Source organism: Syngnathoides biaculeatus, chromosome 8 (assembly GCF_019802595.1).
Source record: "Syngnathoides biaculeatus isolate LvHL_M chromosome 8, ASM1980259v1, whole genome shotgun sequence".
Lineage (NCBI taxonomy): Eukaryota > Metazoa > Chordata > Actinopteri > Syngnathiformes > Syngnathidae > Syngnathoides > Syngnathoides biaculeatus.
In genome coordinates, this window is record NC_084647.1 from 15,517,772 (window position 1) to 15,576,649 (window position 58,878).

Below are 58,878 nucleotides of genomic sequence, written 5' to 3' on the forward strand. Positions count from 1 at the left end.
GAATAACATCTAATTGTTGGAACATAGCGTACAGGGACAGCCTTGGCTAATGAACCACTTGCTGCTTCTCCAGGCCAAAAGATTAAATCTGAGATTATGTGATCGCATGTCGCATGCACCCACTTCTCTATGTTCGTGTAAATCAAACTCAGCATGCTGCACGTACGTCGCCTTTTTTTGAGAGGTGGGGGGGGGAGATAAGGCGAAAACGAATGCGTTTGCAGGCAGAGTCAACAGATCGATTGTGACGCAGATTCTCTCCAAGGCTGCATAAATACGAGTGGCGGGGCGCCACAGGAGCAAACTGGATGTTTCAAAGCTTCGGAAGAAAAACATAAAGAGTTTTGATTTGCCGGTATTCAACAAAAAGACAGAAAGGTTTTTAGAATGCAAGCCGTGCGGCAGTGTTCAGCATGCGGCATCCGGGCCACGGGGGGACTTTTGGCCTCGCAAAGAGACGTTTCCAGCAGGAGAGGAGCAGCGTGCAGTCGCTTGATGAGGTATTTCTGGGCTTCCAAAGAAAAAAAAAAATTATTCTTGAAAAAATAAGACTAGCGTTCTAAATAAACTATGACTCTTCATATCTTTTCAGGGAAAAAAAAACTGTCGTACTAAAACTTTTGGTCTTGAAAACAATTCAACCTTTATTCTAATAAAACACATTTTGTTCCTTGAAAAAAATTCCTGCTTTGACTAAATATACAGTATTATTCTTGAAAAAATGACTATGTTGAACACCACTACAATATTTTTTTGTAGTCAATCTTTTATTATAAATAATGACTATTATTTTTATACAATAAGAGAATACGACTAGTAATTTGGAAAAATGTTTGTATCACCATCATATTGCTATTCGTTTCTAAATGAAAAAAAAACTCACTTTAAAACATTTTAAAATATTTTTCAACTGAAAAACGTTTTCTAAATAGGACTTCTTTGAAAAAAAAAATAAAAGCTTACCATTGTGGAAAATTAGGAATTTATTCTCCTAAAATGAATGTTGGTTTGTTGAAGAAATGCAAACTTGTTTGTGTTTTTCACACTTGACAGCCATCCAGCAGGCGTCCTGTTCAGCGCCAGAAAGATGCCAAACAGCAAGTTGCAGGAAGGCCAAGCGAGTTCGCACACAAGCGCCGCATCTTCAAACTTGAGCCACCTTTGTTCTGCTCCGTCTGCGCAGGTCAGTTTTACCTCAATATTGCTTGCGTTTTTCTTCAGTTTTTGTGGGATGAAGCGGGTGCATGCAATGGAGTACACAAATTCTTCTCACTCATCAGTAGGCGCTGTCATATTTGTTCTTAACATGAGCTCCCGACTGATGTTTAACTAAACTAACTTGGTGACATGCTGCTTTAGAAGAGATGGCTAGAGCAGATACACGCAATGCAGTCTTGTCAGATCTGCTCACTAATGCGATAGTTGCTGCCTGCCGCTCTTTGTAGATTTTTTTTTTTTTTTTTGCTTTTACGATCCATGTGCTTTTGGACTATGAGCCACATGGTGCTTCACCACTCAAACGTATTTTCCTTGCAGCAAGCGGAGCACCTGACTCACGACGCCCTGATCAGGAGGGCGACTTCGTTGGTCACCGACGGCACCGGCACACTCCTGTCGCAGAGCACCTTTGCACTGGTCGACGCACTCGATGCCTACACGAAGGTGAGTGACGCCCCAAAACTGAAAGTCCTTTCCAGTCCCGAACCCCCGAAGGGCAAAGGGAAGGAAAGGTGTCACATATTTCTTCTTAAAAAGGATTGTTTTATAACATTAAAGTCTGGTATTTTTAATCGTAAAAAGTTACCATTTCACTAGTGATATTTTACTCTCACTTTTATGAGAATACTTTTTTTTTTTAGAAAATCACATTTTCAAAAATAAAGTGAGGTATGAGAATAAAGTCAAATGTTATCAAAACAAAAAACAAAAATGAATGAGACATTAATGATTTTAATGAGAACAAATTATTTACCCCCCAAAGAAAAAAAAAAGTTGGAACGACGCAACAGTAGTTTAACGGTAGTTCTAATTATTTTTTGGTTCAGGAATAAAAAATCATTACGTTACAACAGTCGTGTGATTCTTTTAGAATCACAATCTTAGGAGAATAGGAAGTTTGTTTTGGCTTGTCCATTTCGGGGTTGCCACAGCGTGTCATCTCAGATGAACGCATATATATGTTTGGCACAATTTTTACACCGGATGCCCTTCCTGATGCAACCCTTCTCAGGGAGTGGAGGCCGCGGTGGGGTACGAACCCACAACCCCTGGTTTACCAAACCAGTGCTCTAACCACTGAGCTACTTTTTTTTTTTTAATTTATTTATTATTTTTTTTCTTTACAAAAAGTCACAGAATTTAAGTTGTTTTTATTCACATTTCATGATAATATAATAATACTTATGCTAAAAAAATACTTTTTCCTAATTCATTTTAGTAAAATCATGATTTTTAGGGAGAAGTCTTTTCATTTTTGAATTTCAAATGTTGAATTAGGAAAAAAAAATAAATTCTCATTTTTTTAATTTCAATTGTAATTAAATAAACTGATCACATGCATGAAACTATGTAACTAAGTAATTAATTAAAAAAATAGTATTTTACCAGTTTTCCTATTTTAAGTCAATTAAATAATTTAGCCCATTATTCATTGACAAAAAAATGAATAAAACCATTAATTTAGGTCTGACGGTGTGCAAATGAGCAGAAACCCGTGCCAACTAGCATGATATCACATGAAAATTCCGCTGTGAGCGCCATGGTCCAAACGAATGCGCAACGACGCCTCATGAAGGGTTTTTGTGCGTCTTTCCAGGCTCTGCACACACGCATCGCCCTGCAGAGACGCTTCCTGACCTCGTTGGGAAAACTGAGCCCCGCCGAGGAGGACTCGCTTCAGCAGGCCATTTATGGACAGAAGACAGAGGTAACTTGAACTCTTTATCAATAATCATAAAATTCCAATGCCAAATTTAAATAGCGCTTTTTTTTCAACATTTCACATAAAACATTAAGGCGGGGGTCGGGGGGGGGTCACTTAAATGGGAAAAAACTTTGTGATCTCCCAGGATTTCATTTTCAAGTTAGATTTTTTTTTTAGGTGGTTAGTGCATCCGCCTCACAAGCGTGTGATGCAACGTGGGAACATTTTACAACGGTCTGATGTCATTCTGGGCTCTCTCTTGACAGGTCAGCGGGCATCTGGATGAATGCAAACGCTTCGAGACCACCTGGATCAAGGCCGTCAACTTGTGCCAAATGGCAGCGGAGGCAGCGTACGCGGCTGGTGAGTGAAGCAGGACACAGACGCTTATGTTATCCACGCACGTGTACATGTGTACACATCCTCAAATTGTCCACTTACATCTGACTGGAGTACCCCACTTTTTCTTTTTAGGATCGGAGCAGGCATCCGCCACGTTGACGGCCAGCGTTAGCCTGGCGCGGTCGCGGGCCGACCGGGCCCGGAACGCGGCGGCGGCGGCTGACAAGAAGCTGGCTGAGACCAAAGTGGACGAGATCCAAAGGATGGCAGAGTACGCCGCCTCCTTGGAGGACGCGGACGAGCTGGAAATACATGAAGCTTACTTGAGAGAGGACTGATTGAGGAGGAAAGACACTTCGTAGTTCCGGTAGCCAGATTTGTTTCGTTGATTGCCACCTTAGTGTTCAGGAACCATGTTGAAGGGAGTTGAGGAGCTTCATTTGAGCAAAACAATCCATTGCTGCCATCTTGGTGTCAAAGAGCAATGTCAAAGTGGGTGGAGGAGCTTCACTTAGAACAAAGTTGTGCTTTGCTGCCTTCTGGTGGCATCTAACCTTATCCGGGTGGGAGGGGCCATTGAATTGGTCATTATTTAGGGCTATTTATTCGACTAATTAATGCTTTTAGAAGCAAATTGACAGCTCAGTTCAAAAACACTTTCTCTTTCTGGTCAATTTTTTACAAAACATGGAGAGGCATTACAAAATACTCGCGGGCGACGCCCTGCGCTGGACGCTAGCCAATCGCAGGGCACTTATTCGACAAACTCGGTTCACGTTCACACTCACAAGATGGACGATTGCCACGTGTTTTGATTGGAGGGGGAAGCTGTTCTTCCAATGTATTTCATATTTATTACGTTATTATTCTTCACATGATTACACTAAAATGAAGGCAAAATAGTGTTTTAATAACACAATGTTTGGTCGGGTTTGTTGCATCAGAAACAGTCTTTATCTTTGGTTAGTATTTTCATTTCATACATGCATTCATCATAATCACAAAGCTCAGCTGGAAAGAAGAAATAAAAATGTCTATGTTTTCAACTGAATATGTTCACGTGTTTTTTGTGACAGGGATGCAAATTACGAATAATAAATAACACGTTCATTGTCCTCATAAGTTTCTATTGCACAGCGAAAAATATCTCCTAGTTGGCAACACTAAAGGAAAGTTGTTCTTCTTGTTTGTTTCCACTGGCGACACACATACAGTGTTTGCGTTATTCACGGGTGTTAAGTTGCTTACACCTTCGCGAATAATGGATGCATTAATAATACACACTGATTACAGTCAGCAGGCATGCCAGCACTTATTGTACCGTGTATGTAAGCTACCATATAATGGCACTCACGAGGCAGCGAAGAATAATTCCCTTTCAAATCTTTTATCTCCTGAACATTTTTAGGAGAGTTTTCTGTAACAGTGACTGTAAATTAAACTCCAATTGATCTGTTAATTAAAAAAAAATAAAACAGACATATTCTTTTGATGCTGCAACAGATGGCAGACTAAAGCAATAATGTTAGCAAGAAGGCTAACTATGGTGTGTTGCTAAAAGACTCAAAGACAACCCAGATGACATATTTTACCAATGAGAAAATACCTGAACATGATGGAGGTTTGGTTCCCAGTCTGTTCTCTACAATATCTGCCAGTACAACCCCTAAAACGACATTTTTGTCACACTTTTCACTTGGGCTCGGTTAATCACTTTTCTGGCACCTGGAAGTACACTGGCACCACCCATTGTTTCCGAAACTTCATGAAAAAGTCTTCGTTTACGGCTTATGGCCACCAGATGGCAGCAGCCCGTCACGTGAGACCGGAAGTATTGACGTACCTTCGGCGACGGGAACGTTGATTGTGGCGGACCAACATGGCCGCGCTCGGGCGGGGGGCAGCCTTCCTACGTTTACTCCGGTAGGTTCTGTTTTAAATTCACTGAAATCAAACATTTCCCCACAATATCGACATTACGTGTAAATGTAAATATAAAGAGCAGTATGACTTGCTATTCTGAGCAAATAAGACGCATAGGTTCGACCGGAAAGGAAAATAGTGAAACGCAACTACAGTGCAGGAATTCAAACATGAACGACAAATTAATTCAACACCGATGTACACGTTATCAACGAGACGTTTACAAACACGTTAACCGGGTTGATGCAGCTGAAATGGAAGAAAGTGGTGTCGTATTGACGCGTGCACGCAAGCCACCACATTAAGGTGCACCTGAGAAATAACGAGGAACGAAAGGTGACATGACGCGAGGGCGGTGACGATGGCAGAATAGAATTGCAACGTGCGCCCACACTGCCCGTTGGCAGCCAAGAAGTAGCTGTGGGTCCTTACTTGGCAGTTGAGTGAGCAAACGGACCTCCTCTCATGTTTAAGTGTAAATAAAATACTAATAAAATGAAAAAAAAAAAAAAACAGGTTGTGCTTTCGATTTGCTTACCCAAGAATACAATGTGCAGTCACAAATGAGTACTTTTTAGCTATTAATTGAAATAGAAGATAAACCTAAAATAAACAACAGATACAAGCATGTTTTTGTGTTTGTGTGGCCGCAAATTGATCATTAATGAGTGTCAAGACGAATAAGTGTATGACTGTTAAGTTAAATCTTAAAATAATCAGAAAACATGAGTTGCTTGTAGTCAATCTGGGAGCAGCAGCAGGAGAAGGAGTCGATAAAGGGTTGGGAACGATGATTTGAGAGACGTGTTATTTTTGGTAGGAGGAAAAACTTCACCGGCAAGGTAACACTGACTATATTGTGGCCTCTTGCAGGAGCAATGCCCAGGTGCTGTGCAGGCGCTGCAAACCAAGCTGGAGGAGCGTGGCAGGGATGGTGTCGGTGACCCTGGGTGGCACCCTGTGCGCCGTTCCCTTCACTCAGGTACCACAGATGTAGTTTTTTTTTTGTCATGTTGTATTAGGGTGGAAGTTTTCCTGGAAAATTTTGAGAACATTTTTAGTATTTCTTGTGGAAATTCAAGCTGAGGAATTTTGGATTGCAATCATATAAAAACTTTTGGTTTGTCAGAAGCATACATCCATGCAAAATAATATTAAAATACAAAGTATTTCATCAAATTTGGAAGGGGAGGCATTCCTGCAAAATATTTAAACGCAAGACCTTATAATTAGAACTTATCAAGTTTTATGTATTTTATTGAACAGTAAATTAGGAAGAATCAAATTGAAAATCAAGGTGAAATAAATGCATTTTCCAACACTATTCAAGTTCCCCATTAAGAGCCAACTTTCAATTTGGTTTGGCTAAATTGCTTTGATTCCCATGGAAACATTCCCACTTTTAAAATTGCCATAATGTTCCAACCTGTTTCTTGTGCTGTTGCAGGTTCCCAGTCTCACTCACGAGTCTCTGATCAAACGAGCGGCCTCGTTGGTAACGGACAGCTCCAGCACCTTCCTATCGCAGAGCACCTTGGCGCTCATAGATGCCATCACCGAGTATTCAAAAGTGAGTTTGAACAGACAAGAAAACTTTGCAATTTAGCTTTGCCAACTACTGTGAAAGGTTGGCGTATCCTGCGGTTAATTATCCAACTTTTATTAATTGGTCCAAGTGTTAAAATTTCAACCAACCAACCATCCATCTGTCCGTCCATCCATCCATCCATCTTCTTAGCTGCTTATCCTCACAAGGGTCGCGGGGACTGCTGGAGCCCATCCAAGCTTTCAACAGGCAGGAGGCGGGGTATACCCTGAACTGGTGGCCAGCCAATTGCAGGGCACATGGAGACAAACAGCCGCACTCACAATCACACCCAGGGGCAATTTAGAGTGTTCAGTCAATTCATGTTTTTGGAATGTGGTAAAAAACCGGAGTGCCGGGAGAAGACCCACGCAGGCATGGGGAGAACATCCAAACTCCACACAGGCGGGGCTGGGATTGAACCCGGGATCTAAGAACTGTGAGGCCAACGCTTTCCAGCTGATCCGCCGTATTCAAATTTATTTCCTCCAAATAAATTATCTTTGTTCACCTATCCATACCTGTGATGTATAGTGATAGGCCCAATAAGTAAACGCTCTTCCTTTTGGTGCTGGGAGGGGCAATTTCGGTCCAGCTAAACTTGTCCAAATTTCACACTGAGGAAGTACATTTGGCAGTAAAGTGAAACAAGATCAGCATTTTTTCAGGTACCAAAAGCTCTCTATCATGTAAAAGAAGTCCTTTGGTTTCATCTTGTGGTATCTGTAGAAATATTTTAAAATGAGGGGAGAAGCTTAATTTATCAGGACATGGCCTTTTCCAAGAGAGGTTTTGCCACCATTTTGGTGTATCTTTGGGCAATTACCAGTCACTCACATTTGAAAAATGTACAGGTGTGGAAGAAGTGGTCAGTCATGCCCGCAGATATAAAGTTGCGGGTGTGTGTTCTGTTTGTAATTATGAGTGTAACCCTTTAAGAGCGGAGGGGTGTGGTGTCAAGTAAACTAGGAAGTAGAAGTAGTCTGAGCACCAGCTCGTTTTTAAAGACTGTGTGCTTCCGTGTTTAAAAAAAAAAAAAAAAAAACGTCAGGCTGTCGTTCACTGCGCTGGATCGGTTTTCATGTGCGCTGAGAGTGTGCGACAAGTTCGCAATTGCACAGTGGCGCAGCTTCGAAGGAACATTGGTCAAGACTACACAAAATAAGCGACTTCTTTCAATATCTATGTATTTCTACTCGTAACAAATTTTATGCACGTGCTCGACTGTGCAGATTTGCGAGTGCAATGGCGCTCGGACGCATATGCGCCCGTTAGATCACAGTGACTGCATTAGAAAATTTTTTTGCAACTTCTCATAATTTGGGAGTAATCTGCCAGAATCTCTCAGGTGTCTGAAGAAACCCATAAAATGGCCAAAAATTCCATTAATGCAGAGAAGGATTTGACACAAAATGGCAGACTGATGAGCTGTATTATTTTGTTTGTTTGTTTGTTTTTATTTTTGGGCAGGCTGTGCAGACGCTGATAACGCTCCAAAAGCGCTACCTGGCCTCGCTGGGAAAGCTGAGCCAGGTGGAGGAGGACTCTATTTGGCAGGTGATGATTGGCCAGCGAGCGGAGGTGAGAGATGGCCGCCGATGCGACTCGAACGCTGCGGTAGATCACAACAACGTTCATGATGATAATATCATGTCTTCTCTGTTGTGATAGCTCAACGACAGACAAGAGGATTGCAAGCGTTTTGAGGCCGTGTGGGTCACCGCCCTGCGCTTGTGTGAAACAGCAGCAGAGGCAGCATATACTTCAGGTGTGCAAGTAAATAAATAAACCACTCGGGAAATGTCCCGGGAAAAACGCAGCGCCGTTAATGCTTTTACATCACGACGCGTGCGTTTGCAGGCGCGGAACACGCGTCCATCACCATGCAGACCAACATTCAGCTTGCCCGCTCCCAAGCCGAGGAGGCGCTCAAATTGTCCAGAGGTCTTGACAAGACGCTGCTGGAGGTGAAAGCCCTGGAGGTCCAGGCGAGCGCCCAGCGCGCCGCCGCTCTGGAGAAGAGCGAGGACGACGTGCCCGAAGCTTACCTCAGGGAGGACTGAAGAGACGACCGCAAATCAAGATCAGTGAATAAACAAACTTTACTGGGCCGAGGGAGAGACCCCGCCGCGTCGATGCAAATCTCGATTGCCTTGGTGGAGGTCTTTGGAAATTCAGGAGTTTCTAACTTTCTTTATGTTCTGACGTTGGCGGAGGTCTTTGCACTGCTTGTTGTATTCAGTCTTTCATGTCAACTTTGGAGTGATTACTTTTTGTCAACACTGAATAAAAGCACATGAGATTACAAGAGATTTTTGTCGCATCATTTGTTCTAGCGCAAAACAGATTTTGTTGTCGGTTCCTTTGTCTCTAGTTGCTGTGAAAAATAATCCCAAAAGAGCTTCCGAATGAAGGTTTGCTTGAGGAAGTGTGAAAAGCGCATTTGTAGCATCTGAAGCTTTGGGAACAAAACGCCCCCCACACCCCCATGTCAAGACAAACACTGTTTTTCTTCAAACCGCTTCCTAAAACCCTTGACCGTCGTGTGGTAACGTTAGACGCGTGTGGGAGTTGCTGTTTGTCGTTTCAAAAGTCACTCGGCAGCGTCATTCCAAGTAAATTAGCCGTGCGTGATGTCCCTCGTTCGGTCCGTCATCGCAACACTTAGAGGTTCACAAAGCGTGTCGGAAGGCCCATCAGTCGGAGTCCATCAGGTGCTCACGGGGCGAAATGCTCTGAAAAGTAAACCTCGGGTCCTTTTGCACAAAATCCTGATTTTATTCAATTCTCCCCCCCACCAAACACCCACCCACCCCAAGTTTTGTGGTCAGATGAGACCAAAATTGGACTTTTTGGTCATAATTCCACTCACCGTGTTTGGAGGAAGACAGATGAGGTCTATCCCAAGAACAACATCCCTACTGTGAAGCATGGGGGGGTGGTAGCATCATGGTTTGGGGGTGTTTTTCTGCACATGACATGCACACTGTATTAAGGAGAGGATGACCGCGACCATGAATTGTGAGATTTTGGGAACCAACTTCTTTCCCTCAGTCAGAGCATTGAAGCTGGGTCGTGGCTGGATATTTCAACATGACAATGACCCGAAGCACACAATCAGGAAAACCGAGGAGTGGCTCTGTCAGAAGCAGGTCAAGGTTCTGGGGTGGCGTAGCCAGTCTCCAGACCTAAACCCAATAGAAAATCTTTGGAGGAGTGTTTCTCAGCGACAGCCCAGAAAGCTGTCTGATCAAGAGATCTGTGTGGAGGAGTGGGCCAAAATCCCTCTTGCAGTGTGTGCAAACCTGGTGAACAACTACAGGAAACGTTTGACCTCTGTAATTGCAAACAAAGGCTACTGTACCAAATATTAACATTGGTTTCCTCAGGTGTTCAAATACTTATTTGCAGCTGTATCACACAAAAAAAATCATTAAAAAAAATCATCCATTGTGATTTCTGGATTTTTATTTTTAGATTATCTCTCTCACAGTGGACATGCACGATGAAAATTTCAGACCCCTCCATGATTTCTAAGTGAGAGAACTTGCAATATTGCAGGGTGTTCAAATACTTATTTTCTTCACTGTATTACTGTATATATGTTGGGGATTTCTTTGAAACAGGTTTCACCGCCGCCATGAACTTGCATCAACTTCCAGAGAAATGTTTTTATTTTATTACAGATTGGTGCCTTCAGATGCAAATGATCCTGTGTGTTTGTTGTGAATGCAACATTACTCTCCTCAACAATTATTCCCATAAGAATCTTCAAGCTGCTTATTGCCAGTCCCGGCTGAGGTTTACTCACAAACTATCCTCAAAACACCAGTAACCAAAAAGTGCATTCCGCAAGCTTAATGTTAACACAATGCATAATGCGAAAGGCAGGTTGACGAATCGCGGTAATAGTCGCTGGTTCCCAGAGGGACCAGAAAAATTGTTAAGTTGGGACCACACTGACTCTATTTTTCATAAACTAGCGTTTTTTTCCTGTTGGTTGGCTCTGGCGCTTTGTCGTGTTGTGGAAGAAAATTAATTTTAAAACTCCCGAACAATAAAATTGATTTACAGTAATCGATAACATTAATTATTCTCCCAGCCCTAAGGGGTCAGTTTTTACTTCTCAGTAGTTTATTGGGGTGATGGAAATTTCAAGAAAAGGCGTCTATTCACGTCATAGCCTCTTTGATCTTTAGACTTGGGGAAGCAGCATGTGGTTGATGGCCCAAGGTTGTTCCCGTCAACAGTTGCATGTTTGTGATCCCAAACTGCTTCTGAACAAATATGTTTTTGATACTTCCCACAGCAAACAAACTTTTTTTTTTTCCTGACTGAAGCCGTTTCTGCGACTTAATCCAACAACATGCTGGTGCGTTCAAGTGTCATTCATAATAAATATGTTTTAAAACATCGACACAATAAAAAAAAATTATAATCATTTCCATTTTGACTTGTGGCCAAAGTCAGGCTTTGTAAAGGTGCGCCATCGGATGGCGCTATAGCAGCACGTTTCCATTTTCTTATATCAATTCAACACAGCACTAATGAATAAAATGTGTTCTTTGATGTGTACAGGAGGGGGGGGGGGGAGTGAAAAACTGACTTTATGGCCACCGTAATTATGTTTACTTGGTTAAGAACAGCAAAAGTATTATATTGGACCCGTTTTTTTTAAACCGTCTAGTCGGGGAAACCCGGCCACAAACAAAAAAGATAGGAAAGGGAAAAAGCCGAAAGGAAGACAGAACAGAAATAAACTTAACACAACTCCACTTTAGAGTGAGGCCTTTAAAAAAAAAAAAATGGTGTCACGGTGGATCAGCTGTTAAAGCGTTGGCCTCACAGTTCTGAGGACCCAGCTTCGATCCCAGCCCCATCTGTGTGGAGTTCGCATGTTCTCCCCGTGCCTGCGTGTGTTTTCTCCAGGCACTCTGCTTTCCTCCCACATCCCAAAAGCGTTCACTGGACACTAAATTGCCCCTAGGTGTGATTGTGAGTGCGGCTGTTTGTCTCCATGTTCCCTGGGATTGGCTGGCAACCAGTTCAGGGTGTACCCCGCCACCTGCCCGTTGACAGCTGGGATAGGCTCCAGCACTCCTTGCAACCCTTGTGAGGATAAGTGGCTAAAGAAAATTGATGGATGTGGGTTTGGGAACAAGATGGAGGAGATCAAGGCTGGGTGGAGGCAGTGGCGTCACTAGATCTATTTTACGGGGGGCTGAAGCCCCAATACATCTTGCTGCCCCCCACAAACACATTAAAAATATTGAGTTGTATTTGGTTAGGACCCCTAAAATCAACATTAAGATCCCTAAATGATTGTGTAGTTATGCAAAAAAAAAAAAAAAAAAAAAAAAAGCAAAACATCTCACACCCTCTCTGCCAAGTTGTGACGCTGTCAAATCAAAAACAAACATCTATCTATCGATTTTCTTCGCCGCTAATCCTCACAAAAGGTGTGGGGAGTGCTGGAGCCGATTTCAGCTGTCAACGGGTACGAGCCAGGGGTACACCCTGAACTGGTCGCCAGCCAATCGCAGGGCACATGGAGACAAACAGCCGCACTCACAATGACACCTACAGGCAATTTAGAGTATCCAATTATTGTTGGATGTTTTGGGGATGTGGGAGGAAACCGGAGTGCCCGGAGGAAACTCACCTAGGCACGGGAGAACATGCAAACTCCACACAGGCAAGACCGGAATTGAACCCGGAACCTCAGAACTGTGAGCTCCCCCCAAAAAAATGAGCTCAAGTCTCATTCCGCCGATGGTCTGAACTAGAAGTTTTGATTGATTTTCTGAATTGTTAGTTGAACTCCAGTTTTGAGGTTGTCTCAACTCCTTACGTCGGCAGGCTTGTATTGTGAGGACTCATAAAGAAATGATTTATCATGTGAGCCATGAACGAGTGTTGTTGCTATGTAAACTGGCACTGGAAGAGGTCGGGTTGATTGATTTGTGGAAAAGGGCACCGCTTCCCTCCCGGGGATTTTAGGCCCTCTCAGGATATTAATAGGCCACCAAGGGCTGCTTAGGGGCAGGAGGTATAGCGAGGAAACACATTACAGCTCATCCTTTATTCACCATGAGGCCCACTTGAAATTGTTTCACCACACCGAGAAGTCTTTGAAAATTCAGCCCTTCGAGCCCGTTTCCCTGAGCGACATTAAATTTGTTCGACGTGTCCACCGAGGGTTGACCCACCAAAAAGTCTCGAGGACCCATGCTCGGAAAGACACGGGCGGCCTGGCATTTCGCGTTGAAGCGGCCATTGTTTTGGTTATTTCCACTTTTCCTTCAAAGAGAAAAATGTCTTCACCTTTTTTTGAATGTTTATAAATTCAGCCCCAGCAAGTCTGCTTGACTTAGGGACATGGAATTTGGTCGACGGGTCCATCATGAGTGGAACCGCAATGCCACAGAAACAAACAAAAAAAACCCCAAAAACAGGAAATCTGCCGTTTTTGGTCTGAAGAAGCCGCACGAATGATAGCGACATGAATGAATTAGTTCACTTTGTGATTTTCATCTGGCGAAATGTGTTTTGAAATCACTCGGAAGTCAACTTTGGCGCGTTCACGGGACGAAGCGCTTTTGTTTATCTTAAGTGATTAAATAGGATGGCTCCCCCAAACTGCCGACTCTGCAAAATTGTCAGGCCGTGCCAAAAGTGCCGCACCGTCATAGGCGGTCGGCTACTTTGCCCTCAAGGAAGTCATCTCCTAAGCTTCCTTGTTGTGCAATGCTTTTCGCAGCAAAGCCACTTCATTGTTTCCGATACCACCCAAAGGAGCAAAATCATTATTTGGGCTTGTTACTACATCTCAAAGTACCTTGAAAAATAGCAAGTCACACTCCAGTATCATTCCTTTATTTTCCATCCATCCATTTTCTTCACCGCTTATCCTCACAAGGGCCTAGGCAGAACCTTGAAACACATCCCGTTAAAACTTCTTTCTTCCAAGGGGGGAAAAAAAGAGACAAGGACAACTAGATCCTTGTGTCAGACACGGGGGTTGACATGCTGTTTTAACCATCCATCCATTTTCTTAGCCGCTTATCCTCACAAGAGTGGGGCCCATCCCAGCTTCACCGTGCCGCCCCTTTATTTTTATTTGATCAATATATTTTTTTAAATAATCTTGAAACAGTCAAAGTTATATTTTTTTTATTTTTCCATTTTTATTTTAAGATTTTTGTTGTGTTTTTGAAGGGTTAGTTACTAACAAAAGTGAAATAAGGCGCAATCACCCGTCCTTTATGTCAAGGTAAAGAACTATCCTATCCTTTTTTTAGATGTTTTTATTTCTGATGATTTTGACTCAGCAGATTTCCATTTGTTTAAATGCTATTTATTGCATGGTATGTTTTGTCATTTTAGCAGACTGTCTTTCTTCTTTTTTTTTTTTTAAACATATCTCTTTGGTCTTTGTGATTAAATGGATGCCGTCAGTCACATTGTCATTGAGAGTTACATGGGTTGTTGTATTTTTTGTTTTGCCCGATTGGCTTTGTGGTGTTTTTGCGTCATTCAAGTTTTTGTTGGTACATCCCAAGCCGTGTCCAAGTGGTACAGCCCACATCTCGCGTGGAGGAGGCGAGCAAGCTTTTTCCTCAGCAGCAGTTCGGACCGCACGAGGACGACACGGTCCGGTCCACGGAGCCATGGAGCCGCTGTTCGGACTTTTAACAACACTCCTCGTCGTTTACGGACTTGCGGGTGAGTCGCTCGTAGTCTTTAGTTAGTTGCGAGAAGTTTGTGTGGCGTTTTTTTCTTCTTCTTTGTAACATCTGTGAGAGACCGGCGAGTCGTGCCAGCTTTTTTTTTTTTTTTTTTTTTTTGGTTCGGTTTGCTGGGGCTGCTGCTAGCTTGATGAGGTTTTCACCATCACTCCAAGCGGCTGTAAAAAGTCCTTCAAAGGTGTCAAAATGGCGATAAAAGACAGCCCGATAGGTGCGTGGTATGTGAGTGCTGACTTTGATGCCAAGGTGGTGTGTCTGGCGTTGTTTTCGGGCGAGAGCGAAGGGAGGCGGCGTAGTTTTGCTCCGCCGCGGGCGTGAGGTCTGGCAGAGGGCGAGAGTGGGGCACACGCAGGCCCGCTTCAGGGGAGGCACTGCGGCGGACTCTTCGGCAACTTTGTCCCGGAGCTCTGGTTCCATGCCATTTGGAGGACGTCCTTTCCCCTTCGCTCCCTCCACCAAACATGCAATATTTTTTCCATTAGCCTTATATGTTTGTGCTTCTCGTTCTTGAGCTTTAGATATAGTTGCAGTTTTCATCTAATATTTAGTTTTTAAAAAAACATTTTATTAACTTTTTTTTTGCATTTCTTTTAAGTAGCAGTTCGCATTTTTCATTAACCAACCTGAAAGTCATCCAGATATTTGATAATTTGATTGCATATTTAGAATTGTGCATTTTTTTCATGAAGTATTTTGTATTTTTCATAATATTGTGATTTCCCCCCCCCCCCACTAGCTATTTTTATACATATGTTTTGTAATATTTCTGTAGTTAAAAAAAATTGTTTTACTTTTTTAACCATTTTTTGGAGGGTGTGTGTGTTTAAAAAAAAAAAAAAAGGTCACTCCAATCAACCCAAATAGGTAATTTCAATACAAAAAATGGTGATTAAAACAAGCAGATTGTTGTGTTGACTTTGATGTGGAGTGGTGGGGCTAGTTTTGTCAGTGGTGGTGGTCGTTGTGGGGGGGATGGGGCTGGGGTGTAGTGCAGGCTTGTGGGAAGTGAAGGGTCACTCCAGGGGAGGCACTGCGGAGTCTCCGGGAGGAATGACCTGCATCTTGGGCTGAATTCCATCTGGGGGACCGCCCCAAGCCCTCCACCCTCCACCTAATTCCCTGTTGTCCTTTACAGACCGGTGTCGTGCAGTTGAGGAGGGCCTTTTTAAATTTTAAAAAATATATATTTATTATTACAAGGCACACAATTTAAGTAGACAATGTAGTCTGGATGTCTGAATGGGAAACCAAAGAAAACGAGGGGTGGGGGGGTGCCCTATTGAAGTTGGATTTATTGGTTATCTGTATTGTAGTCATTTGCAACAACTGCGCTGTGGGATATTTTCTGATTCCGCTTTAATTGCTCCCAAAATTGTAATCTAGTCTTGAAAAATTGAAATTTTTTTTTTTAATCCAGCGATACCTATTGACAGGCAGAACAATTACATCCTCTGGCACCAGATGGTAATTAACCTGTGTTCAAGTCAACGGGCCCACATTTCATAGTGCTAAGTACATTAGTGAGTAAACTGAGTAATCAGCATTATTCCAGCATAATTTGTGACGTGTTTGTTTGATACTGTGGTGCACCATTTTTCTTGTATGAAATATGGGCCTTTGTAAAACGTGCTATATTTTATAGGCAAGGTAATTAATTCAGTGTGGTACGTGGGCACCCTCTAGTGGTGTGTGAAAGAAATGCAAAATTAAATATTCAAACTGTAAATTAGTCGCTTAAGATCTCCAGTACAGCTGAGTTATATTTAAATTTGAAGTGCATCACATTTTCATTTTATCCATTAAATGTAAAATATTTTTTAAACCTGTGCAACACATGGTAGTTTCCTTCAAGTTCAGTTAAGTTTAGTTCCAGTATTGTATTCAGTGTACACAGCGACTTCGTGAGCACCCGACCGCGTATGTCTGGAAGTTGTTGATGCACTTGCGCAAATAATATGCTAACAGAATGTGGAGGATGAATTGTAAGTCGGCCTGTGGATTTGCTCTGGGCGGCAGGATGGTAGCGTCTATGTGTAAGGGAACTGAAGTTTAAAGTTAAGGCTTCTTTAGTTCTCATTAATTCTTTTTTTATATGCTACGCACAAGCACTGCACGGGGCAATGCGTAGGTCACGTGATGCAGTGCGGGCATTGTCACCTTCACAACTGTGGCGGTTATAAAGTGGCCTTTAGATGAATGGAATGAACATAATTCTATTTCATCAAGTGATTGTGCCATGTAACATAGTAGAAGAATATTTCGTTGCATTCACAAGTTTTTATTGGAATAAAAAAAAGAACTTTTTCTTGTCTTTGTAACCCGTTTAATATTCCTACATTTTGTTTTTTTATTTTAATTGGAACAAATACTGTAATTTTGTCATTCTAGTACAGTGGTACCTCTGCTTACGAAATTAATTCATTCTGAAAGTCATTTTGTAAGCAAAAGCAATTTTTACACATAAATAGCCTAATCCGTTCCAAGCCACCCGAATCCCCCTCCTCCAGCACTAATGAGCATTCAAAGTATATAAAGGTGGAGGGGGAAGAGTGATGCTCAAGGGAGAAGATATAGCGAGGGTGGATGACTTCAAATACTTGGGGTCAACATTCCAGAGTAATGGTGAGTGTGGTCTGGAAGTGAAGAAATGGGACTAAGCAGACTAAAACAGCTGGCAGAAGGTGTCTGGTGTGTTATGTGACAGAAAAGTTTCTGCTAAAAAGAAAGGCAAAGTTTATAAAACCGGCCATGGTGTACGGATAAGAGACTGTGGCACTGAAGGGACAACAGGAAGTAGAACTGGAGGTGGCAGAAGTGAAGATGTTGAGGTTCTCACTCAGAGTGAGGAGGTTGGATAGGATTAGAAATTAGCTCATTAGAGGGACAGCCAAAGTTGGATGTTTTGGAGACAAGGTTTGAGAGAGCAGACTTCGATGGTTTGGACATGTCCAGAGACGAGAGAGTGAGTATATTGGTAGAAGGGTGCTGAGGATGGAGCTGCCAGGCAAAAGAGCGAGAGGAAGACCAAAGAAAAGGTTGATGAGAGAAGACATGAGGGCAGATGGTGTTAGAAAGGAGGATGCAGGATATAGTCTTAGATGGAAAAAGATGACACGCTGTGGCGACCCCTAACAGGACAAGCCGTAAGGAAAAGAAGATGATGTTAATTTACCCCCACGAAGCGAAGGGTGACTGGCAAACGAAAGGCATCGTGTGGGACGGAGGGGGAGGCAAACATTTGACAGCTGACAGAAAATACAAGTACAAATGTATGCACACACACAATTCCACTAAAGTGTCTTGGGGCCCATGCTGAAGAAAGATGAATAAACTTCCAAAAAACAAACACACGAAAAGTTGTACTTTACCAATGTGCGTTAGCGTGTGGTTCGGTCCCACTCGAGTGTCCAAGGGAAACGGAAGGCATCACGGGTAAAGACTGACGTCCCTCCTAGCCAATGGGATGCCAGGGGGATGCTGTGCAATAGCCAATGCGAAGGCAGCTCTATCACACCACTTTCAAACCAAGATACAGGACGTTTATGTTTGGTTGAATTTGGGGGCTGTGAATCCAGCACCTATTCTTGCCTTTCATAACCTGAATTTTCCTTCATAAGTAGAGACAATATTTTTCCGAGGAAGCATTTTGTAACCTGAATTTTTGCTTCTAAAGATGTTCGTAAGTAGAGGTACCACTGTATTTTGGTACTTTTTCTTCAAATATTTCTGTAGGAATCATCTAATAATAATAATCTGCATTTTTAATCTTGCTTGTGTTTTTGGCTTTTTCCCCTTTTCTGTCAAACTTCCCGAAACACATTTGTGTATTTGTTTTAGCAGTATTTCCCTAAATTTCTCAAATTTTAAACTATTTTTTTCAGAAAATATCTTTTCTGTAACATTTGTACTTTTATGTAATTTCTATTTGCCATTATGCTTGTTTGTAATATGCTTTGCATTTGTTCCCAGATATACTTACTTTATTTTCAAATGTTTGTACATTTCCAGTATTTAATGGTAACATTTCCCAATATTTTTTTTTTTTTTGTAAAATCTCTGAGCTGTTACTGCATCTTATTACTGTTCTTGTTACCAAGAATGGACATATGAATCAATTAGTACTGTTGCTGTGCTCGCCTCTTTCTGAAATCTATTTCTATCTTGAGCCTGTAATTTGGGCGGTTCCATTACTGCCACATTTTATTTATTTCGATGCGAATCACGACGCCCGTGGGGGGAGCCCAAAACCACCAAAGTGAGGTCTTCAATTAAAGCGACCTCACAGCATTTAGCTCCGCCTCGCGCCGATCGATCCCCCGACGGGACGTCTTGAAAATGACTTGCGTTGACTTGGAAGCCAATCGCCAAAGTTGACTAATTGTGTTGATTTATGACGCAGCTTTTTATGGTTAAAGGCTGGACGGGGGGAAAAAAGTACTCGACGACATTTGTGGCAAGAGTCGAGACAATGCAGACAAAAGCCAAAGCTATCACTCAGCCCAATTGTAGAAATATGTTGAATCAGCGTGAAAGACGCGTTATTAAAAGGTCCCTGAAACAAAGTTTGTGGGGGGGGGGGGGGGGGGGGAACACATGTAATCAAGATATTCCACACTTTGTTGCTGGGAATGCTAAATTGCAGCGTGACATTAAATGTGTAAATGACATACAGCGTGGTGGTCACAGCAGCGCCATGAAAACTATTCTAAAGTATTTATCTCTCTAAGAATAAATTAAACATGCACTTTTGCTTGTTGAACTGCGCAGCCTCAAATATGTATCAGATGAGGAAAAATTCAAGTCATCGCAGGAAATGGACAAAACCTTTGGGCATTTGAACAAAAGCAAACAGTTGAATTATTAAAAGATTTGCACAGTCTAATGAGCCAATGTAATCTTGTTCAAAATGTGACTACGGTTGTTAAAAAAAATCTTAAAATTTTAGACAATTCAACACAACTATATGAAATTATGAGGTGTAAAATACAAATGTAGTCGAAGAAGACAGACACAAAAATACATGAAAAAAGTAAGTTTCTTTCGTCTTGTCCCTTTTAGGGGTCGCCACAGCGTGTCATCTCAGATGAACGCACGTATATGTTTGGCACAATTTTTACGCCGGATACATGAAAATTGGGCGCAAAAATATTTAATAGTATTTCATGAAAAATGACGGTGAAAAATGCTAAAACACTAGATGTAAATATTGCTCCAATAGTAGCTGACAAATACAAAAAAAAGTAAAAAAAGAAGAAAAATCTTGGGTGTAAAAAAAAAAAAAAATACGTGAAATATACAACAGAAAAAAAAAATGCAATATTAGATGACAAAATATTAAGCAAAAATTATTGCCCTGTATTCCAAAAAGATTTGATTAAAACAGACACAGATGATATCACATGCATTCGGTGAATACGATTCAAGAAATATTAGACAAAATATTATGAGGGGAAAATACTTTCTGGAAAAAAAATCAATTGGATTAAAATTACAAAAATATTGGACACAACAAAAATATTACGTCAAAAATATGAAGTAAAATGTGTATATTTTCCAAATGTTTTTCATTTAATATTTGAGCCATAATGTGATTTTCCTAATTTAGTATTCATAAGGGGTAAAAAAATAATTGTAATATACTGTTGCTCTTGGGCGGGAAACCTTTGACCAAATGTGGTCAAGATTGTTTCACAAATTGATACTGTTGGTCTTAAAACAGCGTGAGAACCTCAATTTCACCCGGCAGCAACGATTTGTGTTTTACGAAGTATTTTCAGTTTGTGTGGCAGCCCGTTTAGGCAGCAAACCCGTTTGCTTCGAAATGAATCCTCCAGCTTAGTCGTTTAATGATAAACGTTGGATCCATCCGATCCCACCTGAAGGCCTACATTGACGTCATGACGACGTGGCGTTATTTGTGGTAAGATTTGGCATCTGGCCTCAGCTGTTCCATCTTGTGTGCGTGCTGACCTTCAGCTGTGAAGACTGGAAACTGATCGTCACTGTTGAAACGCACGCAGTGTTTTCGTTGGAGAGGCGACGCCATCGGCAGATGAGCGTTGCGCTTTATTGTGGGAGCCGCTAGCGAGCGTGCGGCGCTAGCGGCCTGCGGTCACCGGCTTCTGTCGACTCCACCCGTCGTCGCTCCCCCCACCCCCTTTTTTATTTTAGTTTTTTTTGCCTCACAGATGCGTGCGTGAAAGGCTCCTGAGGCAAAAGTGCTCCTATGTGGTCCTTTGGGGGAACTGAAAATTAGAACATGTACTTTTTCAGTTTATCTTTGTCTGGATGCAGCTCGATAAATAGTCAATAACGCCTGTGATTTACAAGTCAACTTTGCTCGTCGAAAAGAGGACTTCTTCGGAGACGTTAAGCAGAGGTCCTGACTCGACGGGTCAAATTCATTCCTTACGTGAAAGGAGGCTAATGATAGATGATGTCACAACTCTCATTGGCCCTCCTGTCATTAAATAAAAAGGCCTGGCAACCATGTGTGTGTGTGTGCGTGTGTATTCTGGAACGCACATGGCTGACCAGACACGCACGAAGTCTTACAGTTTAACTGTATTCTGACCGTGAACTTGAAATATCACCTCGTCTAACCTTCGGCCGGTATTTTCCATCTTGTTGTTGACTAAATGGATGGGGAAACTTTTCATTCATTTTGATGACTGTGTAAAATTAAAAACAATAACCTTAGTCTGCAATTGTACCATATATAAACAACTAATTGGCCGCGGTGTAACCTTGCTGCCTAAACGGGTTGCTACATTTTAAATTGTAACCGAAAACGCAATCTCTATGTACACGGCTTGTAAAAGCCAATCATTTTAGCGTCATTGTTGTAGAAACGGAATTGCGGGTAACAAAGTCGATGCTATCTCAACAGGCTGCTGCAAAAATCAAAACAAAGTTTTTTTTGTCATTGCCTGTCAAAGCTAACATTAGTTCCACTGTTTTGCGTAAACTGAACGAGGGACGTGGGACAAAGTCAAATGCTGCCTAAAGAGGTTGGCACAGAAAGCAGGTCAAAGTCCTCGCGAGACTGACACCGCCTGTTAAGTCCTGCATTTTTCTGTGGCACTCATCCGCACAAACAAAATCAGAGCAGCGGTCAAGAGATGGTTGCAAACGACTGCTGCCCCCAAAAACTCCATGCAGAAAAATGCTCGTGCCACCATTTTTCAATGGCTTTTCAGGATTAAACGAATCGGAGAACAAATTCAACTGCTGCTTAAACGCGTTGCCACAAAAAATCACTGCTCTGAATAAATGGATGAGGGGATGAAGACGACAAAGTTGAGTTAGGCTTTAATGGTTTGCTTCAAAAATCAAAATGAATGGTGAAGACAAAGTCAACCCTGCAAATTCCAAACTATGGTTGTTGTATTTGAGGCTTGGTGACACCTGCGTGTAAGGAAATTCTGCAATACCAGGACAAGCATGTGAAATTTAACATTGAGCACTCGACTCTCCCGCCGCCCAAATCAATTTGTACATTTGGCCCCCCTCGCTGGTCTGTAGAAACTCAATCAAAGGGACCAATAGTCGAAATTTAACACCTGAGACACTCCTCCCCTCATGTATAGCAAGAAATGATTTTATCCAATCGTATGACAACATGCGTGTAATCATGTGATCACGAGAAGATGACCGCTATTCGGCATTACTGCGTTTCATGTAAAAGCGTCATGCCAAATCTTGGGAAAATTGAAATGAAGTTTGTCTTATAAAGACCCTGTAATAGCTGTCTTCGGAAGTAGTATCAACATTTTGGAAATTCTTGCGCAGAAGGGAATGCTGCAGTAGCTGGACAGCTGGTGTAAACTCAAAACTCACCTCTCCGGCTCTGTTTTCTTTAAAAGCAAACAATATTTCACACCAGATGCTAAAGTTGTCACACTTTTTTTTACCCATTGCGGATTGATGACTTTTCTACTTGTCAAAAAAAGTCCTCTTTGGGATTTTTTTGGGGGGAACTGCGGCTTGAAATGCGTAATGTGATCAGGGACTGGCTGCCAGAGGCACTGCATCTGATACAATATATCACCTATTATGAGTGCGCCACCCATCACTGTACAACAAATACAAGTTTGAGTTGATGTATTAACATAACAGAGTCTTCAAAATCATCAACTGCATGCCTTAGCATGTCTACAATTGGTGGGGAAAAAAATATTGTAGACGCAACCAAAGAGACAGATTACAATGCTAACTTGCACTCAGACCAGCAAATATTTTTATGATGATAAAACAGAAGAGCTGAGCAGAGAAAAAGTAATTTTACTCTTATAGTATACCACGTGTTGCTTGAAATTGAAATGGGTAAGCAAAGTGAGCTGTAATTGTAATCCCATGAAACCTCAATATTTTTGCTTTAGGTTATACTACAGTCAAGTGATACCAACCCATGCCTACAGCTACCAACAAAGTTTGGCCTATCAATGATCCTACAATGTAAGCCAAGTTCCGAATCTTTATTCTTGGCTAGAACGCAGCTATTTCGTCGGCATTCTGTGTGAATGAGGCAACAGAAACTGAAGTACGGCGGCGGGTCATGAGTGCACCGCGAGTCAAGTGGCACGGGGGGAATAAATGACTATTCCAAAAGCAGCGTGGATCTATTTGAGTGCATTCTTCTCCAGACCATTACCACACTACATCTGTTTGAAGGAGCGAGACTGCTGAACAAACACAACCAGAGAAATCCAAGCTAGGGGGACTATATTTTTCCCCCCGCTTTGGCATGGCCGGCCCTTAGGTGGCTACGGCAAAGAGAATTTACGCCATTAAAACGGCAGCATGACTAATCTGGCTGTATTGTACTTCTTATATCACAGGAAGAAGTTTATTTGTCGCGCTTTCCTGACAGAATGGTCGGAAGCGCGTTCTGTTGTATGTTTTGGCCCGTCGTAAATAATGCACACCAGTGAACATTTCCTGCTTCTTATGGTTTTGGAAGCTGTCATTCCTGGAGAGTGCACGGCCGCTTTTTTTTTTTCCTGTTAGACAAATGCAACCGCCAAGTGGCTGTATTGGTTGGGACAGACAAACATGCAGTAAAAATGAGACACTACACTACAATCTTACTTCATACGGTCAGCATTTGTCAGTACTTGACTAATGGCTGTTAATCCCGCTTGGGTGGTAGCGGGGGTGTGTGTGAGCCAAACGGCACAACCACCTGACAGCTGAAAGGACCGAATGGTGGCCACACCTGTTTCCCATAACACACCCCCCCCCCGGTCTCCTGCTGCTGACTCGGCACGTCCTTGGGTCTTGCGTGCCCGCCGCTCTTTAATTTAAAACGAAACCGCCACAACGATCAGAGCATCAGGGCGTCGTTTTCAGTGGGGCTGGGTTTTCTGCCCTAAACTCGTTTAAAAAAACAAAAAAACAACAACAAGCAAAAAAGGCTTATTCACAGGAGGAAGTTCAGCGAGGAAGTACCTGGAAGCCATTTGTTTTATACGGCCATCCCACAAAAATGTCAATTGGAGCCTACTCTTGTCTTATAGACGACACAACAATGAATGATATTGCTGTCTTTGCTTTCACACAGCCCATCTTGGAATCATATAATATATATATTATTATCCGTGACTACGTCAGCGTCTGGAATGTTGTAAGCAACACTTTTTGTGGACCTTTCCAATGTTCACCGGGTGGCATTCTCTCCAATGGCAACTCTACTAAACTAACCCTTAGGTGTTATTTGACCAAAGCAGAGCTATATTTATTGATGTAAAATAGTAAATGCTTGACTGATGATTATGATGCGAGACGTAATTTACATATCAAACAGGTAAGTTAATTTAAAAATTAAAAAAGACATTGTAGAAATACAGACAGTTATCCGATCATTTAGTCTCAATTTTCTGTTGCTCAGATAATGGGCAGAAACTTGCTTTTTTTTTTTCTTTTATCCTGAGATTGGTAGCCTGATTTAGTAGTACTGACGTTAGCTAACTGGCTAGCTCTTACTTGCTGAAGTACTCAAAAGACGACAAACCAAGCAAACATGTTGGGTTTTTAAATACCGTAACTCAATGGCACAGGAAAACATTAACGAGAGACGTTGGGAAAAAGAGATCCACTAATGTAACATTTTGGAAATCCCAGAAACGAAAATCATCACAATGGAGGGTTGAAATTTCCAAAGGCAGACATTCTTAAGTGAGCAATGCCGTTTTGGACTGAGTAATCAAAGCAAAAAAAGGCTGACCAGTCCCAAGAGTGAGCCGAAACAACACCTGTGTTTAAAAAAAAAAAAAAAAAAAAAAAAAAAATTGTAATACTGATAAAATAAATTTTAAAAAATTCTATTGCGCATTTCCTTGCTAATTACAATTGGTGTTGGCCTCTCCCAGTACAGTTTTTCAGTTGTGCCGTCTGGAGCTCAAATGCAATGTTATGCAAGGTGGGCACATACATCATCCAATTGCCAAACAATTGTAGCAAGTTGAATGAAACAAAACGTGCAGTTTCGAACTTAAATTTGTTCTCGAATTTATCAGAGCGATGACTTTCTTTTCAGAAAGTCAGTAATGTTTGTTTTTGGTATCCATGAACACTTCCACTTTCATCACTTCAAAGCTCCTTTTGCAATGCTATTGCAAAATGTCCATGGTAATAACCATCAGTACTACCGAAAGTGCAAAAACCTTTACTCCTTTTGCTAACAGGGTACACAATGTATTTGCAGCTTAGCAAATCAGGTCTTACATACCCACGGCAAATGAACAATCTAAAAGGGTTGAAGTATTGCCTGTACAGTTCAAACTAGTTTGAGCCCTGCAACAGACGTCAGACCTTTTTCCCGTCATTTCCAATGTGAATTGTTTCTGTGCTGTAAACTTAGAAATAGTACTTTCAACCTGAGACTTTTCTTTCCACCATGTTTCCAAAACGGCTGCTGAAATTGTGTCATTCATCTTTTCTTTTTTGCAAAAACTGTGTGACAGTTGAGCGGTGCAGAAAAATAACAAATAAAAAAACAAGTGAACTCCCTCTGACCAGGCAGAATAATGCTGGTTCTGTGCCGCACTTTAACCAAACTTGCAATATATGGTTTTTGCAGGGCGGCTTCCCTTCCTCCCTGAGACATTGATTGTTCATTTCCGCTTTTCACTGGACCTTAAATAAATTTTTAAGGGGAAAACAAAAGAAAGTAAAGGACTTTATGCACTAGTAAAAAAACATTCAACTTTCTCAACATCCAAACTGACAGCATTGCACTTTTTTTCAAAAGTACTTATTATTGCACTGCACCCTCCCTTCCCAAAGAAAAAAAAATGTGACGTTATATATGATTATCACTTAATAAAAGTGCATGTTCTTGGTGGTCATATCTATAAAAGGACCATCATGGGAATGATTTGAAAGGAAAACAAGTGTAATTCCCTGCAGTTTGTCTTGAAGGGAGAAAAACGTTGTTTTACTCATGAAAGTCTTATTGCTCATACCCCAAAGATCAAAGCAGTAGCATTCAAAGCACAGTTTAAAGTTAAGCTCATTTACTAGACCTTTTTATTATGTTGGTAAACAAAGGGTGGGGGCGTTTTAGCATCAAAATAAATTTGTGCCATTAATACGAGGAGCAAAAAATGTCACGGAATTAGCCACTCCCCCCATTATCATCTTTGCTATGTCTGAATTTCCACTTCATGTATTTTGAATCAACTTCCTTGTTGAAGTGTACTGTAGGCTATGGCCGATGTTCCCTCTCACTTCCCAGCAATTTAGCTCACTTACATTTAAACCACAGCAGTAGAGAAGAGGGCTAAAATTACCACTCAAGCCATTTCCCATCACTGCCTTGGTCAAATGACTTGGAAGCGTTTGCTTACGAGTTGTTCTATTGGAAAGATTGCCACTTGGAAGGATGTGTGACATAGTAAAAAAAGAACTGCAATAAGAATTACACTTTTATTCATCAGGGAAAGCTGTATAAGGGATGGAATTGAAAAGATCATGCTTGGGGTTAAGCGTTAGCTTGTATGTAGAAATTATATCATTACATGATTGACTTCAGAGAAATTGAACATTTATTTAATGGTTTATGATTATATTCAAATGGGGTTGGAGCAACTCTGTCTGAAAGTTCTGGACTCAAATTACTACAGCTGACTGTACAGTAATGTACTTCTTCAGCGTACTCTTTGAGAGTGACTCTTTGGGATACTGGAAGGAATTTCATTTTGCCTCCTACTACTAGAATAATCGACAGTTAATCACACAAAATCTTAATTCTGAACTATCCTTTTTAGATTATATATTTATATATGAATACCATATATCACATCATTAATCGAAGCATCATATTAACTGTAATCCTTTTGACTATGATTTATCTAGTTTGCCCGAGCATGTAGTTGAGTTTTTGACTCGGTGGATTATTTGTTGTCATTGTTTATTTTTATTTTGCAAGGTAGCAGTTATCATTGTTTCAGTCTTCTACATTGCTTGTAACCAAGTGAGCTGTGGACTCTGTGGGTGATTTCTAATCTCATCATTCCCTTTTTTCCATTGTGCAGGGTGCTCATTATCATTCCTGACTGGGAAGGAAGCGCTCACTTATACTCTCATCCTATAGGCTTTCATAAATCATTTAATCAATCCCAGCACACTTCTGTTGTACAGCCGGGTTCACCACCCTTGCCCTGTTTGCTTCTTCTCCTGTCCTTGTTCTATCTTGTACTATCCTTCCCTCACAGGGGGTAGTACTACAGCCCCATTGCACGATCATATTTGTTTCATTTTTGTAGAATTGTAATGATTTACTTTTCTCATCCTGTTTACAAATAGTGTTTTCTCTTGTCTTCGTTTCTCTCTCGCATCTGGAAACTTTGTTCTGTTTGACTGATTGACTCTTGATTCTCAATAAACATTAAATAATAATAACAAGAAACCACAGAAATGCACTGAACAGGATGAAAAATGGAAAGACACTTGGCCCTGATGACATATCAGTGGAAGGATGAAAGCAATTTGGAGAGGTGGCTGTGGAGTTTTTGACCAACTTATTCAATAGAAGACTAGCAAGAGAGAAGATGCCAGAAGAATGGAGGAAAAGTGTGCTAGTTCCCATTTTTAAGAACAAAGGTGATGTTCAGTACTGTGGAAATGAAGATGTTGAGGTTCTCTCTAGGAGGGAGCAGGATGGATAGGATTAGAAATGAGCTCATTAGAGGGACACCCAAAGTTGGATGTTTTGGAGAGAAGGATAGAGAGAGACAACTTCGATGGTTTGGACATGTCCAGAGGCGAGAGAATGAGTATATTGGTAGAAGGGTGCTGAGGATGGAGCTGCCAAGCAAAAGAGTGAGAGGAAGACCAAAGAAAAAGTTGATGGATGTTGTGAGGGAGGACATGAGGACTGTAGGTGTTAGAGAGGGAAATGCATGAGATAGGCTTAGATGGAAAAAGAGGACACTCTGTGGCGATCCCTCACGGGACAAGCCGAAGGAATTATGATTTTACCGTAGTTGTATGACCAATCGTCTTTCTAGTGTGCCAGAGGGCTCATGCTTACTGATCTCTGCTTTGCATCAGAGCACTCACACTAGCCTAAAGTACCAGATTTGTCCTTGTGTGAGTACACCCTTAAAGACTCAATGGCCCCACAAGATCAGTCTCAAAGTTGTTAAACAGGGATTGAGAGAAAGCAAACTCAAGAAGCGAATCCCCCCCAAGGGAGCTTCAAATTCCTCTGGCCTGGCAAAGTGCGGTCAATAGGCCTCACAGAGCCCTTTGTGCACCTATTGTCATTGTGTAAAGAGGTGGAAAACACAAACACACAATGCCTATACGCTTAACACAGTAGCACAGACCTTTTGCCACACCAGAACCTTCGGAAAAGACCCGAGTCGCAAATTGCCTCCTGTCTAGTGTGTCTTTATCATAAAGAATATTTGTGCAGGGTGACAAGAACATTAGTGTAATCTACCCCCTTCCTTCCTTGCATTGTGCCCTTTCGAGGCAGACAAATAGAGGGTGACAGGGCTTTAAAAAGGAAGGCAGCCGGGGCTCTTTCACTTGTCGCTGTGCTTTTCAAAAAGCCCTTTCTCTTTGCAAAGTGGACCCCCGCCGGCCTTCCAGACACCTGATTAAAGATGTCCACATCATAAGATGATATGGGTATTGTCCAGCAGAAGTCATCTACAACCTTCCCAGCAGTCATCTCTTACAGTGCAGGAACCGGAAAAGGCTTGTGTACCGAGGAACCACCAACATTCCTTATATCCCGCCTTATTGTTTATTGTGGGGGTTTTGCGGTATTTTTTAGGATGGATATACACACAGACCACAGTATGTCACAAAAAGATGACAATCATTTCAAGTTGTCACTGTTTAAGAGTGAGAGGGGGAAAAAAAAGTCTTTTATAGAGATTGTGTCAAGAGGATCTAGGATCGTTCAGCCTTTTTACACAGTACCCATCAAAGCGGAGCGATATAACAACTTCCACCAGCTAGTCAGTTTCTTCGACAAACTAGCTAGCTCGTAGCTCAATGCTAATGTTAGCCTTGCTCACGGCTGCTACCCACTTCTAAGGTTGTGCTCCCCACTGTACCAGGCGTCTCATTCTAAAGTTTTAGCAATATTATCCTTATATGTTAGTGAAAAAATGTGCAAGAACGAAGAAGGCCATCGGAGAACGTGGCAAGGAGAGAAATTTTTGCTCAAGTTCGGCATGTTGAAATAATGACCAGGCCCTCATTGGAAGCATTTTAATGCTCGGCTGTTTTTAGTGTGCGTGTCCTCGATCAGAATCGCAGAAGCCCAGGAATACTCTTAATTGAGCGTAATGGAGCTTTAATAGTGCCCTTACATTATTAGCCTACGCGCACGCCCCTTAAACCGTAATGAAACACTGACCATCATTATGTCTGAGCTGCTACTCCCTCCCCCTTGGAAATGAGCGGTGGAAGGGGAAAAAAGCAAGGGAGGCTGTGGCTAGGGTTGGTCTGGGGCTGGGCTAGCCTGGCTAGCCGGCAACAAGCCTCCCTGGAGGATTGCTGATGACTTTGGACACAAGCCACTGTTATATGCTTCTCCCAAAGTAACCCGAGTGTTCACACTGTTTTGCTTGTTTACTACCCTGGCATGAGATTTTTTGCCGGCTTGACAGTAGGGCTCTTTTTATCCCATAAGTGATTTATTTTTTTAAAAATTTCAATCAATTTGACTTGTTAGCGAGTTTTAAATGGTCATTAACACATGCCCCCCTTTAAGGCACACAACACACAAAAGTTGTTTGTATCTCTGTATGTGTGTCTGTGTGTCACTTTTGGCATAATTCCATTTGATAAAACTACTTTATTTACATTCACTTATTGTTTCTATATTTTACACTACAGTATTGTTTTTCTTTACTAAAAAAAACATTTTTAAAGGCAGCTGGAACGAATCAATGAAATTTAAGTGCAGTTCAGTGGAAAAATTGTTAGATTGTTTTGATATAGATAAGCTAGACAGTTGCGTACTTGGTCAAAGAACAAATTAAGCTCATAAGTCAAGGTACCATTGTGTACCAAATACATTTTCCCCTTTGTAATGAATTTAAATATCATGTATCTGGTTCCAGCCCCCCAGAAACTCCAACCGTTTTTTTTTTGTTCTACATTTAGTAAAAAGACAAATATACTGTATAAAAACACAACATTCATCAAAGAGAATGTCATTAAAATTGTCTTTACTTTATGTATTGTATTAATGGTGTTTTGGATGGTAGCCTTTGACGTCAGGAGCTGGAGATGGATTTGGCAGGTTGTGAGCATCTGAGGGTAAATTGTCCTACAGCAACACTTCAAATTGATAGACAAAATTATTGGCCCATGCCTTGATTATTATTATGAAAAGATAAAATCAAAATGTCCTACCCATGATTGATAGATCAATTCTAATGGCCCAGGGTGATTTAAGAGGTTGTTTTCACATTTCTACTGTTCCTAAAACTACTTTTCCTTCTGCAGTTTCTACATTCTTGATCGGTGAGGTTTTTAAATCAATCCCTCATCATTGTCTATGCGATATTTGATTACACCAACAGGGACAGTGCTCTATTTCATCCTACGCACACAGGCCAACATGGCGTGGCGTGGCTCTCCATCCAGATGACAGACAGGCTCCTTCGGGGAGGTGCGCACCGGCCACGGGTGGGCGTTGAATTTGGCTCGTCATGCGGCGGCGGACACGGAATGTTTGAGCTGCTTTTCCAGACCGCCAGGAGGAAGGTTTTGATTTACTCTTCGCAGCAGCTTGTCACAATTAGTGATGTCATGAGGGGAAAGAAACAAATATTGAAGCATTTCTTCAAAGCGAACGTAGCCTTCCCATGAGTTCATTGTTTCCCTGGGCAGCTCGCGGAGGGAGGAAAAATGGCAAAAGCGCTGAGAGTTTGCAGACAAGTGCACTTGTACACGGAATGCGGGAGACAAGATCTTCCGACTAACAAGGCAGTTCTGCTCCTTCTGATCACACTTTGACGAAACATCCAGTTGGTTTGTGATCATCATAAAACTATTTTTTTTTTTTTTTTTTTACAATTACTTAAAACAGAGCCTTTGAAGATAACCTTTGGTAATGGGCCGCTTACTGCTTGGGGAGAGGTTGCGTAGAGCATATGCACAGAATGCTGTCTACAAGGTCTTTTGACAACACAATAGCTGCTCTTCTTCTTCAACTAAGCGCTTAGCCACATCTTTAACACAAACATATGAGTCTAGTGTTATGCTGAGTGCAGCATAAAAGCTCTACAGACTTACGGGCAGATATTGTCCCACATACTTAATTCTGAGGTCCCTCATGATAACAATAATGCATGTTATCATCATAAATAGTGGTGTGGGAAAAAGTTTGTCCCTTCCTGATTTTAGATTTTTTTTTTTTTTTTTACATTAGTCATTTAATTCATAAAACAAATTTAAATGTTTGTCAAAACCACCACAAGTATCTCTCATTACATTTGCCTTAAAAGTAACATTGCACTTAACTAACAGTTTAATGTCATCTGTATGTGTTTTAAATTGCTCCATAAATTCTGCTGTCTACCAAAAAAATCCCTAAGAATATCTGCACATCTCTTCAAGATGAAATGAATTTGGGTTCTGCAGCAGAGCAATTGAGAAGTGGTGGCACGATCTTAAAAAGGTGATTCATGCTCGAAAGCCCTCCAATGTCTGAACTGCAAAAATACTGCAAAGATGAATGAAGCAAAATACCTCCACAGAATTGCAAGACTCATTGCAAGTTTCACAGATTTTTGATTGCACGTGTGGTGGCCTTAACTATGCCAATTAGCGTTAGAGCCCAATCATTTTCCCACAGCGCCATGTATTTTTTTCCTCCCTTAATAATAAAAGCTTTCATTTAAAAACTACATTTTACGTTTACTTTTGTTGCCTTTGACAAATATTTAAATTTGTTTGGTGATGGGGCCCATTTAAATGTTAACTGATAAGAAATCAGGAAAGGGAAAACACTTCCACACCATTGTAATCTTTGGTAATGATCCACACGCGGTTTAAAGAGAGATTGCAAAGAGCAGATTAATAGAATGCCTGATACGAGGTTCTACGAGGAACATGGCAGCTTCTGTCCCACTAAAACTTAACGGAAAAAACAAAAATACACAAATGCTTGGTTACTTATGTGGAGTGCAGTGTACAAAGTCTTTGGGCTATCGGGGCAGGCAGCTATTGTCCTAAACTAAAGCAACCTCATGGTCGCATCCATGAAATGATCAGCATACAGGTTGATCACTGTTTTCTAGTGTACACGGTCTTTGGACTATCTGGGTAATATTGACCCACTTATATTTAACATCGAGCTCCCTGGTGGTCACAAGCATACAATAGTTTTTGTGTAGCGTACAAAGTCTTAGGAATAACATGGGAGCTATTGTCACACGTAGGACTTCACACTGATCTGCCTCATGATTGCAAACATACAATTCTATTCGTCTTATGTGGAGTGCAGTGTAGCAGGTCTTGCATGTTGAAACACTACATGTTGATTAAAAGGGAGATTTTTTTTTTTTTTCTCCTTCCAGCCGTATTTCAGTAACTATATTATGCTGCTCGTTTGTAGTCATCATGCCTGCCAACTTTCCCCCCACACTCCCACTTCCTGACTGTAGGTATCCCACGTTGAGACCATCTGTTTCTCCTCCTCCTCCTCCCTAATGGTCAGGGTGGAGTCCGCTCGGTGCACCCCCGCCCTGTGTTTATGTGCATGCTCCCCGACGCTTACGCTAAAGCAAACAGCACATGGCGCTCACTCCGGCTCTCATTTCTCGGTGTGCTTATACAGGGTCAGAAAGCCGACACCCAAGCCAAAGTGGTACAGTAGCATTTGGGCATATGTCTAACACGTCTGCGGGTATCAATCAGTGTTGTTAGTTTAATGCGTCGTCTCTTGTGACAATCAAATGCAGACTGGATTTCAAAACGCTGAGTTGAGCAATTTAATTGGTGTTGTGGAGTTGTAACGTGACAATAAATCTTTCTTTGTCCATACACTAGGATTTTTTTTTTTTCCCTTTTCATTTTGCTAGGATTCCATATTTTTGTAGTGACCACCTTTTCATTTGTGGACAATGATTTAGGGCTTCTGTGCCTGATTTTGAATATTTAAGTTCATTTGTTTTTTACGTTAGACAAGAATTGAACATATAGAGTACTATGTTAGCTTCTTACACTAGATCCTAGCGAGTTAGCCTTATGCTAGTCAGTTTTGAACAAAAGAAAATAAACTTTTTTTTTTTTTTAATTTTGCTTAAGAAACATTTAGTGCCGGGGTTGCTTTTATTGTGCTTGCTTACTAACTTGGACCAACTTTTTATTAACCTCGTCTCAACCTTCAACTTCAGAAAAAGGGTGTATTTGATTTGTTTACCCTCCTGTCCCGTATGGAGCCGCTGCTGCTTTGTGCACACCCTATAACTATTCCGTAAGCACGATTACTGTACTTCGTATGTAGTCACTGTGATTTGACAGGCGCGTGTGCGCCTGCGCACCATCGCACTTGCAAATCTGCACAGTCGACCACGAAAAATCATATGCATAAAATTTGTTTTGAGTAGAAATACATAGGTATTGAGAGACGTCGCTTATTTTGTGTAGCCTTGACCAATGTTCCCTCTTAAGCTGCACAATTGCGCACTTGTGGCACACTCAGCGCACATAAAACCGATCCCAGCACAGTGAACCACAGCCTGAAATCTTTTTTTTTTTTTTTGGAACACGGAAGCACACTGTCTCTTACAACGAGTTGCGGCTCAGCCTACTTCTACTTCCTAGTTTACTTGACACCGCTCCCCTCCGCTCTTAAAGGGTTACACTCATAATTACAAACAGAACACACAGCCACAACTTTATATCTGCTGGCATGACTGGCCACACCAGTATGTTTTTCAAATGTGAGTGACTTTTGTATCAATAAAATAACTATTTTGTGTGTACAAAGTAGAAGTTTGTGTGCACGATGTAGTAGTTAGTTGGCAGAAAGTAATACATTCTTCATCAATACATTTCCTCCCTTATGTAATGTCTGGGGCTCCAGAGACAAGAAACAAGTGATTAAGATTATGCCCTTTTTTTGTCTTTCCATGGATGAGGTGACTCAGAATCTGCACCCCTAAAAAATCTCTATTGGCTAACGATAATGTGAACTAAAAGTTGACTATTTAAAAAAAAAAAAAAAAAAAAAAATTTGGGTGGGTGTTATTTGCGCTGCTTTGACCCACCTTTTTTTTTTCCAAAGAGAAAATTATGAAAAATTATACTCTGACTGCTGTCATGCATTTTACTTCATCTGTATGTGACATTTGACAAAGGAGCGATGATGTAGACTTACTGTGTCATCTTCTGATGCTAGCTGGACTCTGGATCTCAGAATAGCAAAAGCAACCTTCTCAGAAATTACCTCTTTTAAATAAAGAAGCTATCAGGCTGTTTTATAAATGGACGTTATTACGTCAAAAATCCCCCACTTATTTCTCGGCATGTGCCAGAATCCCACAGAAAATATTTTGACAACACTGTGTGTGCAACGTTGAGGGTCAAAAAATAAGGAAAGCTCGTGTATTACAGCATAGTTGGCATGTTTACAACAAAATTCAGTATATATCTAGTTGCCATTCAGACAAAATGTTTGAGTCTCACACACTTGGACCTTATTTTGGCCGAGCGAAAGCTTGTGTATTTTGTGTGTGTGCGTGTAATCACTGCAATTACAGAGGGCGCAACGGAGCACAGGGGAGCCTCAGCCTTGGTCAATAGGATTGCTGCGGCTAACCGCTCGCCTCTGTGCCAAAGAGCAAAAATACCAGCCGGTGGGCCACTTTTATACGTTTCAGTCAGCGTGCACATCCGAGAGGCACACACAGCAGATTGATGGTTCCCAAATAGAACGAACTCTGCGTTGTAAACATGTCAACAGAGCTAAAATGGAGCTGAGAAAAAAAAATGTTGTAAAATGTTTGAACTGAGCAGCCTGAAGTACTTCAATATGATTTAATGTGCGTTAGGTTTTTTTTAGTGGGATATTGGATTTTTATTTTTTTTTGACACTGACTACTAATTTGCTCATTCCCAGTAACATTGCAGTATATCCACACTTTTTTTGTGGGCTGTGTCGTTGTTGTGTTTTTCCCCCTGCGGGAGCCGGTCTAAATGGCTCTTTTGAGTGTTTAAGTTTGACAGCCCATGTGTTATGCAAGGTTAAGTGCTCTTTTTTTTTTTTTTTTTTTTGCTCGGCTTCTCCTTGCAACAAATGTTTTATGAACAGAAAACTTAAATTAACTCTTATTATGGTTTTGCATTCTGTTTGATAAAGAGTGAAGTTGTAGATGGGTATGTGCTGTCCAAATATGTATGCGAGAAGATCAGAAATGAAGTGTTTTTTGCTTTAGTTTTGTAATAATGAAAACATTGACACAACATTGAAGATGTATTTCTCCCTGCAGACGTGAGCAGTAACCTGGTGGTGGTCCCTGAAAAGCTGAATGCAGTGCAGGGCAAGAAGATCACGCTGAGCTGCAGGATCGAAGCGTTACCCGACCTTAAACTCATCCAGAGCTCCTGGGAGCGCCAGCTCCCTTCAGGCAAGGAGATCATGGCGGTGTTCCACTCGGAGTACGGGACTTCCATCCCTCCTGAGATGGCCAACCGCGTCTCCTTCGTTACCGCCTCGGCCCAAGACGTCAGCATCACCTTGGACGACGTGAACCTCGCAGATATCGGCTCGTACACCTGCAGGGTGTCCACTTTCCCGCTGGGTAATGCCCAAGCGTCCACGTACGTTAATGTATTAGGTAGGTGAGATGATTTCCATGTCAACACAATCACCCTGATCTTTTTTGATGATCGTTGTTGCCTAAAATCCATCATTAGCCATGGCATTGTACAGAAATTGCATTAAATGTTGCCATTTTTTTTTTTGTTTCTCCAGTGTTCTAGTCACAATGCAGCCCTATGGGGGCACAAACCAGTGCAATCTGTAGGCCGGTCCCAAGCCCGGATAAATGCAGAGGGTTGCGTCAGGAAGGGCATCCGGCGTAAAAACTGTGCCAAACAAATATGAGCGTTCATCTAAAGAATCCCATACCGGATCGGTCGTGGCCCGGGTTAACAACGCCCGCCCCCGGCACTGCTAACCTGCAGGGCGTCGGTGGAAATTCAGCTACTGTGGGTCGAAGACAAAGAAGAGGAGGAACCGGATCCAGCGTCAGAAGAAAAAGAGGAATGCACAGAGCCTACAACTGAGTGTAGGCACTTTGAATGTTGGGACTATGACAGGAAAAGCACAGGAGTTGGTTGACATGATGATTAGGAGAAAGGTTGATATTCTGTGCATCCAAGAGAGCAGGTGGAAAGGTAGTAAGGCTAGAAGTTTGGGAGCAGGGTTTAAATTATTCTACCACGGAGTAGATGGGAAGAGAAATGGAGTAGGGGTTATTTTAAAGGAAGAGCTGGCTAAGAATGTCTTGGAGGTGAAAAGAGTATCAGATCGAGTGATGAGACTAAAATTTGAAATTGAGGGTGTTATGTATAATGTGGTTAGCGGCTATGCACCACAGGTAGGATGTGACCTAGAGTTGAAAGAGAAATTCTGGAAGGAACTAGATGAAGTAGTTCTGAGCATCCCAGACAGCGAGAGAGTTGTGATTGGTGCAGATTGTAATGGACATATTGGTAAAGGAACAGGGGCGATGAAGAAGTGATGGGTAAGTACGGCATCCAGGAAAGGAACTTTGAAGGCAGATGGTGGTGGACTTTGCAAAAAGGATGGAGATGGCTGTAGTGAACACTTATTTCCAGAAGAGGGAGGAACATATAGTGACCTACAAGAGCGGAGGTAGAACCACGCAGGTAGATTATATTTTGTGCAGACGATGTAATCTGAAGGAGGTTACTGACTGTAAAGTAGTGGTAGGGGAGAGTGTAGCTCGACAGCATAGGATGGTAGTATGTAGGATGATTCTGGTGGTGGGTAGGAAGATTAAGAAGACAAAGGTAGAGCAGAGAACCATGTGGTGGAAGCTGAAAAAGGAAGAATGTTGTGCAGCCTTCCGGAAAGAGGTGAGACAGGCTCTCGATGGACAACCGAAGCTCCCGGAAGACTGGACGACGACAGCCAAGGTGATCAGAGAGACAGGCAGGAGAGTACTGGTGTGTCATCTGGTAGGAAAGGGGAGAAGGAGACTTGGTGGTGGAACCCCAAAATAAAGGGAGTCATACAAGGAAAGAGATTAGCGAAGAAGAAGTGGGATACTGAGAGGACTGAGGAGAGGCGAAAGGAGTACATCGAGATGCGACGTAGGGCAAAGGTAGAGGTGGCAAAGGCTAAACAAGAGGCATATGAAGACATGTACACCAGGTTGGACACGAAAGAAGGAGAAAAGGATCTCTACAGGTTGGCCAGACAGAGGGATAGAGATGGGAAGGATGTGCAGCAGGTCAGGGTGATTAAGGATAGAGATGGAAATGTGTTGACTGGTGCCGGTAGTGTACTAAATAGATGGAAAGAATACTTTGAGAAGTTGATGAATGAAGAAAATGAGAGAGAAGGAAGAGTTGAAGAGGCAAGAGTGAAGGACCAGGAAGTGGAAATGATTACTAAGGGGGAAGTCAGAAAGGCACTACAAAGGATGAAAACTGGAAAGGCAGTTGGTCCTGATGACATACCGGTAGAGGTATGGAAGCAATTTGGAGAGATGGCTGTGGAGTTTTTGACCAACTTATTCAACAGAATACTAGCGGGCGAAAAGATGCCTGAAGAATGGAGGAAAAGTGTTCTAGTTCCCATTTTTAAGAACAAAGGGGATGTTCAGAGCTGTGGGAACTATAGAGGAATAAAGTTGATGAGCCACACAATGAAGTTATGGGAAAGAGTAGTGGAGGCTAGACTCAGGACAGAAGTAAGTATCTGCGAGCAACCGTATGGTTTCATGCCTAGAAAGAGTACCACAGATGCATTATTTGCCTTGAGGATGCTCGTGGAAAAGTACAGAGAAGGTCAGAAGGAGCTACATTGCGTCTTTGTGGATCTAGAGAAAGCCTATGACAGAGTACCAAGAGAGGAACTGTGGTACTGCATGCGTAAGTCTGGTGTGGCAGAGAAGTATGTTAAAATAGTACAGGACATGTATGATGGCAGCAGAACAATGGTGAGGTGTGCCTTAGGTGTGACAGAGGAATTTAAGGTGGAGGTGGGACTGCATCAGGGATCAGCTCTTAGCCCCTTCCTGTTTGCAGTGGTAATGGATAGGCTGACAGATGAGGTTAGACTGGAATCCCCTTGGACCATGATGTTCGCAGATGATATTGTCATGTGCAGTGAAAGCAGGGAGCATGCAGAGGAACAATTGGAAAGATGGAGACATGCACTGGAAAGGAGAGGATTGAAGATTAGCCGAAGTAAAACAGAATATATGTGCGTGAATGAGAAAAGTGGAGGGGGAAGAGTGAGGCTACAGGGAGAAGAGATAGCGAGGGTGGACGACTTCAAATACTTGGGGTCAACAATACAGAGCAATGGAGAGTGTGGTCAGGAAGTGAAGAAACGGGTCCAAGCAGGTTGGAACAGCTGGCGAAAGGTGTCTGGTGTGTTATGTGACAGAAGAGTGTCTGCTAGGATGAAGGGCAAAGTTTACAAAACAGTGGTGAGGCCGGCCATGATGTATGGATTAGAGACAGTGGCACTGAAGAAACAACAGGAATCTGAACTGGAGGTGGCAGAAATGAAGATGTTGAGGTTCTCGCTCGGAGTGACCAGGTTGGATAGGATTAGAAATGAGCTCATTAGAGGGACAGCCAAAGCTGGATGTTTTGGAGACAAGATTCGAGAGAGCAGACTTCGATGGTTTGGACATGTTCAGAGGCGAGAGAGTGAGTATATTGGTAGAAGGATGCTGAGGATGGAGCTCCCAGGCAAAAGAGCGAGAGGAAGACCAAAGAGAAGGTTTATGGATGTGGTGAGGGAAGACATGAGGGCAGTTGGGGTTAGAGAGGAAGATGCAGGAGATAGGCTAAGATGGCAAAAGATGACACGCTGTGGCGACCCCTAACGGGACAAGCCGAAAGGAAAAGAAGAAGAAGAAGAAGTGTTCTAGTCACAATGAGCGCTAGCAACAGCCACTGGTCTACAGTAGACCACCCCACATATGGGCAAAAAAGGGCAGGGGGAAGAGAAGTGACCATAAAACAGGCCAAAATCTAGATGTTTGTGTGAGCCAGGGACAGATTGCATACTTTGTATGAATGGTTCAACCCCAGAGTGTATACACAAGTCTTAGTTGACTTTACAAACTCTTAATTTTTGCAGGTAGGGAACTCCAGAGTAGTAGACCAAATGGAGAACGCTCTAGAACAGGGCTCAGCAACCTTTTTTAGGCTGAGAGCTACTTCGTGAGCACCGATCGTATGAAGGGCTACGTGACCTGTTTGCGGCAAATTTCAGACTCGGTTCATTACACGTACATAAAATATTTTTGTTTTAATTTATTGTAGTAAATGACATTACAGGTATTTTAAAATTTTAATTCACGTAAACAAGTCAGATTCAGAATTTAAAGCACAAATAATAGTAACAGTTTGTGGCCTATGGTATTTTTAGAACATACCTCGCAGGCACTTTAGTTGGTCCTCGCGGGCTACCATTCGCCCACGGGCATCACGTTGGTGACCCCTGCTCTAGAACCTGCTGACGTCTTTTTCTTTTTGTGAAATGATTAATTGATTATGATGATTATTTTTTTCGTCATTCACTGCAACATTGGATGAGGTTAAAAAAAGTCAACTTTCATATTGGTAATTATCAAGCAACTGAGACATTTGAGTCGCACTTAACCAGCTTGAAACCAAAAACAAGGAAGTGTTATGTTTGCGTAGGGGACTGCCGCTACTGGTGGAGCTCGCGGAAATATTTCACCACCTGAACACAATGTCACCCTGTGGAATTCTTGGTAATTGAGTAACGTCGGACACAAAAGTTCACTGTTGTCTCGGGGGCAGAGAGCTGTCAAATTGACTAAATGTTGCCGGATAGTCTTTTTCTCTACAGTGGCATGCCTTCACTTTTTTTCTTTTTTTATTTGTTTTTTTGTTTTTCTTCCTTTGGCCTTGGCATGAAATCCTCAACATTTTAATTATTAATGATGTTGGATTTCAAAGGGTGTCAAACGTGCCATCGTTTTGGTTGTGTACAAGCAAGCGTCAAGAGGTAAATCCCCTCTCTGATTCCAGTGCTCCAGTTGGCACAGGAACAGACCATCTATCGGCGATCGAGCGTTAAACCCACCCAGACAATGACACTGACTGCAACACATGGCTTCAATCAGACATATTATCCAAGATTAGTCGCACAGCACAGTCGCATCAACATCGTGGCTCATAAATCAAAACTTATATGAGGCGGACATATACTGTATGATGCCAAAAGATGACACTGACCTTTTCTTGTGTGTATGCTGACATGTTAATGGGAACCCAACCATGTAAAAAAATGGAGACTTTAGTTGTACGTCACACCAACGTGACAAGTGCAGCGACGATAAGGATTTATTGTCCCGATGAGTCGTCCTCCCCTGCTCTCTTAAATTTGTCTGCTCGCTCCTGCAGCCAACGATGAAGCTATTTTTTTTTTTTTTTTTTTTTTGCCAAGTCAGAAAACTGAGAATTCAGCTGCGCATACAGATCTGCTGACTCATGGAAAAGCCCAAGCTCATGCAGTGGAGAGAGTAACTGCTTAACCACTTTTATGGGAGAGGATGTAATGTGAGGCACACCTCTTTTTAAAAAGCGATCTAGCAAAATTAATTCAGAACAGAAGACCCGGAATTGAACCACCCCCCACCCATTTTTTTTTCATCTATGTACTTTTGGTTGTCTCGCTTTGGTTAAGGCTCTGGTGATAAATGTTTTATTGAAATCGGATAATGAATGATTTTGACTGATGGTTCTTTTGACCTGCTCTACCTCCCAAAAGTTGCAACCAGGAAATCTGATACTAAGGTTGTGGTCAAACGTATGGCGTCAGAGGGAATTTTTGTGTTTGTGTGTGTGTGTTTTGTCCTGTTCAGCTGTTGGGTCAAGCAGAATGGAAGCTCTGTATCCCTTTTATGCTGGGACAGTTTATCTTTTCTCTTTGTAAGTATTATAATAATTTATATCGAGGATCAGTCAAATCAGTTGAATAGAATAAGGTTTCTAGACGGGAGTGAGAAAAGAAGAAGAGCAGTTTCTGAAAAGTACTCAAGTCGAGATCAGTGAAAACCCATTTAATTACACATGTTGAATATCTGCTTGGTTCCTTTCCACCATTGAGGTTAAATTGACATGCAGTGTGAAAGGGTCGAATGTTTGCTTAGCCTTTGTGCTCGTCTAGCGTTCCCCTCCCTTCCTGACATTACTCCAAATGAACATGTGCGTCTCGTGGAGTCACTAACATAGAGCAACTACTGTTTTTAGCCTGAGCCCGCTAGTAAGGCCAGGCAGAGGGAGGAAGCCTTACGACTGTGGCAGGAGTGCGGCTTCCCCCACACCGGCGGGGGAGACTGAAGGCTATTTTTAGGGACCGGGGTGCCGGGAGTTATTTTTGGAATTTATAGCCGCAGCCCCCCGCTCTGGAGGGCAAGGGGAGCAGATGTCCCGAAGGTGACGGCCTCGTCTCGGGGATGAGGCGGTGGCCCCTCATCTTTAAATTTGTCGTCGCCTCAGTTAGGGGAACAGCTGCTTGTGCGCTTTAATAGGGACACACGAGACAAAAGAGAAACAATGGCGAGGAAATGTCAAAAGGCACAACTTTTTAATTTTATAGTTAACTTTGTAACGGATGCTGCTGACCCTGGGAACTGCCTGCACATTTTGTTTCTCTTTGAACTTGAAGGCAGTATAAGTGACATTTTAATGACATTTGGGCAAACCTTAATTTCTGTAGAAAACCTTACGGCACTATTTTGTTTTCATTCAACTTCATAAGATTAGCTGACCCGAAGTGCTCCCTGCACTTTTTGTTAGAATTTCAAAGCATGTTGCCCAGTAATTAAAAACAATGAAACTTGTTGAAAATCAGAAAACCATGTTTAATAATCATTTTTTTTTTTAAAGGCATTTAAAATAAAATTGTTTGTGTTTGTATTATGTTAAACGTTTTCCAATGTTTTGCCTTCGACTGCAAATAAATATCGCACCTCTTTGATAAGTAATAATCTGTATCGGTCTCAACCAGGAAAAATATGCATCAATGTATCTCTACTTTCATTATCACACTGGAGTTGTTTTTCAGGCTTTGTGGAGCACACTGCTCTTAAGCACTTTTCTTCACTCTGCTTCTTTTTCACATTTTTGTGTAGCACACTGCTGTCATGCTTAGTCAGACTTCGTGCTTCTTTTTCAGACATGTTCACATGCTCACATTTTTCAGTCTCACGTTACGCTTTACTTTTGTCAGTTTGTGTCACACTGTCACCCTGCTATGTTCTATTTAACTTCTCTAACTCTGCTTCTTCAGGCTTTTGTGCTTCTGCATATGTTAATGTTTTGAGATAATAAAGTGCATATACTTGCACTGCCTTGTGTGCCCAAAGCTCACTAAGTGCCTCACTTGATTGTATCATTTAAAAGCCATTAGGCCTTGCTAGGTATCAACAACAGGATAGATGATCCTGGCATTTGCTCTCATTGAAGTGAAGGCAGTCATTTGTAATGCATGTACAGAAAGGCCGCAAAGTTCTAGCAGTGTCTTTTAAGCTGGAAAGCTGGAAACTGTGGCCATAAGTATGTAGTGGAATGAATGGGACCAAACCATTACTTTAGTTTCCTATTTGGAGTTAACCTCCAATGGAAATTTACCGTAAACTTTGCACCCCTTTCCATTCCTAATGTAGAGTATGTAAATGGTAGGAAGGATGGTTTTCCATAGAGGGCCAGGCCACTTCCTTCATTCATCTCTTGATGCCCATGATTTATTCATGTACAGTACTAATTGTGGTATTGTCTCGTTCCTTCAGTGGAGCCCAAGGTGTACGTGTCGGCCGGGCCCGCCGCTCTGCTGGAAGGCGAGAGCGAGTCTCTGGTGGCCACCTGCATCGCCGAGCGCGGCCGCCCCGCCGCCGAAGTCTCCTGGGAGACGGAGCTGCGCGGCCGCGAGGAGACGCAGAGTCGCGACGATGCCGACGGGACGGCCAGCGTGCACGTTCGCTACATGTGGGAGCCGCACAGCGCCGCCCAGGGCAAGACACTCACATGCGTGGTGCACCACCCCGCGCTGCAGACAGAGTTCCGCATACCCTATACACTCAATATTCAGTGTGAGTAACCATATTTGTTTGCTTGAAGACAAGCTTTGGTTGTGCGTTAACAGTTGGCGCTAACGTGAACGCCGGTGTCTCACTACAGTGTTTGCATTAGACAGTGAAGGCTCTGAACTAACTTAAAAAAAAAAAAAAAAAAAAAAAATATATATATATATATATATATATGTGTGTATATGTGTGTGTGTATACTTGTATATTACAGGCATAATACCAGAAATAAAGGACAGTTTAAACAATAATTTTGATATACAACCATTTTATGAAATTATGAGAAATAGGTAATAAATAAGCTATCATTGCTGATGATAGCCTTTAACATTAAATATTGGCTTGAATATGAAGTTCACACTTTAATTACAGAGACATGATTGAAAATCTCTGATCTGTTTAGAAAATCTGTTAGCTGGCCCAGCACAAACTTGGTTGAATGATTAAAAAAAAAATAAAATATATATATATATATATATATATGTATGTATGTGTATATATGTATGTATGTGTATATATGTATGTATGTATATATATGTATGTATGTATATATATGTATGTATGTATATATATGTATGTATGTATATATGTATGTATGTATCTATTGTATATATGTATGTATATATGTGTATATATGTATGTATGTATATATGTGTATATATGTATGTATGTATATATGTGTATATATGTATGTATGTATGTATATATGTATATATATGTATGTATGTATGTATATATGTATATATATGTATGTATGTATGTATATATATATGTGTATGTATATATATATGTATTTTTTTTTTTCTGATTGTTGGTTTCAGTGACGCATAGACAACAGTGAAAAATAGAAAAAAAGGACTTAACCTCAGGTTGAAATGTTTTATTCACCAAATCCCTAATATGTCGAGGCACACAACTTGTGATATTTAGGAATCATCTTACTATATCGCTACTGATGGGTTTCCCCCACCCCCACCTCAGGACAGTTATAATTTAAATGTGTAAAATGCATGTTTAATAGTATCTTAGCTCTTGCTTTAATAGTTGCCACTAATGTTACTGCTCGTTTCCTGCTGCAACATACTTTTAAAATAAGAAAAAATGAAAAATTTAACTCCCTTTTCAAAATGAAACTAACTATACATCTGCAGATGTATGTTTGCCGCGTCATTAGCTAATGGCTACACAGCCTTCTCACAATGGCGCACTCGTGACCACAATACACACAATAATTAATAAAATTACAGACACATCATTTTTTTCCACATCATTAATTTGAATAAATGTCACAAAGTCCAGGCTCAAGCTTACACAAAACAGCTGCCTTTTTAGTATTTCAAAATAAGCCTTTCCAGTTTCAACTTGTTGTTCCCGCTGTGATGACGTGTATTTATTTAATTTCTGTAGTTTAGTGTGGTGGCTTGCTGATGAAGGCATTTTACAAAAGTATTGATCAAGCCCAACACTGACATGAGTAGGAGGAGCTGATGGAGTTTGGGCTGAGGAAGGCAGCAGGCGTAGAAGCGGGGAAAAGCAAGGTTAATATAGGCGGAACGCGTCTTTGTGTCTCAATAAATCATCGTCGAGGCGCAAGTAAGGGACTTCTTGGTGCAAAAGAAGCACTATTTCCACTGCAAAGCGCGGCTCAGCGAGCGAGACGGGACAAAGCGTCCTCCTTTCTCTTCAGTAATGACTCGCTCATTTGTTCTCCGGAGAAATCAAAATGGGCAAAATTGGATATCCGACTCTGTTTGCTATGCTTTATTACAACTTGCACGTGCTGGCTTCATCCAGAACATGTAACCCCCTTGTTTGCTTCTTTTTTGTGTGGAATTTATTAGCTGTATTACTACTTTTGTCCAAATTCTCCTCCAACTTCAGCTCATTTATTTGTTCTTGGCAGCCGGGCCAACCCTTTGTTTTAGGTTACCGTGCTCCTTGTAATATAACATAACGCATACTGTGTTTCTCTCCTTAGAGAACTGCTTGTGTTGAGTGCTTATGTGATCCCAAATGTGCTTTGTCAGCACAAGCGACCTATTGTTAACGCTAACTTTTGTTGTGCTTTGCTTTGTTTTTGCACAGTTGCGCCGATGGTCTTCATAAAGGGGGTGGAGAAAAACTGGTATGCCGGACAAACTGATGTGACGTTCATTTGTGGAGCGCAGGCCAATCCCCCCGTCCGGGAGTTTGCATGGGTCAGGTCGGTACACGATTCTTTGACCTTTTCGACTTGATGTCCTGTTTTATAGCCCGGCTTTTATAGTATAGCTACACCAAGCATTTCTTTAACTACTTATCAGATTCATCATGTAATTTCTTGTTGTTCTCCCGTGGCACACAACCAAGGTACTTTCTCCGTGTCTGTTTGAGGGGAAAAATGGTGCTGCTGGGGCCACGAGGTTGCCTCTAGCTTGAAAGTGGTTTGGGATCTTGGGATATTCACGCTGATCAGGTCATGGGCGAAGAAAACTGGTGTGGGTCTGGTGGTTTTTAAGTACAGTAGGCGGTAGTGGGAGTATCAGGTACCGTAATTCCCGGCCTACAGAGAGCGCACCTGGTTATAAGCCTCACCCAGTACGTTTGTAAGGGAAATACCATTTGGTACATACATACGCTGCAGGTGTGTAAAAGCCGCAAGTGCCCATATTGAAACACGAGATATTTACAAAGAAAGACAGTACACAGAGAGTTTAACGCTAGCGCCGCGCTAACAAGGCCAGTTAAAAAAAAACATACTGGTAAAAATAACTGAGACGGGCAGTAACATGCTAACGCAGTGCTAACAGGGCCAGACCGGTAAAAGTCACTTCCTCGGCACATATATTCCACCGGTCTCAACTCTTAACTTTTCTGCTCGAGTACCAACTTCCAGCAGTTAAGAACATGCACAAATTAGCCACATCACCGCATAAACCGCAGGGTTGAAAGCGTGTGAAAAAAGACACGGCTTATAGGCACGAAATTACGGTATATTGTAAATATGTAAAGTACAAAGGCCACTGTAATAATGAAGTGGTTCATGATATTCATTGTTGTAACTGTAGCTTAAACTTTCATTTCAAACTTCTCATTCTGCATAACACCGAAACAAAAGTGGCTGACGGATTTGATGTAGGAAAAAAAAGGCACTAGAGTTGTGCATGTAAATGCGGTTAAGACTTTCACAATCAACCCAGGTTCAACATGGCACCTCCCTGATTTCCAAAGCGCGTCTCTCAGTCGAGACGTATCAGGTCACCATAATCCCTTCACACAAGTGAGTGTACTACTTTCCTTTTTTGACAAGTCTCTGGTGGCATTTTGTTGCATGTCAGAAAGAGGCCTCGAAAAATGAGACCTGGTGTGAGTAGTTCTGGGAACAACTGTGTATAAGTTACACAGACAAAAACATGAATGTTAATAGTGAGGCATTAATACCCGGGGTCTTACTCTAGAGTTATTTTCTTTGACACTGGATCTGCCGGTCGTAGCTATCAGGAAGACTCTACGCTATAAATAACAGTCGCAAAGGTCTCCTGCATGTGAGTAAGTCAGACCTCGTGGCACTCTGTTGTCCTCTGATGCAAAAACAATGCTCATGGCGTCGTGACAGGAGCAGCAAAGTCTTATCTCGTGAAACCTTATGCCCCCCAAAATTTATAGACAAAAGCTCTCTAAGTATTTTTCCAGTGTTTTTCTTGATGGAAATGTCAGTATATTGTCGCCCAAGCCCAAATAAAATATTGTTTTCAACCTGACATTACACGTACTTCCAGGTGGCAGACGGATAGCGCCAATAGTAATCATTCAAACATGAAAACGTTTTTTTTCTTTTTTGTTTTTTCCTCCCAGGTTGGATGGGCAAATGCCGGACAGCGTTGATATTGTAACCAACAGGTTCGCTTTCACCCGCCCGCTGGAGCTCAACGACTCTGGCGTATACCGCTGCGAAGCCACCAATGATGTCGGCGTCCGCAGCCACGACTTGTCCCTTTGGGTGCAAGGTAATGACCCGCTTCAAACACCTCTTACAGACATTGGAGTCGATGTGAACGCCTCAGCCTACATACAACTAGTACTTGGAGTATTTCCATTGTTTATTTTTATGTTGTGGTAAGCGTTACCCCAAATAACAAGGAACGATCGCATCGCAGTTATCGTATGGCCACACATGCTGGGCCCTGCCGCACCTTTTCCAAGCATGCCAGAGAAGGGAAAGTTAACTGAACTTGAATACACGTCAAAAGTCCTCACACTAGCCAATCATACTTGACATTAGGTATCAGTGAGGGTCGAGTACCGTTTTGCCGGGCTGGTGTGAGTCCTTCTCCTCATTCCAAAAGTGCAGATAAAGGGCCTGATTGACTAAGATCCCACTTATCTGATGCTGAATTGTGTGTTCGCTCACCAAAACCCATCGGGTGCCGCTATTGGCAAAAATGTATGAAGGCAAGGACCAGTTGTCACCGTGCGCTCAAATGACCCAGATGCATAGAAAGTTGAAAGGAGCTATGGCATGACTCCTTCTTATGACTGGCTCAAGTCATCCAGTGGCTCCAAAATTGCACCACTGCAAATAAGATGTTAGAATTGTTTCTGGCATTTAAAAAAAAAAAAAAAATTTCAATGGAAAAGATTAGCTTTCCCCGTCGATGATCACTTCGCCGCTTCACCACAATCTCCGCACTCATGGTTGTGCAAGTTGCCGTCAGTTTACTGCCTTTAAGAAGTCATCATTTTTTATCAATATCTGCCATTCATCTCAGGTTTGCTGAATCACATTGCGTATTCTAAATGAATCTTTTCGCTCTTTCCCGAACACGCAAAATGAAATGTGAACTTTTTTTAACAGTTTGAACAGATTCTATTCGAAAAGCTCCTGGTTAGTAGATTCGCTTTCCCTTTGCGTAAGCAATCAAGATTTTGCCCATTTTTTTGCACACACGACCTTTTTTAAATCAGGTCACAAGCGTATTTACATGTTTCAAAAGTTTTCAAGTGTTATGATGAACGAAAAGAATCGACTGATGCTATTGAGCTCCCGGTCATCTTTCTGGGGGACGTAATGAATTGCATTGACAGATTTGCAAGTCATAAGAGTTCCGTGGTCTATATAAGCCGTGAAATGTTCCAGTGTAACATCGCGGAGCCGTTGAGTGCGCGCGTCCATGTGTAAATGTCAATTCAGGCCGCAGACCGGACTGTTCCTGGATCATCCAAATGAGTTTTCCTGATTGGGGTTGTATAAATGGCGGCAATAAATCCCCTTCATGGGACGCTACTGCATCCACATCTGCGCTTCCTGGGCCGAGGCCCCGTGTGGCCACTCGGACCGGCTCAGTATTGCAAAGTCAGGGCCAGGGTGTGGGTCCTGAGAACTCTCCTTTTTGTTTTCATTCCTGCGTCGCTCCTTTGTGATCCTTCTCCAAACATAGCAACCGCTGCCTTTGGATCCCCACACCCCCACCCACCGCACACACCTCCCCGCTGGCCACGCCGATCGCTCGGCTTTGGAAAGCACTGGACGCGCCCCAAAAAAGCTGTCACGCTTCATCTGTTTACAGGCCCGAGTCGTCCTCCCGAGCGAAAGCGCAGCTGACAGGCATCCCGTCCAGGAAAGACTCTGCTGGCCAATTATCTTGCCTCGCTCTTCAAATATTAAGACTTGGGGCATGCGGCCTCTCGCCCCCCCCCCCCCCCCCCCCATCCTCCTCCTACCCCGTGGTGGAGTTATGTTCCCTCTCGCTCCGCTTTCCCTTCCCCCGCTGGCTGTCGTTGTTCTGAAGCTTTGTGGTTTTTGGCCACTCGCTTCTCAGATGAGCAGCGACGCAGTTGCAGATGCTCTGAACTCCTACATACTGTTTGGCTCCAATTTCCGCGTCTTTGACACCAATGAATGTCATCCTTCCATTCTGAAATTTGATGAGTTAAGTTACCCCAAGTATAGAAAACTCAATTTTCACAGATGGTGTTGCAGGTCAAATTTGGCCCATGTTCTCTAAAATGGTTTTTAGATGTTTGAGTGTGTATTAAATAAAAGAAAAATGGTGCCTAATCCTGAAAATTGCTAAGCCAAATTCATGAATAGGTGAATCTGCTGGCTGTCGTTGTTCTGAAGCTTTGTGGTTTTTGGCCACTCGCTTCTCAGATGAGCAGCGACGCAGTTGCAGATGCTCTGAACTCCTACATACTGTTTGGCTCCAATTTCCGCGTCTTTGACACCAATGAATGTCATCCTTCCATTCTGAAATTTGATGAGTTAAGTTACCCCAAGTATAGAAAACTCAATTTTCACAGATGGTGTTGCAGGTCAAATTTGGCCCATGTTCTCTAAAATGGTTTTTAGATGTTTGAGTGTGTATTAAATAAAAGAAAAATGGTGCCTAATCCTGAAAATTGCTAAGCCAAATTCATGAATAGGTGAATCCGCTGGTCTTGAGTGACTGAGTATGCGGGCGTCCACCCTGTCAATAATTGTGTATTTTTATCGGACAGTTTTAACTGTAGTGAAGACGGACCTTGAAGCAAAATGTGCAGGTTCCTGCAGATATGCGTATCTGTTGGCCTTTGAAGGATCCTTGTGGAGTCTCCCAACGGTGAATGGGTTTATTTGGGGGGGTAAACATAATGCTGACCATGCACGCATTACACAGGGAACAGAAGTCTTTCATATGTCAGAGGCTTGACACGGGTGTGGATCTACTGGTACTTCATTTGTGTGAAACAAATTGAATTACTCATCCATTTAGTTGTGGCAGAAAGGTAATATATAATATTATATATTTTGAAGAGAGTCATCATTCCTAATTTGATAGAAAATGATTATGGGAATAATCTTGGGACCTGCCACTTAATTGTATAGAGCTCGTGCACGTGACGTCACAGTTTGCACGGCGGCATATTGCCAGTCAAACAGAGCTGCTCGATATTGTGGGAGACATTGAACCAGAGGAGAATATTTATACAATACCCGAGACCTGCTGCGCTGTTGGTTTGATGAGACAGATATTCAGAGAGATCATCCTATGGAATACCAGCTGAAAAGACCAGAAAATATCGATGGATTTCGGCAATTAAACATGATGGATGGTCCCCAACCAAAATACACACACGACTGTGTAGCGATCGCTTCATCTCAAGTAGGAATTTTTCTTCTCAATCTCAAATTCCCAAGAAGTTTTTATAATGCCAAGTTTGAGAACATTTGAGAACAATGCGTGTTAAAAAAAAAAAAAGTCTGTCGCAGTGGTTTACGGAGGTTAAGTGTGGCCACATTCGCTTCCGTGGAGATGACTCTGTCCTCTTTGTCCTCTCTCTCATAGTTAATGAATGCGAGTTTGTGTATAACCGGGGGTCATTTATCAAAATACTGTATTGGTATTTGTATTGAATACTAGCTGAAAAGATCGATGGATTCTGGAAAAGGTTAACGTGTGGCTCAACACGCTTCCGCGTTCACGAGCCGTCTCCCCGTTGACAACAGATCCAGCAACGAAGTATTCGTATGCGTCCAGACTTTTCTACGCTTTCAAACTCTTCCGTGTAAATCCCGACGACTTACTCACCAGACCCATGTGTAGATGTCCAAGACAAGCGGAAGCGAATTAACAGACCACTTTCTTATTGACGAAAACATCAACTTCGGCATTAAATACAGGTCCTCTATGCCGAGTTTATCTAATTTTCGTTTATTTTCACCTTCTAAATGTATAATGGTATCGGACAAGACTCTGGGCGTCTTGCTATAAAGCATATTTTCATGTTGTCTCCCACCGACTCAGCATTGAACAATGCTTTGCTAGACTGGCGATATGGCGACGTAAACAAGTCACGTGATTTTATGATGTAAGTGACAAAAAGAGTTCATTCTCATTATCGTGCTAACACCAAATCATTGCGAGATAGGCAGATTTCACATTTGATGGTAAACACACAAGTGCTGCAAAGACACAATAGTTTTACTTTGTGTCCTTTCTACGTGTATGACCGTTACAGATGTTTTTGTTATCGATGGTTTATTAATTTAATGTTACTATTCATTTACTTGATTTGCTTAGAAATTAACAACTGCGTGACATAACAGACCTTGTGCAGTGTATTTTTTGTGTTCTAAGTCACTGTGACCCAACTTTGGGGAAATTGCGGACAGTCGGAAGATTTTCCAACTTTTTAGCTCAAGTTTTTTTTCACCTCAAGTCGTTTTGACATCAGTCTTTTGTCTGACTTGTGCTTTTGTGTAGCTCCGCCGGTGTTTTCCTGACCGGAGCTCTCCAGTCCCCGAATGAGTGTAAGGGTATAATAAAAAATGCTTGCGTCAGTATGGGTGTAAAAAGTTAACCAAACAAATCCTCCGAGTTTGGAAAAAAAACATGGGAGAAGCCAAAAGTCGTGGGTTTTGTATGAGTTCTGTGTCTTATTTTGTCATCTTTTTGTTGATTTTCCCCCCACTGTTTTTTTTGTCTTGAAAATGTATTTTCCAGAAATGGGCTAAAAGGTCTTTACCCCTGAGTGGGAAACACATGCCGATTTGTACACTTAGCTATTTTTTTACAGTGAGAGATGTCAAAATAATTCCAAAAAATGTCAAGTATATTCCTACTGCTCTCCTAATGAATGATCATGTGCTTGAAATAAACAACACAACGCACATTGCCTGTGTCTGTTGTAGTATCTCGAGTGACCTGTGAGAGGCAGCACAGTGCCACAATACATCTGAACTGACAAAAATTAAACAAAAGGCAAAAGAGCACTAGTAGATTATGAATTATGGTTCGGCTAATCTTAGCAGTTTCGGTGGATGAGAGCAAATCCCAAGCAGTAGATAGTGAGTGACGTTGACGGATGCTCGTGGCCTGCTCCGGTCCAACCGAGCAGCGCTCTTTGTGACCTTCACCAGGTTTTTCCTCTGACGGCGATCGCAAAGATCCGCCTCCGCCTCCTCCTGAGGACAAAAGATCGATCGCAGCGTTTTCTTGCATGATGACCCCGCAGCAGGGTTTGGCAGACGTGCGTGGGTGGCGTCCGTGTCCTTCCGTAATCTCCTTGTCTACTTTTATCTCCCTTGCGCTCAAAACACATAGACGTTCGTTCAGCGCGTCGGCTTCTCCTTTTTCCATTCCTTTGCGCCTCTTTTCCGTAGCACATTGCAGCATTCAACGGATTCTTTGCCCTCGGAGAATCGTATGTCTGCTACTTAAGTGTGTCCAGTGTGCTCGTGGAAATTTATGTGAAGAGTGTATTCTCCCGAGGCCATTTGAACTAAGTCTGGCATGTTTGGCGAGTGTCCATGCTGGAGTGTTATGTCATTTTGAAGACAATATAAGGATCATTTTACATATCATATAGGGAGCGCCACAGTCGCAGATGCGCTTTCAGCCATTTATTAAACAGGAAGAACGCTTGCAGAGAGCTGCTGTAGGCCACACCTCACATCCAGATGCTTACACACACTGTAAGCACTGATATATAATTTTTTTTTGTTTTCAAAAGATGTGACTCTTTTAAATGCTGATAAAATGTTATGATTATAGAGATAGAGCACTTTTATCAATTTGTAGCACTGTTGATTTATTTTGGATTGCTAGGCAGCAGCCAAGACGTTTAAAACCTGGAAATCCGTTGTTGCCATTTAGCTGAATTTAGTGAACGGGTACGTGAATACCGTAATTTCCGGCCTATAAGCCGCGACTTTCTTCACACGCTTTCAACCCTGCGGTGTATGCAGTGATGCGGCTAGTTTGTGCATTTTTTTCTAACGGCCGCAAGGGGTAACTCGAGCGGAAAAGGTAAGTGTGAGACCGGTGAAATATATGTGCCAAGGAAGTGACTTTTACCGGCCCGGCCCTGTTAGCGCTGCGCTAGCGTCTTACTGGCGTGTCTCGGTGATTTTTACCGGTAGTTTTTATTTTTTAATTTTTTTTTTAAACTGGCCCTGTTAGTGCGGCGCGTTAGCACTAGCGGGGCGGTGCTAGCGTTAAACTCTGTGTACTGTCCATCTTTGTAAATATCTTGTGTTCTAATCTGGGTTTCAGTGTGGGCACTTGCAGCTTTTTGTACAGCTGCGGCGTATGTATGTACCAAATGTAATTTACTTTACAAATGTACTGAGTGAGGCTTATAAGCAGGTGCGCTCTGTAGGCCGGGAATTACAGTAATTCCAAACTCTGCCATTGTACTTGAAATAATGCACAGAGTCAGGAAGGTTGCAGTAATGCAGCATTTCCTAATCAAGCGATGGCGTAGCGAGCAGTGTGCGGCCCGCTTGAAATGTCGTCCGCGCTTGAGTGCTGGCTTGTCACTTGTTACGCAACATAAAGCGCAGACATTCTGTTCTTCCTTTTTTATGACTTAATCCTCCCCGGTCCTCTCCGCAGAGCCTCCCTCCACCACGGCCGCCCCTGTCCCCACCACTTCCACCGAGCCGCCCCACGTCCCCGGTACGGCGCGCTCCCCGTTCACCTCGTCCACGATGGCCCCCCAGCGAGACTCCACTCTGGGCGCTGTGGTGGGTGGCGCAGTGGGCGGAGTCCTCCTGTTGATCCTAGCGCTGATCGCCGCCGGCTTCTGTTTTATGCGCAAGCGCCGCACCTTCCGGGGCGACTACTACACCAAGCAGTACCTGGGCCCGTCGGACATGCAGAAGGAGTCGCAGCTGGACGTCCTGCAGCCGCACGAGCTCCAGGAGGTGTACGGAGACAAGGCCGACAACGGCAGCCAGGAGCTGAAGTCCAAACTCTCCGGGGACGTCATTTATCCCGACTACACGGGCACGGAGCGGGGCGGCGACGACTGGGCCGATCAGGAGGGCGACTACTACTCTGACCGCTACCAGGGCCAGAACACGCACCACCCGTGCGGGCCGCCCGTGGTCAACAATGGCTCGCCATACCTCCCAGAAGACTGCTACAACAACTGCAACGACGGCGACTACGTGTCGCACACGGACGGCTCGGTCATCTCGCGGCGGGAGTGGTATGTCTGAGCAAAAGAGCAAAACCGCTTTACCTTCTGGACGAGGCCGCAACGCCTCCGCCGTGAAGCCATTGGCCAACGTTTGGTCTCTTGAAAGCTCTCGGCGTTGAGTACCAGAAACACTCTCAAAGGGAACGTCAGGAAAAAAAAAAGGGGAACGAGGGTTTCCTTACACTTCTAGACACTACTGATGTGTTTAACTGTCGCACAAATGTCAAAGCCTGACCGAGTGGAGGAGACCCGCATGGTTAGCTTGTCCCACCCTTCCCCCCTTAAAACACCACCCACACCCTTCATTTTATGTGGCCCACGAAAACATTGCCACAAATGTTCCCGTTCAAAACTGGCCGTGAAAATAAAATGCAGGGGCGATTATGTACAGTAAGGATGGCCGAGTAACCCTCCGAGGTAACGGATACTCGAGAAGGCCGCTGATACCAGCCACCGATACTTCCAAGGCAAATAACTGACATTGTCGTCCTCACCAGTAGTTGGTGCAACATCTTCGAATAAGCCTTTGTGTCAAAAAGAAAGGTCTTTGTTCTCAGTTATATGTCACATACATGAGTTATTTAAAAGAAGCAGTTGTATCAGTATCGGTGTGTACTCAAAAGTGAATAGTCGTACTGGTATCGGTCTGGAAAAAAAGTGTGATTGAACATCCCTAATGGACTGTAATCTCAATGGTTCCACATGCACTGTCCCAATGGGAAATTGGTGTCAAGGAAGTAAAGTTCAATTGACACAAGCTCGGGAAAGTCAGAAGAATCCGGCAGTAACCAAGTATATTTATACTTTGTTGCCACCTTTCCCACAAGGTGGCTTGACACCTCTGTCCTACGCCGTGTCCCGTTTCTCATGCCATTGGATTTTTTTTATTTTTTTTTTCATGGATTTTTATCGTCATTGATGACAGAAGCAAGTCTGCCTTTTGGTTAGCGCGTCTGCCCGACAGGTCTGCGTGTTTGAATCTCGGCTCCGGCCTTTTCGTATTGATTTTGCGTGTTTTGTTTTTTTTTTTTCTATTCTCATCCCAGAAACTTTCAGCGTAGTTGGAAAAACTTGACCTGTCGCTGTGCACATGAGTGTGAACTGTTATTTAACCAAATGTGGCCTGCAACTGGCTGCAGACCAGTCCAGTGTTACCCCACTTCTCTCACCAAAAGTCAGCCAGGATAGGATCCGGTTGACACCGATGAGGGCGAGCACTACAGAAAAAGGAAGTTTGTCTCATCAATGTTCGGCGCTGCAAAATGTCTGCGGCGGTTCTGTAAACTTGGTTGCGGCCGCGTCCGGGGGAATGAAAATCAGCAAGAGTTTTCCCGCAGGCGGACGACGACAACATCGTAGCGGAAACATTGTTAGCCGCTGACATCACCGACCGTCGTACAAAATGCTCGGCTGCGCCCGCTCATCACGGAAAAAAAGCGCAAGAAATGTGATCTGCTGAGAGCGAGAGGAAGAAAAGTCCAAAAAGATGTGGAGACGTTCGCTTTCTCTCTCTTTCTCTCTCGCATGCGTGCAGTCCGCACAGACGCGACGACGTCATCACTTGGCGTCCAGCAACTTGCACTTTTTCCCTCCAGCGTCAAAGACGACTTGCTTAACTCTTGCGCCAATTCTGACAACAATCAAAAGGACGGCGGTGCCTTTAGATTTTAAACAGATTTCAGAAAGAGTAATTTAACTCTTTAATCACACAATTTTGCTCTCCACAAGCCTTATGCTAACAAGCAATGAAAAAATAACACATGAGCGAGCAGATTGAATCATGACAGTTGAACACAAACGGTGCAGCAACACTAGTACATAGACTAACAATACTCAACGGCATATATCTATCCCCTGTGCTAAACGGTGATTGTTTCTGGAGTTTACTGACTCACTTCCAGTAGTTGGGAAAGTCTGCATGACTGCCGTGCTGCCTCTTGCTGGACAAAATGCACATCCCCGATGGAGCTGCTACAATCACGCACAAAGTGTAAAGTTAAGTTATTACTATATGGGCGGCACGGTGGATCAGCTGGTAAAGCGTTGGCCTCACAGTTCTGACGTCCCCGGTTCAATACCAGACCCGCCCTGTGTGGAGTTTGCTTGTTCTCCTCGTGCCTGCGTGGGTTTTCTCTAGACACACTGGTTTCGTCCCACATCCCCAAAACATGCAACATTAATTGGACACTCTTAATAAATTGCCCCTAGGTGTGATTGTGAGTGCAACTGTTTATCTCTATGTGCCCGGCGATTGGCTGGTGACCAGTTCGGGGTGTACCCTGCCTTCTTGCCCTTTGACAGCTGGGATAGGCTCCAGCTTTCCCCACTACCCTTGTGAGGATAAGTGGCTAAGAAAATGGATGGATGGATAAATTGCCCCTAGGTGTGTTTGTGAGTGCGGCTGTTTGTCTCGATGTGCCCTGTGATTGGCTGGCGACCAGTTCAGGGTGTACCCCGCCTTCCTGCCCTTTGACAGCTGGAATAGGCTCCAGCACTCCCCGTGACCCTTGTGAGGATAAGTGGCAAAAGAAAATGGATAGGACAGTATCACTGAGCACTTTTTTTTAGGGGAGGAGGGGGGGCTTTTGGAACAGATTAATGGCAATTCCATTTCAGTTGGAAAATATGATTTGATTTGAATTTGGAGCATGGTCACGGGAAAAAAAAACTTATCTCAAGGTACCACTGAATTAATCCAAAGTACACAAAAATGAAAATTATGAACTGTCGGGGTCCCCACCGCACTGCAAAACTTGCAGACAATAATTTACATAATTCTTTTTCTCTGCAACATTCAGGTTGGATTACGCACGCATTTATTCACAAACATGTACGATGAAGGCGTTTGGACAGAGGGAGCGCACGTCGTGACCCCGCCCTCGCCGAGAATAAACGACTTTCATGTCAGAAGCGCCGGCGTGTCGGGGGAGGGGCCCTGGCCTCAAATCTCCTGACTAGAATTTGCCCTCACGCTAAATCTGTCATTTGCGGCACATCTGCGCTTAAGATCGTCGTCGCCTGTTGCAATCGGGGGAAGGTTGGCTTGAATCAAGTTCTGAGGAGCCGTGGGGGTAGGGGGGGGGGTGCACGCAGGAAAAAATATTCATATATTTTGCATTTGGAAAAAGCGGGGAAAAAAATTTTGTAGTCAGGACAAACATTGTTTTGGATTAAAATTTCAAGATTTTTTTTTTTTCCCCCCAAAAAAAATATTTTTCAAGAGAAAGTGCTCATAGAATTACAACTTTATTCTTGTAATGCATCTTTTTTTTATTGTAAGAATAATTTTTTTCTGCAAGATAACTTTTTTTCCCCCCCTGAATAACTAAAAACAGAATTTCCCTTTAAAAAGTAATTTTGTTCCTGGAAAATAAATCTTAAATGAAATATAAGATATGACTTTGATTATCATGGCTTTTTTCTTAAAATAATACATTCTTGTAAGAATAAAATAAAATATTATATATTTTAAATGTACAATTTTTGGCCTCAGTAAAATTATTTTTTTAAATTCATTTTAACACTGAAAGTAATTTTTATTGTAACTAACGTAACGCTACAACTGTTATGGAGAAAAAAATATGCATTATGTATTTTTGGCGTCTTTTTTTTAACTTAAAATGTTAAAATATTAAAAAATATTGTAAAAGTATAGTTACATTATCCCCTTTTTCTACACTGAAGAAAGTCCCCCCCAAAATTAAGACTTTATTACCTTAAAAAAAAAAGCCTGAAAATCACACTGAAAAAAAAATTTTTTTTTCTCAAGTTTGTGGTGTAAATGCATTTTTTTTTTCATTTAAGTGTGTCCTTCCTGATAATGACACGTTCTCAATTGTTGGAAAAGAAAATGAGGAGAAGTAATATTTGGGACGCGGTGAGACTTTTCCAACTTTTACTAGCTTATTTATTTCCCTGGCGCCGCCGCCATTTTGTGTCGTACATAGCGCTAAGGCGTTAGCTTAGCATCGGCCGTTGCCGCTGAGGAGGTGGTGCCTTACGACGCGTTTGATTTCAAAACGGGAATGGATGAAAGTTTTTGTCAGTCAGGCTTTTTTGGCATTTTGTAAAACGACGCGTGAAACTCGTTAGCGAGCGAGCGAGCAAGAATCTTGGGAAATATTGTTTTGTACATAGGCCGGCCATTTTTCTCTTGTTCAGTATAAAAGGAATTGTTTTTCTATGTTAATATTGAAAAGGTTTTGGGGTTTGCTGTCGACCGGTGCTTCCGTACGGAAACGCGAGCGGAGAAGAATGTTTGTCGCGTTTGGACTTTTTTTTTGTTTTGTTTGTTGTTTCATTGTTTGCAATAAAAGTTTTGGAGCTCTCGTCACGTGCGCTTTGCCTTCTTCTCTTCTACCAGTTACCAGTTGAGGGGCTAAAGTCTCTCTTTGTCGTGTCCGGTTGCCGTTCAGCTGTCTTGTTGACTTTTGGGGGGGCGCGTTTGGGGATGTCACTCGTTTTCACTTCACAAAAGATTGAACCGGATTTTCTTCCAAAGGGCGGCCATTAGCGCTAAACTCTTGGATTTTGAAGGCTTATGGCACTCGGCTTTCTTTGGAAAATTGCGATGAACATAAAGCTCTGCTTTTTTTTTTTTTTATT

The 58,878-nt window shown here is 42.4% G+C and overlaps 3 protein-coding genes across 3 annotated transcripts; all 3 read left to right on the top strand.

The window, feature by feature from the left end:
• Positions 1 to 293: 293 nt before the first annotated feature.
• LOC133504951 (diablo IAP-binding mitochondrial protein-like) lies at positions 294 to 3,603 on the top strand. Its single transcript, XM_061827701.1, has 6 exons — positions 294 to 500; positions 1,054 to 1,183; positions 1,537 to 1,662; positions 2,816 to 2,926; positions 3,190 to 3,286; positions 3,398 to 3,603. Exons 1-6 carry the CDS (start codon positions 388 to 390, stop codon positions 3,601 to 3,603), a joined length of 783 nt encoding a protein of 260 aa, XP_061683685.1. The 5' UTR covers positions 294 to 387.
• Positions 3,604 to 5,049: 1,446 nt separating this feature from the next.
• Positions 5,050 to 9,085, top strand: LOC133505212 (diablo IAP-binding mitochondrial protein-like). The gene is made up of 6 exons (XM_061828238.1): positions 5,050 to 5,188; positions 6,062 to 6,170; positions 6,636 to 6,758; positions 8,244 to 8,354; positions 8,445 to 8,541; positions 8,634 to 9,085. Exons 1-6 carry the CDS (start codon positions 5,145 to 5,147, stop codon positions 8,834 to 8,836), a joined length of 687 nt encoding a protein of 228 aa, XP_061684222.1. The 5' UTR covers positions 5,050 to 5,144; the 3' UTR covers positions 8,837 to 9,085.
• Positions 9,086 to 14,311: 5,226 nt separating this feature from the next.
• On the top strand, positions 14,312 to 58,606 carry nectin3a (nectin cell adhesion molecule 3a). The gene is made up of 6 exons (XM_061827650.1): positions 14,312 to 14,498; positions 35,491 to 35,838; positions 43,036 to 43,335; positions 45,415 to 45,532; positions 47,164 to 47,315; positions 53,685 to 58,606. Exons 1-6 carry the CDS (start codon positions 14,444 to 14,446, stop codon positions 54,290 to 54,292), a joined length of 1,581 nt encoding a protein of 526 aa, XP_061683634.1. The 5' UTR covers positions 14,312 to 14,443; the 3' UTR covers positions 54,293 to 58,606.
• The last annotated feature ends 272 nt before the right edge of the window (positions 58,607 to 58,878 follow it).

Bases quoted from the DNA above. Each gene is read 5' to 3' on its own strand.
- LOC133504951 (XM_061827701.1), top strand. From the start codon at position 388: ATGCAAGCCGTGCGGCAGTGTTCAGCATGCGGCATCCGGGCCACGGGG. The intron at 501-1,053 runs GTATTTCTGGGC...CACACTTGACAG, and splicing joins GCGTGCAGTCGCTTGATGAG to CCATCCAGCAGGCGTCCTGT. The intron at 3,287-3,397 runs GTGAGTGAAGCA...TTTTCTTTTTAG, and splicing joins GGAGGCAGCGTACGCGGCTG to GATCGGAGCAGGCATCCGCC.
- LOC133505212 (XM_061828238.1), top strand. From the start codon at position 5,145: ATGGCCGCGCTCGGGCGGGGGGCAGCCTTCCTACGTTTACTCCG. The intron at 6,759-8,243 runs GTGAGTTTGAAC...ATTTTTGGGCAG, and splicing joins CCATCACCGAGTATTCAAAA to GCTGTGCAGACGCTGATAAC. The intron at 8,355-8,444 runs GTGAGAGATGGC...CTGTTGTGATAG, and splicing joins TGATTGGCCAGCGAGCGGAG to CTCAACGACAGACAAGAGGA.
- nectin3a (XM_061827650.1), top strand. From the start codon at position 14,444: ATGGAGCCGCTGTTCGGACTTTTAACAACACTCCTCGTCGTTTACGGA. The intron at 43,336-45,414 runs GTGAGTAACCAT...GTTTTTGCACAG, and splicing joins CTATACACTCAATATTCAGT to TTGCGCCGATGGTCTTCATA. The intron at 45,533-47,163 runs GTCGGTACACGA...TTTTCCTCCCAG, and splicing joins CGGGAGTTTGCATGGGTCAG to GTTGGATGGGCAAATGCCGG.